Source organism: Tasmannia lanceolata, unplaced genomic scaffold (assembly GCF_043159265.1).
Source record: "Tasmannia lanceolata isolate RefF3 unplaced genomic scaffold, GAP_Taslan_0.1 ptg000013l, whole genome shotgun sequence".
In the NCBI taxonomy this organism is placed as follows: Eukaryota; Viridiplantae; Streptophyta; class Magnoliopsida; order Canellales; family Winteraceae; genus Tasmannia; species Tasmannia lanceolata.
Window position 1 is genome coordinate 47,486,938 of NW_027518690.1, and position 60,662 is coordinate 47,547,599.

General features: G+C 40.5%; 3 protein-coding genes and 1 pseudogene across 3 annotated transcripts; all 4 read right to left on the reverse strand.

The window, feature by feature from the left end:
- Positions 1-1,927: 1,927 nt before the first annotated feature.
- Positions 1,928-3,146, reverse strand: LOC143889730 (uncharacterized). The gene is made up of 2 exons (XM_077394047.1): positions 2,626-3,146; positions 1,928-2,341 (listed from the first exon to the last, which is right to left on the reverse strand). The coding sequence occupies exons 1-2, from the start codon at positions 3,113-3,115 to the stop codon at positions 2,304-2,306; spliced, it is 528 nt and encodes a 175-aa protein (XP_077250162.1). The 5' UTR covers positions 3,116-3,146; the 3' UTR covers positions 1,928-2,303.
- On the reverse strand, positions 3,131-3,601 carry LOC143891342 (uncharacterized). The gene has a single exon (XM_077395934.1). The coding sequence runs from the start codon at positions 3,599-3,601 to the stop codon at positions 3,131-3,133; it is 471 nt and encodes a 156-aa protein (XP_077252049.1).
- Positions 3,602-5,903: 2,302 nt separating this feature from the next.
- Positions 5,904-22,191, reverse strand: LOC143891343 (F-box protein MAX2 homolog A-like; annotated as a pseudogene).
- Positions 22,192-46,510: 24,319 nt separating this feature from the next.
- Positions 46,511-54,801, reverse strand: LOC143889271 (uncharacterized). The gene is made up of 2 exons (XM_077393453.1): positions 54,274-54,801; positions 46,511-49,093 (listed from the first exon to the last, which is right to left on the reverse strand). The coding sequence occupies exon 2, from the start codon at positions 48,929-48,931 to the stop codon at positions 46,649-46,651; it is 2,283 nt and encodes a 760-aa protein (XP_077249568.1). The 5' UTR covers positions 48,932-49,093; positions 54,274-54,801; the 3' UTR covers positions 46,511-46,648.
- Positions 54,802-60,662: the final 5,861 nt, after the last annotated feature.

Here is a 60,662-nt window from a genome sequence, read left to right on the forward strand (position 1 = left end):
CTAAAATAATCACCTGACCCAGGGATTGATACAGGGTCATGTTCAATGTCAGTTGCTACACCCCCTTAAGATGCCTGAAAATTTTTGAAGGTGCCAAAATAGAATGTCTAAATCATAAATATCCGATATGTATATGTGAATATGGGTCTGTACTCTGTAGCACATAGATCTATACACGTTCAGTGGAAAACTCTAAGAGGTTAATCGTGGCATAGTAGTGGGGGCAAAATAGATAAAATAAACAAGAAAAAAGGTCATTCGATCACAGTTGTAGGGGATACAATACTTTGATCACTGTCGAAGGGGAAGAGATTTACTTCGATCCCGTCAAAGTCGAGTTTCTCACAGGGAAACTAGAAAATACTCCACAGGGACTAATCGTAGCAACCCAAAAGTTCTTAAAGAACTCCCTTGATGGTTAATTTTCAATCAATCATTTAAAAAAGTTCATTATAATGCTTTAATGTTATCTATTTATAAGAAAAAGAAATCCTAAAAGCTAACTTAAGACCTAAAGAATTACTCCCAATTGTCCATCTAAAGCAACATAAGTAAAAGTAAAAAACATGACTAAAATAAGGGAAATGATATTTACGCCCCTTTCATCACCAGGGACACCCATTTGCCAGTGTACTTTGCAATCAAAGCCACTGGATTTTTTTGACATAAAGTACATCATCTCCCTTTTTGCCATTGATACACTGACGTTGGGTGTCCCTGGTGATCAAAAGGGGCGTAAATATCACTTCCCTAAAATAGAAATCTCGTAAAAGTCATCATGAATCACGTCTGTAACTTGCCTATAACTTCTTCAAATCACCTACAAATCGCGTGATCATGGGCTCGTTAGATAGGTAATAAAAAAACCTTTTTAATGGTACCAAAAGCAAGCAAAATGAACAAGATTTGATGCCTAAAAAGTAGCGTAAATATATAATTACAAAAAATACAACTTGAAGAAAAAGGGCCTTTTTCCACATTTAGTGGTCATTGACAAACCACACATTCTTGATGGTTCTGTCTGTGAGGCAGCCTCTCGGTAAGATTGAGGCTCATGGAGGGACAAAATAGTAGATAAAAAATAATGATAATCCTTAAGTTTGGTTGGAGGATGGTGTTCACGTTGCGGCTAGTGTTGCGTATGAACAACATGTGAGGGATCACTTGTAGAGGCAGCATCGTTGGTATTCGGCATAAACTGGTCAATAGCAGAATCAAAAGCTGTAGGATGATTCGGAAGAATAAGAGAACTGTTAGGAGACTCACAAGAGGTGTCGGAAGGAAAATCAGGAAAGGGGTCTACAGGTTGAGGAGATTCAGATGATGGATTTGAGGAGAGGGAATAAAATTGTATTTTTTCCCAAAAGACAACATGCCGAGAAATTCTTAATTTTTTTGCTTCAAGATCATAACAACGATATCATTTTTGTTGAATGCCGTAGCCTAAAAACACACAAATGGCACTCCTTTTACTCAACTTATGTCGCTCTCGTGTAGGAAGAAGTACAAAACATGTGGATCCGAACACTCGAAGTTCAGAGCAGTCGGAAAGAGAGTAATAAAGATGTTCAAAAGAGGACACACCAGCAGTGATGGATGAGGGAATCCGATTAATGACATAGACCGAAGTTTGAACGGCTTCACCTCAGAACTTACGAGGGACAGAAGATGAGAGAAGTAGTGTTCTGGCCGTCTCAATAATATGACGATGTTTCCGTTCCGCTATACCATTTTGTTCGGGTGTATCAGTACAAGACAACTGGAGAAGAGTACCTTCATTTTTTAGAAATGCATGAAATGCAGTTGACATGTATTCTCCACCGGAGTCGGAACGAAAAATTTTAATGGATTTGGAAAACTGAGTTTTTATCATAGTAGCAAATTCAATATAAACACGTAAAAATTCAGAACGGGACTGCAACAGATAAACCCAAGTATAACGTGAGTAATCATCAATAAAAATAATATAGTACTGACTACCCCCCATAGAGGAGACATTAGTAGGCCCCCAAACATCAGAGTGTACTAAGTCAAATGGAAATAAGGAAACAGAGGTACTTCTAGAAAATGGTAATGCTGGTTGTTTAACTAGTTTGCAATTAACGCAACATAATTCTTTTTGTACTTGTACTGGTCCTAACAACTTTTTATTGATTATGTAACGGAGACGCGGTGCGGAAACATGACCCAATCGAGAGTGCCGTGACATGAAAGAAGAGGATCCTGGAGTGGAGGCAGCTATAAGCGAGGGACGAAGAGGAGGAGAAAGAAGAAGTGCATCTAGGCGAAATAATCGACCAGCTTTACTGCCTGTCCCAACTTGCTTCCCCGTCAAGTGATCCTATACAATACAACCAGAAGAGGAAAAGATGACATCAAAACCATGATCACATAGCTGGCCTACGGAAATTAAATTCATTGAGAGTTGAGGAACAACAAGAACATCAGGCAAAGAAAGCATGGAAGATGAATTAATTGTCCCAATATGACTAGCAGTAATAGTGGATCCATTTGCAGTATAAATGACAGGAGAAGTAATCGGTCGAGGATTTTGGAAACAGTGCATATCATAGGACATGTGATGGGAAGCACCAGAGTCAAAAAACCAATTATCTGAATAAATACCTGAAGGTACCGAGAGAGCAGAGACAGTAGGAGTGATATTACCAATCTGTGAGATAGCTTGTTGAATCATTTCCTGTACAATATTTGTTGTAAGTTGTCCATGAGTGGAAGGAGGAGTAGATGGAGCCTTCTCAGATGAAGCCGCTGCGGCTAGACGAGTATCAGAAGCATTCTCAAAGCAAGTAATCCCCTTCTTTTTGTTGCGCATATTGTTAGAGGTAGGTGAAGGACAATTTTTAACCATATGTCCATATTCTTTGCAGTAGATGCATTGAATTTTGGACATATCTTGATATCCCTGAGTTGATTTTCCCTTTGAGTAATTTCCTTTTGGATGAGATACGATAGCAAAGACTGAAGCCGGATTAGGAAGAAGACCTTTATGGGTCTCCTCAGCAAGTAATTCTGATAAAGCACTTTCAACAGTTGAGAGGGGCGAGCGATGAAGAATAGTGGCACGGATTGTCTCAAAGTCATCTTGAAGAGCCATTAGAAATTGTACTAATCACATTTCTTCTCGATTGTTGTACCACAATTCTGCATCAGTTGTCCATTTAGGTTCCATAAGGGCCAGTTCATCCCATATTACAGTCATTTGGGAATGAATTTCTGAAACAGATTGGCTGTTCTGATGCCTTAGTGAACGAAGATCTTGTTCCAACTTATACTTCCGAGCAAAATCAGATTGCACATACCTGCGAGACAAAAAATCCCATACATCTTTGGCAGTTTCAAATCTACCAAATTGCATGCTGATAGATGGGGTAACAGTATTAGCGATCCACGTAAGGATTTTATTATTATTTATTTCCCAATCATCAAATTTTGGATCATCTTTTGCAGGGAGTTTAGTGTCGCCAGTGACATATTTCCAAAGACCTTTCCCTTTCAAAAAACTTCGCATAAGAAAAGACCAGTGACTGTAATTTGTTCCATCCAACTTAACAGTAATGGGTTGACTAATTTCAGAATTCATACCGTCAAAATAAATTCTTCTAAAAAAAAATGAGTGGTGTTTGTTCAGATAGATCACCTTACGTGTCCTGGAGTGTAAGGAAGATGTTTCAAATGCCCCACTGTACGGTCCCGCGATAGTGGAATTCGACCCAATATGCACTTGCAAGGTGTTGCAAACAAGCCAGATGGGTAACTAATATCCAAGAGAGATGTTGGTGTTGTCACCAAACTAACCAGATTGCAAAAGCTTCTTTGTAGCCACGAGACACTTGTAAAGGAAATACAAAGACTGATTGTAGTGGCCGGCTACCAAGAGGATCTCATGGAGGAAGGCAGATATCTCGAAGAAAAAGAAAGATGACAGAAAAGGCTGGGATGAGTCTTTGATCAGATCAAGATCAAATGGCAACCAAGAAACAGACGTTAGCAGAAAGGAAGATGATAGAAAAACACAGATCTTAGTAGTGGTTGAGAGCTTTCACTCCAGCAGAAAACAGGGCATAAGCAGAGCACGATGGATTGAGCCTTGAAGCTCTGATACCATGTGAATAACCGAACAAGGTAATGAAAGAAAAGCTTTATTCACTGTATGTTTTGTGTGTACATGGCATATACATTTATAGATATTGCAGAGATCTCTAATCCCTTGATCAGGGGATACCATACAAGGAGAATGGAAACCCATACATGTAATCTTCTATACAAGGTATGTGTGAAGAGGCAATAACTTATACAAGGCATATGTGGAATGGAAATAAGCTATACAAGGTATGTGAGAAAGCAACATGCTATACAATACATGTGTGAGCTGTACTTGCCGTTAACACTGTCATGGTTTTATCTACATTAATCACTATTTACCTGCACAGATTTTTTGTTCTGCACCTGTGATTCTCCTTCTGCCTAGTCGAGATTTACATCCTTGTTGAAAAGAACATGCTTACACTCAAACTCTATTTTTATTGAGGCTACTACTGGTTTTCTTCATCATTCTATTCCCTTCATGCAGTGTGACTTGTTGCGAGATAGGATCAGTTATTTGTTGCACCGAAAATCCTTTGAGAATAGTTTTGTTGATGGCTAGAGTGGGTCTTTGCCTGCCTATATATCGAAATTATATAAGCATGGTGTTGGGTCATCTTTAGATTATTTCATCTTTCCCTCTGCACCTTATCAGTGTTTTCACTTTTCACTGCAGTTGGACACATTCTCTTGAGTATTCTGCGCAGTGTAGCAGTGCTGGCTCATCTGCAGCTTAATCTTTATGTTATTTTAACTGGTGTAAATCATATGCACCTTATTAGTTTCCTTTTCCTCTGCTGCTGTTGCACATATTCTCTTCACTTTTATGTGGCTTAGTGGTGGGTTTTCTCTTTACATTTCCCCCCAATTTTCTCATATCTCTGTCAAACATAGGTCTCGTTTGCTCTTTATCTAGTTTTTCCTTTTGAGGGGTGGACTTCTTTGACAATGACAGTGCATGAAATTGGTCGGTTTATCTTAATGACTTCTAGGGCCAAATGTAAGGTTGAAGTGAGATAATGTATAGAGTACTGTTGCATGCTCTTCATGAAGGTTGTTTCATCTCAGTTTCCTGAGAATAAAGTTTATTAATGTGCCGCTTCAGTTTCCCTAAAATAGTGATGGAGCTTGGCAACATGATTTTGTCCTCATCTGCATTTCCTAAGTTGGGCCTAGTATAAGTTTCTGGATATCTTGGCCGTTGGACATGATGAACACTTTTCGGTTGTTAATCATAGATTTGATTCATATCATGATAATGTGACAAACAAAAAATACCTTAGAAGGGATATCAGTGACCTGACTTTTCTCCTCTGCTGGCAAATTAGGGGTTTGATATTCATAGTTCATACACCGGATGAAAATAATCCATCAAGATCTGAAAGTGCAAATTGCCTTGTGAATAAAGCATTGGATGGTCAAGATATGTAACTTAAAAAATACACGACCAAGCTGTGAAGGGAGAGGGAGGGGGTTGAAGTATAAATGATTAAATAACACCAACTCTAATACCTTAAGCTAGGTGAGGGGGGGGGGGGGGGGGGGGGTGTTGAAGTATAAATGATTAAATAACACCAACTCTAATAGCTTAATCTTTTGGAGTAATTGGTTGTGTCAAATGGCATTATTGCTATTGCCTCACTGCGTATTGGAAACTCAACAGCTCCTTAACATTAAAAATCCATGTGTACGACTAATGATGGTCACGAAAAGGAGAGTGTAGAAGTAAAATTTATTAAATAACACGACTCTAAAAGCTTAAGCTTTTTGAGTAATTGATTGTTTCACATTACCTTCCACCTATCCGAATCTCCGCCAGTCTGGGGCAGCTCTTCAGACCGGCCATGGCGCTATCCAAAGGGATAGGTAACGAAGCTGTTTCCATGTCCTCCACCAAAACCCATTACCATTGCTACAGTTATATGAAACTCCTCAGCCGCGGAGAACCTACATTTCTTCTTCTTCATACTATAGCCATCTCTACTTTGGTTTTGACCAAGGAAGTTGAACTCAATCTCCTCCTCTTCGAATTCATTGAGGTCAAAATCATGAACTACTTCCCTCGAGCCATCGACGCCATCCCAAACACAATCTATGTCAAGTATTTGGATCCGATCTCGAACCGGTTCGAGAGCTCGGATAGAACTAAAGCATCAAGATACTTGCAGCACGAGATCCTCACATCGATCAATGTCGGCCGGAGAATGCCGGCCAATTTCGTCTACAGCCCTGGATCTTGAACTTGGCTAACCTCCGGCAGCCACTGTGACTGCCACTAGGCCAGAATCGTTCAGATCACCATAATTCTTAATCGACAGAGATTAAAAAACTACACAGAGCACAATGCCATCTATAACTGGGAAATGTTAGAGCACTTCCAATGCCTGTCATGAGTGTCGGACATTATGCAGGAGGGTTCTTCGAGAGTGGCGGGCGAGGTAACGAGAGTGGCGGGCGAGGTAACGCAGGGGCGTATAGCGAAAGCGAAAACTAGAGTACTAAATTATGAAGGATAGTTAAAAATATCAAGAATGGGTTTTTCAATCAAGGAAGATAGTTGGTTTAATAAAGGTATGAGCTGTGTAAAACAAAAACCAATTATATAAGGATTTGGGGTGATAGAACTACTGTAGTAGAAATCAATTTGGGTTATGGGCTGATGGGGACTTGTGGGTTTGGTTAATGATTTAACCAATGGAAGGGTCTCTTGTGGTTGAATTTCTCAAGGGGGAAGAAGAGGAGGGGAGGTAGTCTCGGATAACTATAAGAAGTCAGGTTGATTTTTAGGTGGGTAAAAAATTGTAGGCAGTTAGGCTAAAGATCTGAATCGTGTAACTATTGAAACCTCTTACAATCTAGGGAATTTCGGGCTGAGATGGAGATGGGCGTGCGGCTAAGAAAGATATGTGACAGAGGGGGATAACTAACCTTCGATATGTGGCAACTTTAAACAAGGCTGAGTGCCAATATATAGGCTTTTAGAAAGGACTAATCCTAAACAAACGTGAATTAATTTCCTACTCTAAAGAAACTTCCTAAAACAACAATACTCCTAAAGTTAATCAAATTCCTAAAAATCCTCTAACTAAATCTATGTAAAAGTGAAACTCTAAGCTAATCCTTCTAGTGGACGTGCCCTCTAAAGAAAATTGCTAAAAATACTTAAAAACAAAATCTAATTAAAAAACTCTTTTAAATGTAGCAATCCACGCGAACCGTTGATTTGGGCGCCGTCCGATTGGATCATCTTGGTAGTCCGATTAAGTATCCGACGATCCTAGCCGTTGATCTTCGCAATCCGAGGGATGCTGATGTGGAAAGGTAAGAGGGAGATTAAATGAGGACCAGGGTGACAGGGGGAAGAGAGGGGTGAGGCTTTGGAGGATGGAGGGAGTGTGTGAGTAGACGGTGACGGTGAGGGAAGTGAGGGAAGGGAGTATATACTCGGGGAAATTTACGGGTCACGAATCTCGGACCCGTACCCGGCCCAAGAACTGTACGGACCACATCACAGGTTGATCCAAACCGTCCATGTGATGGAACACAACATCAACAGGTTGTGCCCCAGAAATTATTTCCATACGCTGATCCTAGCCGTCCAATCGATAGAGGTTTCCATAATATGCTGTTCCTCTTACATCGGATGATTTTTTATTACAAAAGCATAAAGGACGGGGGTAAGATTGAAATTATGTGGCTTTCATGGGTGCCTTTGTTAAAAAGCATAAAGGAGGGGGTATGATTGAAATTATGTGGCTTTAATGAGTGCCTTTGTTAGAAAGCATAAAGAAGGGCGTAGGATTGAGAATATGTGGGTTGAATGGGTGCCTTTGTTAAAAAAAGTAAAAAAAAGTGATGTGTAACTCTCACAGAATTTTGGGAGAAATTCAAATAATTCTCTTAGTTTCCCTTCCTCTATATAGTGGGACACCCCGTGTGATGCACGGAGAGTGGGAAAACATTATATTTAGCTTTTCATGATAGACAATAGAGAAACTGCATATTACGGAAAAACCTTATAGATCAGAGGGTTGCGATCATCCCATCGAAATGATTTTGGGGGCACAACCTATTTGCGTCGTGGCCCATCAAATGGACGGCTTGGATCATCCTATGGCGTTGACCACAAACTTCATTTGCAAAATCTGGGTGGGGCCTACAATTTGGCCTTAATGTTAATGCACAACCCACACCATAGGATGATCGAAACCATTCATTTGATGGGCCAGAATGTAAATAGGTCATGCCCCAAAAATCATTTCCATTGGATGATCACAACTCTCCAATCTATAGAGGTTTCCGTAATATGCAGTTTTTCTTTAGATCGGAGGGCTATGATTATCAAATGGAGGGTTTGGATCATGGGGCGGTGTGTACAATGCACTTTGAAAAATACAGGTGGGGCCTACCTCGTTCAAAGATTTGAAGAAATTATTTTTTGACCCCACCAACTGTGGGGTATAGACCAATGCAAAGATTTGAAGAAATTAATTTCTGGGCCCATCAAAAAGATTTTGAAAAATATGGGAGGGTTTCCGACCGGTAAGGGTCCGGGTGACACGGGCCAGGTCAAAATGACCCGAGGAAATTTACGGGTCACGAATCTTGGACCCGTACCCGGCCCAAGAACTGTACGGACCACATCACAGGTTGATCCAAACCGTCCATGTGATGGAACACAACATCAACAGGTTGTGCCCCAGAAATCATTTCCATAAGCTGATCCTAGCCGTCCAATCGATAGAGGTTTCCATAATATGTTGTTCCTCTTACATCGGATGGTTAAGATCACCCTATAGATTTTTTATTACAAAAACATAAAGGAGGGGGGTAAGATTGAAATTATGTGGCTTTCTTGGGTGCCTTTGTTAAAAAGCATAAAGGAGGGGGTAGGATTGAAATTAAGTAGCTTTAATGGGTGCCTTTGTTAGAAAGCATAAAGGAGGGGGTAGGATTGTAAATATGTGGGTTGAATGGGTGCCTTTGTTAAAAAAAGTAAAAAAAAGTGATGTGTAATTCCCACAGATTTTTGGGAGAAATTGAAATAATTCCCTTAGTTTCCATTCCTCTCTATATATATATATATATATGAGGAAAAGGATTGTACACTCGACCGTACCTAAAGTTAGGTACGGTAGAGTGCCAAATCACATGGGTCCCACATTTTGGGTGGGCATCTAAACCATTCATTTGCAAGGCCCCATCATAGATAGGGTGCATACCAAAAATCAGCACCATTGAATCATCCTAACCCCTCCAAAACTGGAGGCCAAAATGGGCAGATTTGTGGACAAACACTGTCTGTCCATTTTGGCCTCCACAAATGGATGGGTTAGGATGATCCTATGGAGCTGATTTTTGGTATGCACCCTATCTATGATGGGGCCTTGCAAATGAATGGTTTAGATGCTCACCCAAAATGTGGGACCCATGTGATTTGGCACTCTACCGTACCTAACTTTAGGTACGGTCGAGCGTACAATCTTATTCCTCTATATATATATATATATATATATATATATATACTAGCAAAAAACCCCGTGCGATGCACGGGTCGAGAAAGAATTGTACAGACCACATCATAGGTTGATCTAAACCGTCCATGTGACGGAACACAATATAAATAGGTTGTGCCCGTAAAATAATTTCCACAGGCTGATCCTAGCCCTCCAATCTATAGAGGTCTCGATAGTTGTTGTTCCTCTTAAAGTGCCAAGAATTCGTCAATATTATAGGTGTCCGCATTCGTAATATCAAACTTTCCGTAATTTGACCCGCACATAGTGAATAAGGAAAAATAGTTCCCGATTTCCAACCCTACTGGGTTCAACCCGACCCAACCCGATTTGTAATTCCCTCAACCCGACCCAACCTGATTTCCAATTCGGGTTGGGTTGGGTCGGGTTGACCCGATTTGATATGGTACCAATTGTTGACCACCTCAACTCAAGCCGGGTTGTTTTGGATTTTGAGAACCAATAGTGAGTCACCAATAATCAGTTTTTAACTCACAATCGGTTCTCAAAATCCAAACCAAACAGGGACTAACAATTAACAAAGGGAAATGTTATCCGCACTACTATATTTTGATGATCACACTCCTCACTTTATTAAAGTACGGTATGGCCCGCACCATAGGATTATCCAAACCGTCCATTGTGGACTGTGGAGACTTTCAATGTTGAAAAAGAAAAACACATATACATAACTTCTTCAGATGGAACCCAAATTCGGGTTTCAGGTCGAGTCGGGTTGCCCAGCCCAACCCGATTTCCAATTCGGGTTGATTTTTCCCAACCCAACCCAACCCGATTTGCGAAAAAGCTTAACCTGACCCAACCCAAATTCAGGTTGAACCCGACCCGCGTGGGAACATCAAAGTAACATCGATGGTTTCAAATTATATATAGTGCTAATGTCCTCACTACCATATTTTATAATGGCACTACTCACCGTATTTTGATGATCGTACTCCTAACTTTACTAAAATGTACAGTATGGCCCGTACCATAGGATGATCCAAACCATCCATTAGATGGGCCACTACCTACATAGGTTGTGCCCCAAAAATAATTTTCATAGGTTGATCCGAACTCTCCGATCTAGAGCGGGTTATGGGTTGATCCAAACCGTCCGTGTGATGGAACACAACATCAATCGGTTGTGCCTGTAAAATCATTTCCATAGGTTGATCAAAGCCCTCCAATCGATATAGGTTGATCCTAGCGCTCCAATCGATAGAGGTTTCCATAAATGTTGTTCCTCTTCAGGTGCCCGGAATCCGTCAATATTTTGCAAGTGTCCTGCATGAGTAATATCTAGTAGTTCTTTTGTCATTGTCATATGTCTTTACCTCTTATTGGTAGTTTTTTTTCGTAATTGTCATAGACAGGTACCCTGGGTCGGTACTTTTTGTATATATATTACGATTTTACCCTCAAATAATTTCTCATAGAGATAGATGTTAGATATCAGCAAAGGGGTTAATGGTAAAAGAGTAATGCTGACGTGTAAATCTCACCGAAAAAGAAAAGAAATTCCTTTCATTTGAGGGTAATTTTGTAATATATATATATATATATATATATATATATATATATATATATATATATATATATATATATATATATATATAGCTAGAGAGAAAAGGAATTTCTTTTATTTTTCGGTGAGATTTACACGTCAGCATTACTCTTTTACCATTAACCCCTTTGTTGATATCTAACATCTATCTCTATGAGAAATTATTTGAGGGTAAAATCGTAATCTACATACAAAAAGTACCGACCCAAGGTACCTGTCTATGGCAATTACGAAAAAAAACTACCAAGAAGAGGTGAAGACATATGACAATGACGAAAGAACTACTTATATTACTCATGCAGGACACTTGCAAAATAGTGACGGATTCCAGGGACCTGAAGAGGAACAACAATTATGGAAACCTCTATCGATTGGAGGGCTAGGATCAGCCTATATTGATTGGAGGGCTAGGATCAACCTATGGAAATAATTTTATGGGCACAACCGATTGATGTTGTGTTCCATCACATGGACGGTTTAGATCAACCTATAACCCGCTATAGATCGGAGGGTTCAGATCAACCTATGAAAATTATTTTTGGGGCACAACCTTGTAGACACCCCCACTTTGCTACACTTTAAAAAGTAAAAGATTCGGTAGTGTCATCGAGTCTTGAGTCGGTCTTCTACATTTTTGCATTTTTAGGATAAGTTTCGTCTCATTATAGGAGTTTTGAAGTTGATCCGCGATCCTGAAAGTCTCTAGGGAATTCCATTAGTCTCCGGAAGATTAGAATTCAAGTTTCCAATCAAGTAAGAAAACCTGCTATTTTGAAATTTCTCAGGATTTTTCCTAATTTCATCAATTTTTGCACCACAGGGGTAATTTGGTAATTTTCAATGTGTTTCATTTGACCCCTGGGTTGTGTCTGAAAAATCTTGAGTGATTCCATGAATTTTGAAAAGCCTGCTAAATTTAGACCTCTTAGGGGTTTCGCTCGATTTGAAAATTTTGAGTGTTGAGGGCATTTTGGGCATTTTGAGAGAATGCTAAATGATCCTGTTTGATATTACCCACCAAAAGAAGCAAACTTAAAAACTTTATATTTTTGAGGTTTGACTACGAAAACTTTCCATTTTTAACTTTTTCCTTTAAAAAATGAACCAATTTGAGGGTATTTTGGTCGCATTTTGGTGGGTAATGGTCAAATAGGGGTGTTTTGGTCCAAAAAATTTATTTCTTTAAAATGGATGGTTCAACCATATGTTAGGGGTGCACTATAAAGGTCACATGGGTTAGGTCCATCCATAAAATATTGAATTTAAAAGAGTTTTATTAAATTTTTATGAAAAAAAATCTAAAACTCATGTGAGAAGGCCCATTGGGCTAAAAGTCCACAAGGTCGGGGTCCATGTGGACCCGCCCATGTGGGTCGGCCACATAAGTGGGTGCCCCACATGAGGAGAACACATGCAAAAAAGTCCAACATGGGATAAGGTGGTTGGTGACATCATATTTGTTTTAAAAAAATAATAAAGAAATGAAGAGTTATAATTAGAAATGGCTTGTAAGGTCAGGTTAGTAAAATAGTCATAACGTTTTACCTTCTTGTCCAAAAAATTCTTAATTATACTTGTTTCGAACCTTTTGAAAAGATCTACAACTTTCTAGTTTATGACTTTTCCTGAATCAGCCTGTAAATAGGTAAAAAATGAGGTCAAACGTCGGACAACTCTTTTTGGACAAAAATCATTCATAAAAGCTAGTTTCCTATGTGAGAAGGGCTTGAGGACTCCAATAGATTGATCTTGAAGGATCTCCATTGTGTAATTTAGCATTGCTTGGCTTGCAAGAAATCAATATTAGAAGTAAATCCAATTTAGAAGGTAAGGAAAAAGCAAGCCATATGTGAGAATTGGAAACTAACTAAAGGTAGGAGTCCTCACAATGGAAACTTCTAAATCCAATCTAACCCTAACTTTTTCTATAAAAATAAAGCAAGCACAACCTTTGGTTTCTCTCTAGAAAATTCGTCTCTTTCTCTCTTCCTCCTTGAAATTCATTCATCTCTTTTGTTGTTTTAGTGTTTATCTCTCTCAAGTGTTCTTCACAAAAGGGATTCTTAAATTCCTTCTTCTTCTCCAAGGCATCACACAATCAAGGATTATTGGAGTGTTCTTTGGATCTTTTTGAGCGTATAAAGGATTTGACAAAGTGTATATCTAGGATGACCAACCCTAGAGACAAGGATCGCGATCAACGGTAAGAATTCTCTTCTTTGCGAATTAGAAAAACATGCTAGGGTTTTATTTTTTTGGAGAATCAAATCTATGAATTTTCTTTTAAAATTCCAGTATGATATAACATAGAATATAATTTTTTTAAATAAAAAATTTCGCCCAAAAATTAGTTTTCCTCCATTCAATGATCAATTTTCTTTCTTTTCTTTTCGGTATGGTTTTAAACAAGAATTACAAAGCAAGTGTTTGAAAATAGGATCCTTTTTAAAAACCAATATTTTTCTAGGGTTTTTAAAATTCCAAAACTACTGAAAATCGTGATCTTGGACCATGGTTTGACCGTCTCGGTTTCTGTTCATTTTTTCAAAAGGTAACCCAGCAAAGGGTTATGTTTTGAAGAATAAAATGGAAAACAGATCAAATCAAGTCCAAACTTGATGAAAGTTTGACCCAAAATTGATTTTTGAATTTCCAGTTCACCCAAAAATGTTCGAAATTTTTTGAATCTTTTTAGTCAGATTTCTATTTATTTTAAATTTCGGCCATTTTTAATAAATATCAAAAGGTTTTAAAAATTGATGAGACTCTCCAGAATTAATGTTCAATAATAAATTGAATTTCTCATGAAAAAATATTTCTAAAAAATTATTTTTTTATTTGTTTTGTAATCTCTTCTTCCTTTTACGTGTCGTAATTCTTTTTTATATTAAATTAATAAAATTTCAAATCTTTTTCCTACAAACCAGTAGTTTAGGCCATTAGAAGGTTAGAAAAAAAAATTCAAAATATTTTACAAAGGTTTAATATGATTTCACAATTTTCTTTTAAAAAAATGGTTTTAATTCCTAGGAAACGAATTCCCCTTTTTATTCAAAAATCGATTTTATGTAGGATCATTGATTTTAGGTCTTAAAATTTTGACAGTAAATCGTATAACCTATTTTATATCTACTGGAATTTTTACATGATTTCCTATGGAAATGATTTTAGGGGCACAACCTATTTATGTTGTGTTCCATCACATGGACGGTTTGGATCAACCTATGACGTGGTCCCTACAGTTCTTTGTCGGCCCGTGCATCGTACGGGGTTTTTTTACTAGTATATATATATATATATATATATATATATATATATATAGAGAGAGAGAGAGAGAGAGAGAGAGAGAGAGAGAGAGAGAGAGAGGAAAAGAGACAGTGATGGTGGAGGTGGAGGAGGAGGAGGGGGATCTGAGAGAGATGGCAAGCCTCTTCTTCTCTTTCTTCTTAACCAAATAGAGAGAGAGAGAGAGAGAGAGAGAGAGAGAGAGAGAGAGAGAGAGAGAGAGAGAGAGCATGAGAAACCCCCTTCTAGTTCTCTTTTCCCTATTTTTATAATCTTCAAACCCTAAAGAGCTCCTCCTCAAAACCCCATATGGATTTAATACTTGTGCTATCTCTTCCATATCTTTCGGATTGCCAAACACTGCATCAAGAAGATGGAATAAAAATACTTGTGCTATTTCTGCCATATCTTCTCCTCCTGTAAAGAAGAAAATCCCAAGAACGAACCAGATGTTTGTGTATAGTGCAAATAGTGAAAATAAACTTTAATCAAAGCTCTTGCAACAAAAGTTTGGGTATTCTCAAAGGAAGTGATATTTCCACTCCCTTTTAGGTATTTTCACGCTTTTTTGCAAACAAAAGGGGGGTGGAGATATCATTTTTCCATAAATTGAAAAGTAATGGACAGTCATTAATGTGATGTAATTCCTTGTAGTCACTTTTGACTATCACAGGCTTGTAGTAATTGATTTTTCAACTATGCATTAAAAAGCTGGTAATTATACGTTCGACCCTTTTTCTACTTGGTACAAGCCCTTTAGTGTAAAGAGATAGTAATATTAAATACATTAGAGGGGCTGTTCGAGTTAAAAATGAAGGTGGTATATCACTTCCACCTAGCCTTCAAGATGTCAACCCACAATCTTTTTTTTTTATTAGTTGGACCCACAATCTAATTAGTGGTCAAAGAAAGGAAGTGCTATAGTTGCGCCACGTGTTTTACCTAGCACAGCCTCCTTTATAATATGACTACTCTTCTTAGGAGTGTAGAGCTTCGGTTTTCGGTAAAACCGAAATAATTTTTGGGAAAACCGGATTTTGTATAATTTGAACACCGAAACCGAACCGATTAACCTGATAACCGAACCAAAATGACCGAACTATTTCGGTTCGGTCGGTTAAATCGTTTTAACCGAATAATGCACACCCCTAGTAAAAATGACTCAACTATAAAAGGGGCGAATATATCACTTCCCTTTCGAAAAATGCTAAAAAAATTCTACATGATCAAGATCAACGGTCCTGATTTCACATACATTTCCTCCTATGCCTCACAATAGGACCTAGAAAGTGCCTTTTGTCATTGATGGTAAAAGTGATTTCCTGCCTAATCGTTCTCTTTTAATTGTGGGGAATGATTATGGTCCATCTCACGTTGGCCCTCCTATTATGGAGGAAGGAGATGCATTTGACACCTAGACTGTTCATCTAGTGAACCCAACTTGTTTGTGATCACACTGAAATTAATGCTTATGCATACTTAAAAGAGCTTTTCAAGTAACCTTAAAAAAAGTTACCCTCCTCTAAACATTGGTTGTTGTTTTGAAGCTTTCTTTTTTCTTCTGTTGAACCATAGCACTGTGATAGGTATCATGGCAAGGGTGAGGATGGGACCACTGGGACAGATGAGCTGGCAAGAGAATCTCCTGGCATAACAACCATACGAAAGAGCATGAGGCCAAGGAAACGACCCATCGCATTAGAGGATTACATGTGAGCCCAAAAAGCAAAACAGAATTAGTTAGGGTTGCTCTTAAAAGGTGGAATGGACAGGAGGAAGGCAGAACTTTATACTCTGTTTGTCTTTCTTCTTCTTCTTCTAGGAGGCCACTACCCTCGAAGTAGTTTATCTTTTCTTTCTTTTATGAAAATCTTCTTTGTATGGGATTACCAGAAACTTATCAGTTGTGTAGAAGGGTATAATTCCAGTGAAATTGAGTTTACTTGTTGTTTTGGGTTGTGATTTGTGATCTCTCAGTGCGTGATCCCACATCATTGGTGCTTTCATTGACCTTCCGCCATGGCAGAAGGCACTCGATTCAGACTACTCGATGAGTCCGTCAAGCTCCTAAGTGAAACCTCGGTGGGTTACGGGCAACGTCTGGACTCCCTTCAATCCATCGTCGTCGACCAACAGAAATCCATGTCCGAGTTGGTTCTCCGGCTAACGGCAATGGATGGCAGATTGGAACAAGCCCTCCGTCTCACCTCCCCTCCTTCACCGGAATTTCACGTGAGTGCCCCCGTAAGCTCCCAGATTTCCGGATCTTACAATAATCCCCCAAATCATCAAATCCAGACTCGCACAATGCGGCTGGATTTCCCTCGTTTTGATGGCTTTGATCCCTTAGGTTGGATCTTCAAGGCGGAAAGATTTTTTGAATACCACAATACAGCGGATGATCAACGACTCATGATTTCGTCATTTCACATGGATGGTAAGGCTCTACAATGGTTTCAATGGATGCATCGCAATGATCAGTTTACCAATTGGCCAGTATTCACAAAGGCACTCGAAATCCGTTTTGGCCCCTCCGAGTTCGAAGATCATCAGGGGACCCTTGCCAAATTACTTCAGAAATCTTCTGTTTCCGATTATCAATCTGATTTCGAAGCTTTGGCGAACCGTACCACCAATCTCCCACCCTCTTTCCTCGTTAGCTGCTTCATCTCGGGTCTACGACCGGATATTCGCAGCGAGGTAAGGGCTTTCCAGCCAAAAACTCTGGCTCATGCCTTTGGATTGGCTAGACTACAGGAAGCTAAATTCCTCGATTCACGACGCTCTTTCCAGAAAACCTATACACCTACAGATCCCCTCCTTCCTAACCCCAAACCCCCTCCCAGTCCATTGTTACGACCTCCTAACACCTCAATCCCAGTCAAACGTCTCACTCCCATGGAGATGCAACTTCGTCGGGACAAAGGCCTCTGTTATAATTGCGACGAGAAGTTCGCACCAGGCCACCGATGCAAATCTCGTCAACTATTTTTGTTGGACTCTGAAGAAGAGCTGCTCCATGATACAACCGAAGAGATATCTCCAACGGATACAACATTGGTTCCCATGGCAGATCCAATTGTTCAATCGGAACTTTCTTATCATGCCCTAGCTGGACAAATTTCACCCACAACACTGCGGTTACCAGGCTACATTGCAGGCTCTCCAGTTCAAATTTTGGTGGACGGTGGAAGTACCCACAATTTTATTCAGAGCAGGGTCGCCCGACACTTGGGGTTAGCAGTCGAGGCCAGTCCACACATCTCGGTCTTAGTGGGTAATGGTGATCGACTTTCCAGCGATGGCGCTATCAAGCAACAGAAAGTTAAGCTCTCATCTCATGACATTACTGTTGATTTATTTGTTCTCCCTCTTTTTGGGGCTGATGTGGTTTTAGGAGTTCAATGGCTAGCTCAATTAGGTCCTGTTTTATTTGATTATAGCAAATTGACACTCGAATTTGTGGATGGCGAGACGAGAGTTCAACTGGTTGGGGAACCTCAACAACCCTCCTCTCTATTACAATACCATCATATTCGTCGTCTTGCTCAGACACACTCCATGGCTGCATTGTTTCACATTGAATACCAACCTGTTTCGCACCCTTCCCCTATTTGTGATAATGCTGAACTCAATGACATCCTACAATCATTTGCTTCTGTGTTTGATACTCCTCAGGGATTACCTCCTTCCCGAGACCAAGACCACTTCATTCACCTCTTACCAGGCTCCCAACCAGTGAATGTGAAGCCGTACCGCTATCCCCATTTTCAAAAATCTGAAATCGAAAAGCTAGTTACTGAAATGTTGCGTGAAGGCCTTATTCGACCGAGCAATAGCCCCTTCTCTTCACCAGTGCTCCTCGTCAAGAAAAAGGATGGGACATGGCGGTTTTGCATAGATTACCGAGCTCTTAATGCCATTACTATCAAGGACCACTTCCCTATCCCTACCGTCGATGAACTTTTGGACGAACTCAATGGTGCCCAATTCTTCTCCAAACTTGATTTACGCTCCGGCTATCATCAAATACGAATTAGGCCAGAGGATGTTCATAAAACAGCTTTTCGCACCCACGACGGCCACTTCGAATTCTTTGTCATGCCCTTCGGTCTCACCAATGCGCCATCAACCTTTCAGTCCACCATGAATACAGTATTCCGACCCTTCTTACGCCGGTTCTTGCTGGTTTTCTTTGATGATCTTCTTGTTTACAGTAAAACCTGGGCTGATCACCTCTGGCACCTACAAGAGGTTTTGCAAACCTTGCAAAACCATACATTCTATGCTAAGCAATCAAAGTGCTCTTTTGGACAGCATTCCATCGAATATCTGGGACACATTGTGTCTGCTAAAGGGGTGGAAATGGACAAAAGTAAAGTGTCCGCAATGTTAGATTGGCCACTCCCTCGCTCGATCAAATCCTTGCGAGGATTCCTCGGCCTCACGGGTTACTACCGGCGATTTATCCGGAATTACGCCCACATCGCAGCACCTCTCACTGATTTACTTAAAAAGGATGCCTTCAGCTGGTCACCTATAGCCCAGACATCATTTGAAACACTCCAACACGCCATGACTACGGCCCCTGTGTTAGCCTTACCTAATTTTGAGATTCCCTTCACTGTAGAAACGGATGCATCCGGAGTTGGTATCGGCGCAGTGTTAACCCAAGAAGGGCATCCGATCGCCTTCTTCAGCAAGAAACTTTCCCCCAAAATGCAGTCAACCTCAACTTATGTAAGGGAAATCTATGCTATCACAGAAGCTATTGCGAAGTGGAGACAATATTTGCTTGGCAGGAAATTTTTTGTTAAAACTGATCAGCAAAGTTTGAAAGGCTTAACTGAGCAGACAATCCAAACTCCTGAGCAACAAAAGTGGTTGTCCAAACTCTTGGGGTTCATTTTCGAAATCTCTTACCGACCCGGGAAGGAGAATACGGTTGCTGATGCCCTTTCCCGCGCAACTTTTGAATTTCCGGGATTCTTGGCACTCTCGACTACTACACCAGATTTTGTCGCACAGTTGCGCAGAGAAATTGCGACAAGTCCTGAACTTCAAGCTATCTGCAATGGGTTAATCACAGACCCTACGAAGTATCAAGAATACTCCTTCAAGGATGGGCTCTTATATTTTCATCAGCGTCTGATGATCGCTTCCGATTCTTCCCTCCGTGAAGCATTCTTACATGAATTCCACGCATCTCCGGTGGGTGGACATGCCGGATTTTTACGAACCTATAAGAGACTCTCTGCCAATTTCAACTGGACAAGAATGCGATCCCAAGTCCAAGACTTTGTGGCCCAATGCCAGATTTGCCAACAAATCAAACCAGTCAATACTTCCCCTGCTGGATTACTCCAGCCTCTTCCAATTCCTGACCAAGTTTGGGAGGATGTCGCAATGGATTTCATCACAGGCCTTCCGAACTCCTTTGGAAAAGCTGCAATTTTTGTTGTCATTGATAGGTTAACTACGTACGCCCACTTCTCCGCTTTACCTAACAGCTTCACAAGTCATAAGGTTGCTGAAATTTTTGCCTCTGAAATCGCAAAGCTTCATGGAATTCCCCGTACCATTGTGAGTGACAGGGATCCGCTCTTTGTTAGCAAATTTTGGAAGGAATTGTTTAAACTTCAGGGCACCACACTGGCCATGAGCAGTGCATATCATCCTCAAACTGACGGTCAATCTGAAGTGCTAAACCATTGTCTTGAAATGTACTTGCGAAGTTTTGTCCTTGATGAGCCCAAACAGTGGGTCAAGTATTTGCACTGGGCTGAATATTGGTACAACACATCTTTCCATACCGCAGCTGGTATGACCCCATTCCAGGCACTCTATGGTAGGCCACCTCCTATTCTCTCCAGGTACATTCCTGGCTCATCTCTTATTGAAGCCGCAGACCAAACTCTCATCACTAGAGATGACATTCTCCAAAAACTCAAAGTAAACCTTGCTCAAGCACAAATAAGAATGAAAAATCAAGCAGACAAAAGTCGAACTGAAAAAATATTTGAACCAGGTGATTGGGTCTTTGTTAAACTTCAACCCTACCGCCAGCAATCCGTCGCGTTGCGGCTCAATCAAAAGCTAGGACGACGATTCTTCGGCCCCTTCAAGGTATTAGAGAAAGTGGGTACTGTAGCTTATAAACTGGAATTACCTCCAGCAGCCCACATTCATCCGGTCTTTCATGTTTCAAATCTTAAAAAATGTGTGGGGAACCCGGGTACCCAAACAATTCCATTACCCCTCATGACCACCGACGGTGCGGCAATTCTTCAACCAACTGCTATTCTGAACTATCGTCACTTGAAAAAGGCAAAATCAGTGGGTAGCTCAAGCATTGGTTCAGTGGGAAGGACTACCGTTGGAAGAAGCTTCTTGGGAAGACATCGCTCATCTACGGAACTTGTACCCTCATCTGAACCTTGAGGACAAGGTTCGTTGGGAAGAGGATGGTAATGATAGGTATCACGGCAAGGGTGAGGATGGGACCACTGGGACAGATGAGCTGGCAAGAGAATCTCCTGGCATAACAACCATACGAAAGAGCATGAGGCCAAGGAAACGACCCATCGCATTAGAGGATTACATGTGAGCCCAAAAAGCAAAACAGAATTAGTTAGGGCTGCTCTTAAAAGGTGGAATGGACAGGAGGAAGGCAGAACTTTATACTCTGTTTGTCTTTCTTCTTTTTCTTCTAGGAGGCCACTACCCTCGAAGTAGTTTATCTTTTCTTTCTTTTATGAAAATCTTCTTTGTATGGGATTACCAGAAACTTATCAGTTGTGTAGAAGGGTATAATTCCAGTGAAATTGAGTTTACTTGTTGTTTTGGGTTGTGATTTGTGATCTCTCAGTGCGTGATCCCACATCACACTGCTAAGTCTTTCTATCGTTTAACCTTTGTTTGGTGTCATTAATGTTGCTCTGGAAAGACTAATAGATAAAGAAGACTATCAAAGCCATTTCCTGCAAATAGCCAATGGTTTTGATAATTAACAGAATATAAACTTTATTCAAGGCCTCACATGGAGCTCGGCAACAGATGATCAAGACCAACACCCAAACAAAAAGAGAAAAATACAAGAAATCCCTGAAGGGGGAGGAGAGATTGAGAGTGGAGTAAAAACTCTACACTTCCATAGAGAGGACAGATTTTCTTTGAGCACATAAAAGAAGAGAAACGGATCATATACCATTCAAAGAAAGAGGACCAGCATTCAAAGAAATGCCCGTCCTTCGAGCAGGGGTAATCCTGCGGAGAGTTCTTGGAGAGTGGCGTGGCTAATTCTAGCGTCTTCGCGCGTGGCATGTTGGCTAGGTGGAGAAGGGGAAGGCGGGGCATTGGCAGCGAGGGCAATCCATCCGGGTAGACATGTTTGAGGAAGTTGAGAGAAGAGACGTGTTTGAGGATGTTGAGAGAAGTGAGAGATGCTGATGTGGAAAGGTGAGCTTAGAGAGCAGTTGGAATGATAGGGATAGGGAAGGGCAGAATTTGAAGAGGGAGATTAAATGAGGACGAAGGTGAAGTGGCGGAGGGCGGGGAAGAGAGGGGCGAGGATGTAGAGGGTGGAGGGAGTGCGTGCGTAGACGGTGAGGGAGGTGAGGGAAGTGAAGGCTTGGGAAAGGCGATGGGGGATTAGGTAGGGGTTGGACAGCCCCATGTTATCATAAAATTTTCCTCTACCATGTTTTGAAAATAACACAAAATCACATTCTCTATTATTATTTAACCAGTTGTCAAAAGCTATTACAATTCCCAAAACGTGTTTATGTCACTATCAAAACATAGGAGTGCTAGAAAGTGGTTGAATTCTTATACAGTCCGAAAAATCGGTTTATCTGAGTATCGGCCCTATGAGCTGCTTTGAGAAATGAGGTTTAATGACACAAAAATTGGGCAAAAGATCGCACGGCCCATAAAAATTCGAACTTTCAAAGTGGTCACTAGTTATATTATATCTGACAAAGGGTGGTTTTTTATCTATATGTCATATTTATCGGAGAAAAAACCTTCTGACCCGATAAATTACTGGTATGGACCGAAATGACCGAAAAACGGTCCTCCAAAAATCCTTGGTCGAATGAAATTTGGTTTTCTCTGTTCTTGTTTTTTGCTTTCCAGGTATTGCCATGGGTTTTGACGTAATATGCACATGATAACAGGTGTGGTGCGTACACCTTTTTTCCTTTTTTTTTGGTCGTGACAAGATACTGCATTTCGTTTTCCACCTTCTTATAGCCAATTTTGGGACCCTCCTCTAATCGTGCTTTCTTTTTTTCTGTTCTTCGTTTGGAGTTTGAAACTGATAGGAAGGTGCGAAAAAAAACGTAACGGGGAGAGATTTCCTTTTGGCCGAAACTTCTTTCCAGCTTTCAGCAGTAAAATTGACTCAACTATAAAAGGGCGAATATATCACTTCCCTTTGAAAAATGCTATAAAATTTCTACAAGATCAAGATAAACGGTCCTGATTTCACATACATTTCCTCCTATGTAGGGGTGCAACTCGGGTCGGGTTGAGGCCAACCCAACCCAATTACCAACCCGACCCGACCCGAGGAACCCATTTTTCCAACCCGACCCGACCTTACCGACTTCAACCCGTCCCAGTCCGAGTTTTTAAGCTTAAAAAAATAAAAAATGTCGGGTTTCACTCAGGTCTGGCTGCCAAACCTTCAACCAAACCGAACCCAACCCGGGTTGGGAAAAGTCAACCCTACCTTTTTTTCGGGTTGAACCCATCGGGCTCAGGTTAAACCCGACCCAAGTTGCACCAGTAGGACCCAGAAAGTGCCTTTTGTCATTGATGCTAAAAGTGATTTCCTGCCTAGGCCCTGTTCGTTAAAGATTATTAAAACCGATTGTGAGTGCTGCACCGATTGTTGGACTCAAATTTAAACGTAATTTTGAGTCCAATAATCAGTTTGGCAATTTCAATCAGTTGACATAATCTTAAACAAACAGGTCCCTAGTCTTTCTCTTTTAATGCCCTGTTCATTTCAGATTATTACAACCGATTGCCAGCCCTAAACCTATTATTGGACTCAAAACTAATGTAATTTTGAGCCCAATAATAGGTTTGGGGCTCATAATCGGTTGTCATAATCTCAAATAAACAGGGCCTAATTGTGGGGAATGATTATGGTCCATCTCACGTTGGCCCTCCTATTATGGAGGAAGGAGATGCATTTGACACCTAGACTGTTCATCTAGTGGGCCCAACTTGTTTGTGATCACACTGAAATTAATGGTTATGCATACTTAAAAGAGCTTTTCAAGTAACCTGAAAAAAGTTACCCTCCTCTAACCATCGGTTGTTGTTTTGAAGCTTTTTTTTTTTTTTTTTTTCTGTTGATCTTTGGTGTCATTAATGTTGGTCTAAAAAGATTAATAGATAAAGAAGACTATCAAAGCCATTTCCTGCAAATGGCCAATGGTTTTGTAAATTAACAGACACGTAAACTTTACTCAAGGGCTCACATGGAGTTCTGGCACAGACGATCAAGACCAACACCCAAACAAAGAAAGAAAAATAGAAGAAATCCCTGAAGGGGAGGAGAGATTGAGAGTGATTCCAGAGTAAAAAAACTCTCAACTTCCATAGAGAGGAGAGATTTTCTTTGAACCCATAAAAGAAGAGAAACGGATCATATACCATTCAAAGAAAGAGGAACGGATCATATACAGCTCTTGTAAATAAGAATATGATTCAACACCCTTCGATTCCATTGGACATGTTTCTGCTTGAATTGTAGGTCTAGAATCCACTTTGGATTTTCCATGGCCTAAAATTGAGTGATTAGACAATCCTAACTTACTGATCCATTGCGAGTGTTCCCGTTGAGTACCATTCTAGGTTGGGATTTTCTCCATCCAAAGGATTGTTCTCAGTGAGAGAGTAACCCGAATCAAGTTGAAATGAATCATCCATGTCTTCATCTTCTCCAATTGAAGAATTCTGAATGGCAAAGCTATTTTTCAAGTTGATGTTCTTTGTTTTGCTTTTGCTCAATTTTTCTTCCTCAAATTTTCTGGTAAGCTTGGCTTAGCATTCGAGGGGTCTTTTGTTTATCAGAATACATTCCTTTTTTGGGACTTTGCATGTGATTTTTTCTTGAACATTTGTAGTGGCAGAGCCTCGATCCAAAGAGTGACTAATAATTCTTTTGCAGTGCTTACATGGGGAAGGCTTCCAGTCATGCGCAGCGACGTCTTGGTTATGAGAAATATGTGGTTTTAAGTTTTAACAGATGAGAAGAAGGGATTTGCTAGGCAATTTGGCAAGAAGTCATTTGTGGCTCACTTTTGCAGGATAGAACAACCACCTCAGATGAATTAAATGAATAAGACAAAACCTGCTAAAAAGTGAGCCTGTATGGCTATTCTCTCTTGCAAATGTGAGATGCAAAATGGCTTTTCCTCAAAATTACAGACCAATGGCCCATAATAGTTGCACTCAGGCCTAACTCTAGCCCACGTAATTATTGGGCTTTGAAGCTGGGCCCACTCTATGAACGGGCTCGGTCATGTCCAATGTCATCCCAACATAAGATGGGCATTACAAGACCCATTCGGGATGTTTAGTAGAACTCCTTGGATAAGTTGTTCTTCTGATTGAATATCTTGGATAAGTTTATCCTGAAATTATCTCTATCGATTGTTCACCAATTTTGTTAACATAGTATTGTATCCGTGAACAAAAGTTGTACATGGAGAGAGGATGCCAAAGTCTATCCATGGATAAAATAAACACTGGCTTGTTATCTCCACGGTGAGTACTGAGTAGCCTCAGTAGTTCTTCTTTTTGGAGAAGTTGAGGGGCAAGAGAAGGTTATGATAATTGTTTAAGCATTTTGCGTTGACACTTATTGGGACCACCAAGGATGGGCCATTGACATTTAGTGGGCCCTCCACCTCCCAAGGACTTATCTTTCCAAAAGAAGGGAAAAATTAGTGGCCCCGGGGAAAAAAATTAGGTGCTGTTTGGATTTAGGGTGAGTTTTACAGCGTTTGGTAAACTCATTTTCCTTTGATTTTTTTTTCTGAAATAGAAATTTTTCCATGTTTTTCTAGGAAAATTGCACTTCAAGTAAGACCTTGGAATTTTATTTTTCATGGAATGTTTTTTCAATTTTCTATAATTTTCTCTTCCATAGATCCAAACACCCATCTTATCCCATTATAGATTTTTTTCATGAAAAATACTGCCCCATAGAAAAACATTCCAGGTTCTAGTACGTTTAATAATCCTTGAAAAGAGGGAAAGAGGGAAAATTTTCGATTTGGAAAAAAATTACAAAAAATGAGCTTCCAAAATGGTGGAAATTATACTTTTCTGGAAAAAAAATTCCATGCATCCAAACAGCTAACAAAAGGATAAAAATAAATAAAAATTAGCCGGAGTTTCCTCATGTGATGATCTCCCTTTTGAAAATTTGAACGAATGTCGAGCATCATTTTTCTTAAGTATGAATAAGGATGTCAATGGATCCAGACAGTCCGATGGAATATTCAAATCAGAAGTTTAATGGATAGGACCTAGACATATTACTAGGCCATCCATGGACTTATTTCGGATCCTGATCAAAGGATCCGAAAAAATTACCGATCGGATCTAGACAACTAATAAAAGCCCGTTGGACCGTCCAAAATCCGATATTATTATTTTATTTTACGAAAATACCCTTCAATTTTTCTAACATTAAGTATTATTTCAAGGGTATTTTAGTAAAAATAAGCAATATCTATTTTCAGTATTTTGTCATTCATTTGTCTCAAGTCTTGAGTCAGCCTCTTGTTTTCCTTCTCTAACAATTGACTTTAAGCCTTTAATCCCACGTTGCAACTCATCCTCGTCCTATTTTTTAGAATTTTAACTCTATGCAACAAGTACGACCTACTAAGACACTCTGATGGCTGTCCGATTTGAAATGGATTGTGATCTAGAGACATGGGAAGTAGGATCCCAGAGCAATCTAAATCCGATCAGACCAATAAGGGATTTGAATGGATCGTGACTGAGACATAGGTGGATCAGTTGACACCTAAGTATAAATCCACAAACTTCCTCTCAAGTCAAACCACTTCACTACATAAAATCAGAAAAAAGTAAAAGTCGTTACACAGAACACATTTTTCAAAGAAACCTAACACCCCCTCAGGATGTGGTCCCTCTTTTGGGTTGGCACACATGGATTTTTAATATTAAAGAGCTACTGGGTCTTGAAGTCAGGACCTGCCATGAGGCAATAGTTTTGATAGCATGTGAAACAACCCATTACTCTAAAAGCTTAAGCTTTTAGATTTGGTGTTATTTAATCATTTATACTTCAACAAATGGAAGAACAGAAGAGGACGAAGGCTATTGCCCAACCTCCTTTTTTTGAAATGGCAATAATTATATATAGCAAATTTAGGAGGCCGAGATGGACCACCCATATCTACAATAGGAAGCAAGAAAGAAACAGGAACGAAGAAAAAACAAAATACAGCGAAAACCCCTTTTCGGGGAGGAAGGTGGTCGAACCATATAATAGAACCACTGGAGACACCACGCTTAGCTAGCGCATCCGCCTTATCATTTGCCGATATTCTAACATGTTGAAAGCCGATAGCAGACCCCGCAGTTAAGTCCTCAATCTCATCAAAAATGGAAAGAAATCTCCACGGTGGAGCCACCCCACCTTTCAGCCAACGAATCACATTTAACGAATCACCCTCAACAATTGTCTGATCCATCAACCTTCTATCAATATTCAAAATGCCAAAATGTGCCGCCCTCACTTCCGCATATGAGGAATCAGACACACCAATAGAGCCGTAGTATGGCCACATAACATCCCCCTTATCATTGTGACAAACCCCTCCCACTCCCTGCCGGACCCGGATTGCCGGAACTCGCACCATCGAAATTAACCTTATACATGTTTTGAGCAGGGGGCTTCCACCTATGCAAAATAAGATCTCTGCACTCAACACTAAAGCACACCTCCCGCCAACCTTCCCAAAGATCAAAAGCCGATACAAACCGGAAGGATGTGAGGCATCTCACCCAAGATATAACCAAGGTGATGATCTTCAAGTAAACCAATGAGGATTCATGGCTTTCCCCTCAAAGACTCTAGAGTTCCTCTCCTTCCATATAGACCACCACGTAGCAAGTAAACAAAAATTCCACAAGGTTTTCCCTTTTTCCTTCCAAGGAACCCCTCCCCATTGGTGCAATAGCGACGGAATAGATTTTGGAAAAACCCAACAAATCCCAAATCTCATGAAGATGAATTGCCATATGATCCTAGTGAACGAACAATGCATAAACAAGTGATCCACAGATTCCCCATCATGCAGACATAGTGGGCAATGATCAATAAGCCACATACCACGGTTTCTCAGAAAATTAATAGTTTGTATTCTATCACGACAAACCGCTGTAGACACCCCATTTTGACCGTGCCCTAATCCTTCCGAGTTTGAGCAAAGCTCAACCAAATCAATCAGCTAGGGTCCCAAAATTCACCCTAAGCTAGGTTAAGGCTCTAGCTAGGTCCCTGGGAAATTTCGTCAAAATCCGAACGCGTTTGCCTAGCGAACGAGTCGAGCAAAGTCGTAGTACAAGTTCGCAGAAGGGGGTGAATTATCCTGGAGCGGTATCAAGTTTGGGCCATATGGGACATACGAAACCACACGTTCATCAATTTGTCGCGCGTTCATCAAAAAGCCGCGCGTCCATCATTTTTGAGTGCCAATATCCGCACCTTGTTTTGATATAAATATCTGCTTAATTTCATTTTTTTTAAAAAAGAAGAAAAAAGATTTTCACAGAGAGAGAGAGAGAACGAGAGATTTTCTTGCTTCCGATCATCTTCTCCGGTCCAGTTCCGGCCAAACCCCGGCCAGCTACGATTTTATTTTTCCTTCTTCATTAGCTTCTTCTCCTCTCTGTTGCAAGCCCTAGAAATTTTTAAATCCAAGCTTTTCCCCCATTTTTTCTGATCGATATCATCTTCTCCGACAAGCTACGGTGAGCCTCGGCCAAATCTTCTTTTTTCTACTTCATCTTCTTCTTCTTCTCCTTCTTCTCCATCGGTTTCTCTACATCTCTAAACCTTAGATCCCTCTCTTGAAACCTCAGATCTAGAAAAAAATTAGAGCATCAGAGAGAGAGGGATTAGATCTGAGCATTGAAACCCCAAACCTTCATGTTTTTCCTTTTCCCGATCATCTTCTCCGGCAGATACGGCAAGGTTCCGGTTATATTCCGATCCGATTCCGCCTTCTTCTCTGAGCAGATCTGGTCGGATTCCGGTCATCTTCTACTTCTAGTTCTCAGATCTGCAAAAGGAAAAGCCCTAAGTAACGATAATTTTTCATTGAGGTATTTTTTTCCATTTATTTATTTTTTTTCATTATTTCTTTTTGAAGAAAAATCTAATTATCCTTAAATTTGCTACATATGTAAATAGCTTGATGTTCGTGTGAGTTATTCTATTATGTGATTTTGTAATTTTGAAGCTAATCTCTTATTCTTATTCTTATTTTTAATCTGCATTATATACTCAGATTTATCAATTCATGCTTAATATACTTTAGATCGAGAAATAAGATATATATATATATATATATATATATATATATATATATATATATTATATATCCAGGTAATGTGATTTTTTTTAGAAAAAGCAGTCTGAATGGAATAAGGTAATCCTTTTCCCCTTACTGTATCCATCTGAAGTTCTTCTATCTTTTTCTCTCGCTTCACAATGATGAATTTTTCAACATTTAATTATCCTATTTTCCGATCTTTGCCATGATTTAAGTAATTTTCCTAGATTTCTCAATCTATGTTGGAAATATCGGTCAGATGTTTAGTTGTTTATCTTAGTTCTCGATCGAGTTCATTTTGTATCAAATCTAGGATTTGCAATCTTTTCTTTGTCCGATCTTTTGAATATGATCATTTTCTTGTGACGATCAGCTGAAATTTAGTAATTTTTAGGATCCGATAGGAGTTTCCTGTGTTTTTTCGCTAGAAGCTAGTCGATGATCAATTTAAATCTTCAGATCTATGATTCTTTTGGTACTAATTGAGATTTTGTCGAGTGAGATTGCCAAAGATTTTATTCCATTTCTTTCTGCATAGATAGACTTTTGCATGTGTTGAGTATCGATTTAATTTTGTTCTTAACATATGGTCAGATATGCTACAGTTATTCCTCATCTTAAATTTATTCTTCTAATCCTGCTTTGTAGTTATTTCTGAGGATCATTATAAATTTGATTAGTCGTTGCAATACAGAGAGACAAACTGGGTTCGTGTAGTTGTGTGAATATGGTTGTGGTGGTATCATTACCTTGGAGTAATTGAAATAGATTGATAAAGGTTCTACAACATTTAGGTAATGACATTACTTCACTGTTCATGTCCTGAAGTTAATTCCTGATGGCCATCTTAAGTGTGTAATATATAATCGATATAATCAGTTCTTACATAAATAAGAAACAAAGCTAGTAGTGATGGTATCAAAATTTTATAGAGCTGATATCAATTACCTTTGGGCATTAGCACCTCATTTTAATGTTTGCACATAGGCCAGTTCTTTTTCTCTATTTTGAGTACTATATTTTTGTAATCTGAGAAGCTATTGTAGTTCATGACAGAGATTCTATTTCTCTTTGGGTCCCTTTTGTTGGTTCTAAACAGTTTAATTCCATACATGCTTGAAATAGATAAAATCTGTCCTCACATGTGAATTGACATATGTTCATTTGAATAGCTATGTGTTAGGTGTTTTCATGATATTTTCTTTCTTATTCATTAATAAAGATAACCTTAGAGTTTTCTTTACTAATATGGGAATGATGATAATAACGCAATTATGTTTAGTTAAGATCCAATTTTAAATGGCTTCTCATGTTCCAAATAGTTTCAGTACATTGATTTGGTTTGATACTTCTAAAATTGATCTTATCGTGATTCCCAAAATGTGACCATTGATTGTTGATTCCCTCTTTGTGCTATTTATATATATGTGGGAATTTGGAAAAGGGGAGTATTGAGTTTTATATCAAAAATTGAGGTTTCTTGTACAAATTATAAACTTACCTGATTTAATTTGGCTATGGTCTTATGGGAAGTAAGAATATAGTCATGAAAATATCATCTGTTTGTTGATCCCTTTATTCTTTTTAGGATATTGTGAAGGAATAAGTTGATCATGGCGTATCTAGTAAATCAATGTGAGGGTTTATCTTGTGATAAAATTCCCTTCAGCATTGGAGTGTCACATTTTGCTTGTTAGTTCAAGGCGGGACTTTCTTATTTGATTGTTCATAGGCACAATCATAAAGTAAAGAGGGTTTCATATGCAGGCCTTCTTGCTACTCTACTTTGCGGGTTTAGGGCGATGAAGGCATTAGCCCAAGCCTATCCTTAGGGGACTTGCACAGTCTGAATAGCACTCCCCTCCCTTTGTTTTAAAGCTTGCTTAATCTTTTGGATACTCTTAAGCATAGGAGCCCATTCATTGCAAGGGCAATAAAAGAGTTATCTAAAGCCCTCACTAGGAGACACACTATGTCTCGTAAGGCACTCTTCCCTTGGAGACAAGCCTTGTCTAGAACTTTCCCCTTAGGAAATTTATCCAAGTCTCACAACTCGTACCTCTTAGGGGACAAGCTGTGTCTCAGAAAAAATCAAACCCTTTTAGGAAACAAGCTATGTCTCGTGTAGAAGCGCCACACCCCTTTTTAGGAGACAGGCTATGTCTCATGTGATAAAATTCAAACTCTTTGGAGACAGGCTTTGTCTCATTGGTCATAGTTGTCCTCCATCTCTTTTAAGAGACATGCCTTGTCTCATTAGCACATCCTTCTTAGAATTCCTAATTTCAGTGTCAGTCTTTAGCATATGAGTCTGTCCTTAGTTAGAGAGTCAGTCCTTCAGTTTCAGGAGTCAGTCCTACATCATATGGGTTAGGATTCTATCCAACCTCTCATCAAATGATGTGATTTTTATCCACTCTTGCAAGGTATAGGATGTTGTCCAACCCTTGCAGAGTCGTGATTCTGTTCATTTCCTCGCAAAGCATAGGATGCTGTCCAACCTTTGCGGGATATCAGGAGTCTGTCCTGCCCTTGTGATGATATGATTCTGTCCCCTTGTGTCAAAAATAACAAAAACATCTGAAAAACCAAAAATCTTGAGTCATAGGAGAGTAGCTAGGAAAATCTAATCCGAACTACGTTGGCTTGATCCCTTTCCACAGGGTACGTAGTGCAGCTTGAGATCTTTATCCCAAGTTCAGCCAAACCTTTAAAAAAAAATAATAAACATTTCAAAATTTCCAAAAATACAAAAATTCTTCAAAACCTTTTCAAAAAAGATCTTCCCCTAGAGTTAGGAGTCTGTCCTAGATATTTGGGGTGTTTTAGAGTTAGGAGTCTGTCTTGTTTGTATTGATATGGTGTGTCCTGTCGTGTGAGTGTCCCTAGAGTTAGGAGGCCTCGAGTCGATCGGTTAGACATTTAGTCGAACCGATGGCTAGAATAGGAAACATATAGTCAACCCGTGGTTTTCTTTAGGTTGCACAGCCTAGCTACACATTTGATGTAGGGCCCACCTGCATTAGCTTAAGGCTAACCAACTTGCATTAGTTAGGGCATATAGAGAGTCCTAAAAATTACAATTCACCCGAACTTAAGAAATCGTACAAAAAGCTTTAAAAATCAGTCGAGTCTAGTGGATCGAGTCTAGGATAGCGGTTCTAGATGGTTAGGCATCATAGTTTAGAATAGGTCATCGATCTACGTTGACTCCGATTCTTCTTGAGGCCGGGATACGTAGAGCAGCTGGGATGGACGGCCATCTTGGTCCGAGTCAAGTCGCATTAGAGTTTTAGGATTCATTTTGTCCAGTCATGTATAGAATTGAATTGTGTTGTGTGTTTTGCTGTGTTTTCTTACTTTCATGTACAGATCCTATACTTTTAGCTGTAGCATGCATGTGTTCGCACACTAGAACTCAGACACCAATTAGGTATGACACTCATAACCTAGTTATTTTAGGTGACACTTATTTCATTTCTTTTGTGTGTGCTTATTACATCTCCGAGACATGCATGATTAGATAGACATCTTCTCGGAGATATTCGTTCCCATTTCATATGACTTTCGCCCAAAACTCTTCAAAATTAATAAATAAATGGCATAAGAGACCAGGTGTTTGCACTTGGGCGGATGAGGTGCTGTTTAGACCTTCCGAATTCGTAACCAGGCATGAACCTTCTTTTATATCTCTGGTTATTCGTTGCAACAGAACATAGTATGGGATCCTTGGCCCACTTCCTTGGATGACGACTCTTCTTTGTTTAAGGTACGCCTCGAATCTGGGCTAGTCCCCGAATCGAGAGGTATCTCACCTTTGTATCGCCACTCATGCTGTGAGGGGCATTTTTTCTTTCGAGAGTTCCTTAGTAGAGCTCTCCATTCACGTGGATGATCCATAGAGACTTCGCGCATAGGGGCCCGTCTCCCTCCGCCTCTCTCTCGGATCGGGGTCCACAACCGCCCAACCTAAGATACAAACTCTAGGTGGGCAATGAAATTTCCATACCTTTGCCGAACATGAAGGGTTAGAAATGGGCATAATACTTTTATAGAAAGATTTAACCGAGAAAGTCCCAGAAGGTTTCTCAATCCAAAGCCTTTTATCCTCCTCATTCCTTTTAATGTAACAACCCTCAAGAAGGGCCCGCAGGCTAGAGACCAATTCCACCTCCCACTCAAAAAATGATCTTCTAAACCCAGGGTTCCACACAAGAACACCCTCATTCCACTCAAAGCAATCGCCAACAAAGGCCTCCCTATTTGAAGCCATATTGAATAATCTCGGAAATCGACACTTAAAGGACACATCCCCACACCACACATCCTGCCAGAAAGATATTCTATCACCCCTATACACTCTAAATCTAACCTTTAACTTGAAAAGAGAAGACATTTTTAGAATGTCTCTCCAAACCGAAAACCCTTTTTTTGCAAACAAGTCCAAGAATTCCCATCTCCCCATATCACATCCATACTTACTTCTAATGACCTTGAACCACCAACGATCATGCTCATCCCCAAATCTCTATAACCATTTACCCAAGAGCGCATGATTAAAATCTCTAATTCTCCTGATACCCAAACCACCCAACTTGATGGGGACACAAACCTCCTCCCATTTGACCAAAGCAATTCCTCTCTTATCCTCATTCCCACCCCACAAAAATCTCCTCTGGATCTGTTCAATCCTAAGGGAGACACTAATAGGGCATTTAAATAAAGACATAAAGTATATAGGTATATTGGACAATATCGCCTTAACCAGCACAAGCCTACCACCACAAGAAACAAGATTCATTTTCCATGTACCTAATCTTCTCTCGATCCTCTCAACTATAGGAACCCACAGATCTTTATTCGGTCTACCAACCCCTAACGGAAGGCCCAAATATGAGGAAGGCAATGCGTCCAGTTGACATCCCAGAATCACAGCAATTTTCAGAGCCCTCTCCTCAGGAATATTCAAAGCAAAAATTTTAGACTTGTGGAAATTAGATTTTTGGCCTGAAATGAGCTCATAGCATCTCAAAATGGCTTTTAAGTTTCTCACTTGCTGTAGACACCCCATTTTGACCAGACCCAAGCTCGCTGTGCTTGGGCGAAACCCCATCCAATCACCAAGCTAGGATCCCAAATTGCATTGCGAGTTAGGGTAGGGTTTTATCTAGGCCCCCGCCAAATTTCATCAAAATCTGACTTGATTTGTCAAATAAGACGAGCCGGGAATGAAGTGGGGTTTGAATGTATGAAGGGGGGGGGGTGATTTATCCTGCAGTGGGCCAACCCAAACAATAATAAGACAAATTGACGGGCGCGCCAATCAATTTTTGTGCGCCCATCAATTTTCGGAGTGCCATTATCAGCAGTTACTTTGATATATAAAAAATCAAGAAAAAAAAAGAAGAAAGGAGAAGGCTGTTCATTCTCGTCTAAGCAGAGAAAGAGGGTTTTTTCATTTTTCTCGACAGCGAGAGCAGAGAGGCCGAGATTTTCCCTTCTCCGATCCATCTCCGGCAGGTCTCCGGCCAGGTTCCGATTTCTTTTCTTTCTTCTTCTTCTTCTTCTCCTTCTTCTTCCAGTTTCCTTCATCTTCATTAAACCTGAATCCCCCATCGGAAACCTTCAACTCCGGCCGATCATTGCTAGATCTCAGATCTATTAGAAGAGAGGGATTTTTCGTTCAGAAGAGAGAACGAGAGGAGGGAAAAACCTGGATCTCAAAACCTAACCCATGTTCCCTTTTCCCGATCGTCATCTCCGGTGAGGTTCTTGTCGGAATCCGGCAAATCCGTCAAGCATCTGACCTGTACCTACCTCCAATCATCCCTTTCATCCTCTTCCCAGCGATCATCTTCTCCGATTACTCGTCGGAAACCTTGCCTCCGATTGTCTTCTCCGATCGGATCTGCCGGATTTCGGTCGATTTCCGCCTTCTTCTTTTCCGATCATCCTCATCAAAGCTCCGAGCGAGCTCCGGCCACCTCCCGATCCAAGGCCCTAGATCTCATTTCCTCGTAGAGAAGTCTCAGATCTGAGATAGAGAGAGAGAGAGAGAGAGAGAGAGAGAGAGGGATTCTTTATCTCTATCACCGGTCATCCTCTCCGGTGAGTTCATCGGAGCTCCGTCCGGCAAGCTTCTCAGGTTGGATCTTTTATTCCGCGCACTATGAAGAATTCAATCGGAGCTGGTTTCTATAAAGGAATAGAGCAAGGATAAATTCGGTTTTGGTTAAAGAAAAAGGAGAAGATTCAGCCCCCAAGCAAAATACGAATTCATCCACTTGATTAGATTTTGCCAAAAGCAGATTCAGGTACTCTTTTCTACATTTACTCAAGTTATAATTCGAATCAAAATCTTGACTGCTTTTAATAGTGAAATCTCTCTTCAATGATTTTAGTTTAGTTTTGTCTCTTGAAAATGGATTTCTGTAAACTCCAATTGATGAATCCTACCTGAAATAAGCTAGGATGGAATCTGAACAAAACAATTACCAAGTAATTTGAAGTGGGCTAATAAGTGACATGAAAGGGTTAATATGGAAAACAAAATCAGCACCATGTGTTATGCAAGTTCAATGTATCATAAAATCTATGGGTTTGTTATATACTTTAGATGAGATTTTGAAAGCACCTGCATTGAGTCGTTTTGGATTTCTCACTTATTTCTTGCTTTGTTATGACTGGTTGTATCTAATTTGAAAGAAGTTACAGAACTTGTGTGCTTTGTTGGTCTATATAATATATTATTTGTAGTGGCACAGAGTTCACAAGTTTCATTTGGTAAAAAGTAATTATGGTTTTGATAAACATGATGAACTAAAGAAGTAGCATAAATATGTTGATATTCAGGGTTGATGTTTGTACCCTTGTATGTGCGTAATGAATTTTTGAGTGCTCTGTCCTCTTTACTAGAGCCGGTTGTGTGGTCAAAATTCAGAAATTCCATTGAACTAGTTTATGAGTTGTTAGCTTTGCATTTCATGTTTTTATTGTTCATAAGATTTGGTCATTGCATTCAGGTATTTGGAAATGAAAAGCCCATCAGCCTTAGGGGACTTGCTCAGTCCAAGTAGCGTTCACCTCATTTGTATAGTAGACTTGCTTAGTCTTTCAGATGCCTCTTAGATATTAGTAGCCCCATTCAATGATAGGGCGATGAAGGCGATAGCCCAAGCCCATCTTTAGGGGACTCGCTCAATCTAAGTAGCGCTCCCCTCTTTTGTTTAGTAGGCCTACTCAACCTTTCAGATATGCCCCCTGTTATGCATCAAAATTTATAAAAATAAGAAATATCATTTGCATGCATTTGTATAATCTGTTAAAAATTTTAATATTCTTCTCTTGTACTAAGCTTTGAGTTAGGTTCTGAAGATGAATGGACTGCTCAGGTGAGACTATCTTGAAAGCTTATTGTTTTTATTTCATTAGGCTACCCAGCGGCTGGTCTGGGCTAATTAATTTTATTTTAAATAAATTGTTTAATTGAAGAAGGAAATCAGATGACTACTCTATTCGATATTATCGACATGAGTACTGTCTGATTTCAAGGCGGTTTGTAGGAATATTATCATGTGTATTATGATATCAGATGATTACTTTAGCATCATCTGATTTCATCCCCATATTGGGGTGGTGTTTGTGGTTGGGCATAGAAGTGTTTAATGTTGTTTCTTGCTTTATTAGGCTATCCAGCGGCTGGTCTGGACTAATTAATGTTGTTTATCATTGTATGATTGCTATTATTATAGATTGTGCACTCTTTAGTTGTAGATCATATTTAGCTAATATTTGATTTGTTTTTATAATAATGGATTGGAATTTGCAATTATCTGGTAGCATTTTCCTCTCTTTGATTAGACTAGCACAGTCTTTTAGATTTCTGTTAGATTTCTTTAGATACTATAACCTGTACTAGGAGACATACTCTGTCTCGTTAGGCAATCCTCCTTTGGAGGCAAGCCTCATTTGTAGAATCCTCTCTGAGATTACACCTCAGTTTGTTCATTTGTTAATTAGAGACCAATTTGGTCAATTAGTTGTCTTAGCCTTGCTTCCCCCTTGCTAGGGCAATGATAAGGTTACTTGGAGCCCATCTTTGTGTGTTTGGGAGACCCGCCTGGTCTCATTCTCTCGTTAGTCCTCTTTGTGCGCTGTTTAGTTTTGGAAGAACACCCTACTCGGCTTGGCTTCATACCCCAACCCTTATGGGGTACTGGGCGCACATTTGTTGCACCCTAGGGCTAGGTAGCTGTCCGGCCCGGCTGGGTGTTTTACCTCTGCTAAATGTGCACAAATTCTTATTCCTTTTTTGCTTGTGAGCAAGCCTTATTCGATAGTTCATTCGTATAGGAGTTAGCCCTTGATTAGAGAGTCTTTGACTCATTCATCCTTTAGATGGTGTTATTAGAGAGTCTTTGACTCATTTGCCTTTTAGGTGGTGTTATAGGAGAGTCTTTGACTCATTTGTCTTTAATGTAGTGTTATTAGAGAGTCTTTGACTCATTTATCCTTTAATTAGCATTAGTGGAGTCTTTGACTCATGTTTCCATCTCTTAGAGAGTCTTTGACTCGTGTATCCTTTAGTTGTTGTCAGTGGAGTCTTTGACTCGTGTTTCCATCTCTTAGAGAGTCTTTGACTCGTATATCCTTTAGTTGTTGTCAGTGGAGTCTCTGACTCATGTTTCCATCTCTTAGAGAGTCTTTGACTCCTTTATCTTTTAGTTGGTAATAGTGGAGTCTTTGACTCATGTTCCTTCTCTTTTAGAGAGTCTTTGACTCATCTATCCTTTAGTTGGTATTAGTGGAGTCTTTGACTCGTGTTTCTTTCTCTTTTAGAGAGTCTTTGACTCATCTATCTTTTAGATGGTGTTAGTGAAGTCTTTGACTCGTATTTCCTTCTCTTTTAGAGAGTCTTTGACTCATTCGTCTTTGTGGACCCCGATCTGAGGACGAGTGCGGCGAGGGACGCGAGGTCCCCACAGCAATCCTCAAAGATCTCCACAACGGAAGAGAGCTCTGCCAAGGAACTCTCGAAACGGATGCCACCCTCACAACATAGCATGAGTGGCGATATAAAAAGAAAGAGATACATCCTGATTCGGAGCCAGGGCTCGAAACCGAGATATATCTGAAAATAACTCAGAGTCGCCATCCATGGACACGCCATGGAACCAAAAACAAATGCTCTGTTTGCAATGGATAACCAGAGATACAAAAGGTCCGTGCCTGATGACGAATGGAGAAGGTCCGAAGAGCGCCCCCAATTCGCCCGAGTGCGAACACTTGGTCTCTTATGCCATTTTTCATTAACTTCGAAGAAGTTTGGGTAAAAATCATGTGAAATGGGAACAAATATCCCCGAGTGAACGTCTACCTAATCATGCATGACTCGGGGATGAAATAATAAATACACATAAAGTAAGATAAAAGATGTGTCGCCTAATCACAACTAGGTTATGAGTGACATACCTAACTGGTGTCTAAGTTCTGGTGGACAAACACATGCATGCTACAGCTACAGGTATAGGTCTGCACAAGAAAGTAAGAAAACACAACAAAACACACAACATAACAAAACAACAAATCCTAAGACTCTAAACGATCTAGCCCGAGTCCTCGGATGGTCTGATATTCATCCAAAGAAGCATACGTATCCCCGCCTCCACGAGAATCAAGGCAACGTAGTTCTTCGCGCCTATTCTAAGCTATGATGCCTAAGACACCTAGCCCTCTATCCTTAACTCGATCTAAAAGACCAGACCAATTATTAAAGTTTATTGTACGATTATTTAAATTCCAGTAAATTGTGAATTTTAGGACACCCTATATGCCCTAGCTAAATGCAGGTGGTTCCTACAACCTATGTGTAACTAGGCTGTGCCCTAAGGAAAACAATAGGATTGCTAACGTATCCAAGACCTAGTCATCAGTCGGCGATGTGAATCGCCAACTGACCGGACGGAGGCGTAACAAACCCCTAACTCTAACACAAACACAAACAAGCACACAACAAATCAAAGACAAACTCCTAACTCTAAAACTCTCTATCTAGGACAAACTCCTAATTCTAGAGGAAGATCTTGTTAAAAACAAGGTTTTAAAGGTTTTTGAAGAAGGTTTAAAATATTATTTACAAAAGTTTGGCTGGACTTGGGATGAAGATCCCAAGCTGCACTACGTACCTCGTGAGAGAGGATCAAGCCAACGTAGTTCGAAACGAACTCTCAAACTACGCTTCTAAAAGAAACACTCAACACTTTATATTTTTTTTAAGGTTTTTTATATTTTTAAATGTTTTTGATATTTTTAAAGTTTTCAAATGTTTTTGAGTTTTAAATTTCTAATGTTTTTTAGATTTTAAAGCTTTTCCAATGCTCTGGACCTTAAAATATTTTCTATCTTAAAGGGAACACGCAAGTAATACCACAAACTAGGGCAAAGCCCTAACGCAAAAGGGGAAACCCCGAATAAGCAACTAGCGTCTCAAAGAGACAAACCACAACAAGAAAGATAGAGCCCCAAGAATAGAGAAAACAATCTAAGATCCCAAGCAGGGAAAGCTCTATATGACTGAGTTAGTCTCTAATGGAAAAACTCCTAACTAATAACACTAGGGAGGGAGAACAAATGAGTCAGAGACTCTCTAATAACACTACCGAGTCAAAGACTTTCTCTAAAAGAGGAGGCCACTCTAACATGAGGCTAGGTAAGCCTCCTAAAGGGGAAACTCTCTACATGAGACAAGGCTTGTCTCCGAGACACAAATGACGTAAAAAGGAATAAGAGACCCTGTGCATATTTGGCAAAGGTAAAACACCCAGCCAGGCCGGACAGCTACCTAGCCCTAGGGTGCAACAAATGTGCAACCCAATACCCATAAGGGTAGGGGTATGCTGCCAAGCCGAGTAGGGTGTTCTCCCAAAACCAAACGACGCACAAAGAGGATGTTTAGCAAGAGAATGAGACTGGGCAAGTCTCCTATATACAAAGAGGGGTATGCTACTTGGACTGAGCAAGTCTCCTAAGGATGGGCTTGGGCTAGCGCCTTCATCGCCCTTGCAAGGGGTAAGCAAGGCTAAGACAACTAACTGACCAAATTGGACGCTAATTAACAGAGGTACAAATTGAGGTGCAACCTCAGAGAGGATTCTACAAATGAGGCCAAGCAGGCCTTCTAAAGGCTAATTACTTATAAGGCCAAGACCGATGACTCCCTAATAACATCAATAAAGATCAAATGAATCAAAAACTCCCTGATAACATCATCACACAAACAAATGAGTCACAGACTCACTTAAATGAGGCAAGGTATGCTTCCTATAGGTACGCCTTTTATCAGAATCAAAGCAACCTTCCTGGGGTTAATGGTTAGGGTCAAGTGCGGGTTGACTTGGCTTAGACTCGGGGTGACTCGGGTTGAATCCGGTTCGGTCCGAACTCACGTTGGGTCCATGTTGGACTGGGTTGGTTGAGTCAAGTTAGGATGGTGTGGTTTGGATTGAGCTTCGGGTAGATGGTTCTCGGCCATGCGATTTTGCCACAGTGCATTTGATATTTTGGTCCCCACTCTAGATTCTGACGAAATGCATGGGGGTATGACTCATGGCCATCAAAGGATATAATGGCTTTCAACAAGGTACATGACCATATGGGTTTAATTTTCTAACAGAATAAATGAGGATATGGTTCATGGCCAATTGGATGATATGGCTATACTAATGAGAGTTTTCGGTTGGGTATGGTCATACGTGACTTGGGTGATACAATTAAATACACAGTGCATGGATATGATGAGTTCAAGTATATCCTTCACATGCACAATGTATGAATCCAATTACAGTGCATACATAGTCCACAACTTAATTATTCAAGTGCATACACAAATGTACAGTGTGTACACAATGCATGAATTCTTACTCCTTCACAGACCTAGCATATGCAATGCATGGAACTATTGGGAAGATTGTGTTCGGTTGAATTGGACTTGCGGGTTTGCGGCTCGGGCAGAGGTTACAGGTGCGGCTTGGGATCCGGGTTAGGGGTGCGGCTTAGGGTTGGACTCGAGTGGAACTCAGGCTCAGGTTAGGTTGAGTGGGGTTCAAGCTTAAGATTCGGGTTCCGGTTTGGGGTGCGGGTTTGGGTTGGACTCGAGTGGAACTCAGGCTCAGGTTAGGTTGAGTGGGGTTCAAGCTTAAGATTCGGGTTCCGGTTTGGGGTGCGGGTTTGGGTTGGACTCGAGTGGAACTCAGGCCCAGGTTAGGTTGAGTGGGGCGTGGAATTGGATATGGCGTGGGGTCAGATTAGTCTGGGGTGAGGGTAAGTTTTGGTTGGATTTTTATATTCTAGTAGTTGTTTGGGGATGAATCTTAAAATGCAATAGGCTGTTTGGGAGATGGATTCTAAAATCCGGTGGGCTGTTTGGGAGATGGATTCTAAAATCCAGTGGGCTGTTTGGGAGAGGGATTCCAAAATCCAGTGGGCTGTTTGGGAGATGGATTCTAAAATCCAGTAGGCTGTTTGGGGATGGATTCCAAAATCCAGTGGGCTGTTTGGGAGATGGATTCCAAAATCCAGTGAGCTGTTTGGGCTGATAAAACAGGGGACAAGAGAGGCTGTTTTGGTCGGTAAAACAGGGGAAGGGCTGTTTTGGGTTGGTTTGTGGCTGAGTGAATTAAGGACAGGCAGGATGTGCCAGGTTGCACCAAGGATTGGGTATCTAAAGGAAACTAAATTGGTTTTGAGGATGAGGTTAGGATTGAGAAGGAAAAATAGTTCTACTATGCAAACTAATACTCATTAATATGCAAGTTAAAACTAACATGGGATCTTAATATGCAAACTAGTATGACTTGGGTTTTCACAACAGTATGAACATGCATCCTACTGCGCAATTTATGATCTATAAGCACAAATTTAAAGGATGCCTTTTGTTAACATGAAGAACCAAATGACAAAGGCCTACCTCTGCGAAGATTGGGGTCGATCCATGTAACGCTCCTCGAAGCCCTTCCTCGATCCTCCCGTTTGCCGATGGTTGATGGACGCCACCAATAAGTTATTGATGTGTAAGGTTTGAATGGTTGAGGATGATGGTGAAGATGGAGAATTTTTATGTGGGTTTCTAAGTGGGTTTTGGCGATGATGATGGCTGATGGTAGACGGAGGTGGTAGGTGATGGCTGCAATGGAGGCGAATGGTGGTGGAAAAGTGGCTGGAAAATCCTTCTCTCCCTCTCTTCCTTCTTTGTCTTGTGGCTGCCGATGAGGTCCCCTGTTGGGGAGAACAAAATAAAAAAGAAGCCCCCTCAAAACCCTAGTCGATTATCCTTTTAAAGAGAGTGTGAGGGCTGATACTTGCACCCCCAAGTTTTGGTAATAGCACCCGCCCAACTTGTCTTTTCTCTTTTGGTTATATACTTGCAGGAATTGGTGTTGGCACACCCATGATTTGATAAACTAACCTCCTGTTACATGGGGAATGATATACTTTACCCCCCATATTCCACGGACAGACCCTATGGTGCATTTATGACTACTCTTTTAACCTACAAAGGGGGTGACCCACATAAAACATTAGCACACCCAACCTTGATAAATCACACCCCCTTATTGCACTACACTACACTTCCAACTCAGCTTGTCTAATTAAACAATTTTTATCGGATTTTCCTGAAATTTTAATGGGACTTACCTGGGACACTGACCTACCCTAGGAAGAAATTTGGAACTATAAAACACTAATTTACTAGGGTTTTTATTTAAAACAAGATATTGGGGTTCGGTCAAAATGGGGTGTCTACAGATGCCCCTCTTTGGCAGAGCGTGTGCAACACGCGAATGGCAAAGCCGAACAGAGAACACATTTTGATCGACCCGAAAACAAAGCAAAGCAAATTTTTGGGTTTTGATTTTGAAACACAAGGGTAAACTGGCAAAAGGAATTTTCAAAAGACTCAAGACCTACATGCATTGGTGAGATAGCCTCTCTCCGACCCTTAACTTGACAATCATTACATCTCAATGAGATGGCCTCTCTTGAAACTATTAACTCGACAAAACGTATCGTATTGGTGAAACTACTTTTCACCTCAAGCAAACAAAACAATGGGGAAACTGCTTTCAAACAAGCATTCTAAATATATATAAAAAAAAGCTACTTTTCCCACACACAATCAAAACCAAAAGGAAACTACTTTTCCGACAAACACATAAACACGAGAAACTACTTTTCTCCAAAATTTTTATTCATGAGAAACTACTTTTCTCTCACAATCTTCAAAATCACGGGGAAACTACTTCTCGCCCGATCTTTCAATTAAAAGGGGAAACTACTTTTCACCCAAAACTTTCAAACAATGGGGAAACTACTTCTCGCCCAATCTTAAAATCACCGGGGAAACTACTTTTCACCCAAAACTTCCAATTAAAAGGGGAAACTACTTTTCGCCCGACATTTCAATTCAAAGGGGAAACTACTTTTCGCCCAAACTTTTAAATCATGGGGAAACTACTTCTCGCCCAATCTTCCAAACAACGGGGAAACTACTTCTCGCCCGATTATCAAATCCACGGGGAAACTACTTCTCGCCCGATCTTCCAAACAACGGGGAAACTACTTCTCGCCCGATCTTCAAATCCACGGGGAAACTACTTCTCGCCCGATCTTCCAAACAACGGGGAAACTACTTCTCCCCCGATTTTCAAATCCACGGGGAAACTACTTCTCGCCCGATCTTCCAAACAACGGGGAAACTACTTCTCGCCCGATTTTCAAATCCACGGCGAAACTACTTCTCGCCCGATCTTCCAAATCATGGGGAAACTACTTTTCGCCCAATCATTCAAATCAAAGGGGAAACTACTTCTCTCCCAAACTTCCAATACCAAGGCGAAACTACTTTTCACCAAGCAACAAAAAAACAGGCCACTACTTGGCACTTCACTGATTAATAATCAAAAGAATTTTTTTTTTCTTCTTAAAAAAAAAAATGCCCCTTGTTTGGGTTTAACAAAGAAAAAGATTTTTTTTGCGCCCAAAGGGCTTGCAAACATGATTGATGGGTTTATCGATCTTATATCGAGTTCAAAGATAGCATAGCTATCTCCTGCCGAGAATAAATGGGAGTGCATAATCATTGCTGAAGACCAGACTCGAAAAACTTGATGGGATTTTTGGATATTGACTCTCTTAAAGAGAGGAAAAGCATTCTGCTAAGATTTGAAAACTGCAAAAGCAGGAATTCTAGACTCCGTTGGGTACTAGATTTTCTGAAACATTGACTCTTTCAAAGAATGAGTTCAATTGACAAATTTGATTCAAGAGAGCGTTCAAGCTTCTTTTGCTTCTATCTGCTGAGAAAGTTTATCTCAATTATCTTGTATTTGATATCTTTTATGACGCAAGTCATAAAAGATGCCCCTAGTATGATTACTTCCATGACAGGATTCATTGGAGAGCAAAACCAGGATAGGTAAGAAAAGTTTAAGCTTGCATGGGTTCTTTCTTCGGTATATGGGTAAAAGGATATCCACAATGGATGAGTCTGAGAATTTTTTTCTTTCATTGCTCACTACTTGAGGCTTTGATGTATCCGGCAAGTTTGAACAAAATGTCTCTTGCCCTTTCCTTAATTTCTAAACCAGGATCTACTCTGAATTTTCTCCACATTTAAAAAGGTATACTCTCGCTCTTCCAGTGCCAAACACTTCGGACATTGAGAGAAAAAATAATAAAAATAAGAAAAAGACTTCCAATGACTCAATCAAAGAAGACTCAAATTACTCAAGGGACTTGACTCACTTTTGATTCACCCTTAGATAAAATGTGTTATTTTATTATGGTAAGGCTAGCCACTCTTAGAGTACTCTCGAAAACCATGTCAAGAGGCTCTAGTTTCCTCCATCGGGACATCCGTCATGGTTATTACCTCCTTTGGGTTGCTCGGTTTTAATGCCCCTAGTTTAGAAAGGTATCAAAGTAAATCTTATCGACACTACTCGGATTCCGGGATCCTGCCCTATGTAGTGGTTGCTTCTCCGTCTCCTCGATTTCTCCCTTCAAAAGAAGTCAAAACCAATGCCTTCCAATTTTCGGTCTAAAAGACCACTTGTCTCAAACTTTTGCTTGTTTCACCAGAAAGACTTTCTAGGTGGCTTGGGATCAAAAGGGTGGGATATTTAAAGTTCAAACGATTTGGACCGAATCTGGTCTAGCCAGACTACCTACGTACCCCAAAAATGGAGGATCAGATCCGCGTAGTTCGCTTTGGGATTTTTCAAAGAATGGTTTAGCATTTAGCTTCAAAATTTTGAAAGGGATTTTATTCCAAGGTTTGACCGAACCTGAATTAATCAAGTTGCCTACGTACCCCTGAAGAGTTGGGGATCAGGTCCGACGTAGTTCGGGCGCATAAATGCCCCGGGTTTATAATGTGTTTGAAAAGAAATGGTTTCATTTTACTTTAGGCCCAAAGGGTTTACAAAAAGATTTTTAAAACATTAGGATTTTGGCTATAAAAGCTCAGACTATCAAGGATGGCCTCCTGGTATACTTGGCGTACAAGCTCTTTTGCTTAAGATTCAAAGACTTAAAAAAAATTTTCTAGGAGTCTGAAGACATGTCAGGCAAAACTTCAACCACTGCGCTCCACTCTCATCTCGAAGATCTTGAATTTATGCTCAAGATTCCACAACTCCTTGTCTCTTTCTTCTTTTTTTTTTCCTTTTTTTTCTTTTTTTTTCTTTTTCTTAGGGCTCAAATTTATCATACAACTTCCTTGCCCGAAAATCTTCTCTCAATATTTCATCAGCTCCATAGGATGTCTGATGTTTCACTCTTTAAAAAAAATTCTCTTCAACTGGATGTCTAAAGACAATGAAGTCTTGCTTTGCTCAACGACAGGGCATTCCCCTGGTTTATCCTTATAGGATCAAGCAAGACTACCTCAAACCCCTCTAAACAGGTTTATCAATTCTTTGCGCTTCTCGGAAGATAAAGTTTTGCCACTCCATCTTTTCCGAGTTTCGGATTTCGATACCACTATCAATGACTTCGATTTCTTCTTTAAGTGGCTATGCTCGACGCTCTTCCTCTCGTTTGACCTTTTTTCAGATCTCGAGGAGAATTTCGTCCGCATTCTCCTCCGAGAAGGGTGTCTTTAGTTGTTTTAAACATTAAATCCAAGAGTGAATCATAAAAATTTGAAGATACGAAACCAAATGCTTAATTGGATTGAAAACTTTGAAGTACCAGATGACTCACAGACACGCCTCTATGGGCTTTACATTTGATTTGACAGAAGATAAAACACTGACTCTGCATACCAAAGACTTAACAAACACGACACACATTCTTTCTTTTCTTTTTTTCTTTTTTTTTTTACATTGACACTACATGACTTACCAACTTTCAAGCTAGGAGTTGATATAAACTTGACAAAGGACGAATCTTGAAACAAGATACTTGACATATGACTCTTGAAACATAATAGGTGAATAGAGGCAAGGAATTGGCACTGAAGTTCACAAGTAGTACGCCTTCCTCCATGATAATGCTGGCTAAGGAGTTCGACCCTGGTTCAGAAACCTTGGAAAGGGTGGTCCTCTGAAGTCCTGTTGACTTGGCCCAAATTGTCTTTGAAAACTGGCTGGTGACATCACCTTCTCTGCCTGAACATTCTCAAGATATTCAAACTCTGACATTTTTTCTTTTCCCTTCAACTTATTCTCTGGCTCTGGAGTGACATAAGTGACGGGATCTTTGCGAGGTTGAATGGTTCGTTCAAGTGCCTGGTTCACAAAAGCATAGATTTGAGCGAGAGCAGAAGAGTCTTTCTCTATCCGGCTCTGGATTGCATGTTTCAAAGCTAAACAATTCTCCGTAAGGTGACCCGGGCCTCTATGATACTCACAATATTGATCCATCCTCCAATTGTTGGGGAATGGTACAGGCACATGTTTAATATCTGGAAGCCTCAAACAACCTTCACTGACCCATTTCTTCATGATGACTATAAGAGAACAAGGCATTTGAGTGAATTCTCTTTCTCGTTTCTGACCCATCTTTTCTTCCTCTATCACTGGCTTCTTTAAAGGTTGGTGAGAAGGTCCAACATTCTTAACCTCCCTCGGAGCAATGAAAGCCTGTTTAAGAGGTTGACGAGAAGGTCTAACACTTCTAACTTCCTTCGGAGCAATGTAAGGCTTTTTCCCATTATGCAAATCAACATATCTATCAAGGATTAAACTCTGAACAGAGGCCTCTTCTGTCATAGTACCCATATCAACAAGTTGCTTTGGAGCAGAGTCACATTTAATGGACAAGTGCTGCATCTGAATTCTCATCTCTCTTACTTCTTCAGTTAGCATAGCCATCTGACCAAAGAGTTTGACCATCCAATTTTCCATTCTGACAAGTGTAGTCTTCTCAACAGATTCTTCTACAGATTGGGTGCTTGATGGGACAAATTGCGTCTCAGAAATAGGGTGAATGAGAGATGTAGGATCCAAGATGGGTCCTTCAGTAGAAATGACATTTATCGAAGCTGGTAGCGAGACAGCATGAGCATCGAAAGGCTCTTCAATAGTGAGCTTGTCTCCATCGATCATATCTTGCACTTTATGCTTCAGAGTATAACATTTATCAGTCGTATGGCCCGAACCACGATGATATGCACAAAATAAATCCTTTCTCCAATTCTTAGGCAGAGGATTAGGTAGGACTCTTTGTTCAGGCAATTCAATCTTGTTGTCCTTGATCAATCTCCTGAGAATGTAGGATAACGAGCAAGGAAGCGGAGTAAATTTTCTTGTTTTCTTTTCTGCTGATTCTTCCCCTTCCAATACTGTTTTGACTGGAGTCCTAACAGAATTGACATTATGTACCTCCTTTGGCTCGACCATAGGTCTTTTCCCTTCTGTGATATCAGATAAAGTCTTGGACCTCAGGCCTTTTACCAAAGCATCTTCAGTTTGAGTTCCCGTCTTTATCAGATGATCAAAACTTGTGTAGTGCTGAGGTGCCATGAAATGAAAATATTCGGAGGATAGGCTCTTTACTACTAGCTTGATTTGATCTGCCTCTGAGAGTGTCTGACTCAATTGCGCTAACATTCTTTTCCATTGCCGGATAAAAGAGGTAAAGGTCTCCTGCGACCCTTGTTTCAACTGCTTCAAATCCCTCTTCGTAACCTCTATTCCGTCCTCCATCGAAAATTGTTCGACTAGTTTGTTTGCAATAGCCTCCATAGTCCTGACTTCTTCTGGTTTCAGGCGCAAGAACCACTGTTTTGCGATTCCCACAAGGGACACAGGGAATAGTTGTGCCATCTGCTCAGGGTTGAGTCCATGTTGTTGGGAAAGCTTTATGAACCATCCTACATGACCCCGAGGACACCCAGTCCCATCATATTTATCATAGTCAGGGGTTTTGAATTTGGGTGGCAGAATAGCCTCAGGAGGTATCATAAACTCAGAAATATCGAACTTCTTTGGTCCCTGAAATTTCATATTCTCTACATCTTGAGCCAACTTTTTGAACTTGTCGTACATCTCCTTCTCTAACTTGTCATACATCTCTTTTTCTTTATTGACCATAGGTACACAATATTCCTCAGCATACTGCCCATCCTCTAAATTGATTTCAAATGGTGAAAAGGTTGGTCTGTTCGAATCTGGAGACGCAACTTGAGGAAATTGGGGTATTGGCTCCCTAGAACTGGGGGCCTTGTCAGTACTTTGAACTTTCATATGGGTAATCTCCTCCTTCATGCTCGCCATGTCACGAGTGAGATTTTTCAGCATCTCCTGAATGGCTATCATAGGATCAACTGGGTCAGCCATTGAATGAACCTCTGGTAACTCAGACAACTCAGACAAAGAGAGTAAAGGTATTCTCGAGGTAAGGGAAGGATCAACTGAGTCTAGATATCGAAGATGATCTAGACCAAGCAGGTTTGGCTAAGATTGTCTTTTTAGGAACAGTGATTTGCACTCTTTAGAATCCTGAAATGGAGGTTAAAACACTAGATTAAATGGATGATAACGGAGATAAAAATATCTTGTACAAATAGAGACAAAAACAGTCCTGAACATGTTTGAATTACAAAACAGGGAGGTCAATCTATGAAGGTCAAAGAAAGGTAGGCATTGATAATATGACCTACACCAACAGGATCTTAAGGAATCTTCAATTTATCCCTTTAAGTCTTTTGAGATATGGCTGGTCTCTTTTGGGGTATGAAAAAGTTAAGAATGATAAACACCCCTAATTCTAAATGAGTTTAGACCTCAGCAATAATCATGCACTTGCGACAGATAGGCAAGATTTAGCTAATCCATCAACGATCATGGTATAAGAAGGGTAAATCCATGACGGAAAATATACATATATGTACAACCTAACCAGGGGCACCAGCCCTAAATATAGTCTAGCGGAGTCAAGGAGATCTCGACTCAAGACTGACTGATGAGTGTACTAGGACCGTGCTGTAGCCATGCAAGGTGAGCTACCCTAATCTACAAATGTGACAAGGCTCCTAACTCTAGGCTTCACATGTGTGAGCAACACATGTTCAACCCCATATGAGTACATATATATAGTGTCCTAGCAAGGGTTTCCTAATTTTGGTTCTAAAGGGAGCAACTAATATATATATACATAATATAATAAAATAAAAGTATGGCCCAGGCATTTCTGCAGGGTACTATGCTTATGACCATACCCTTGATGTATAACGCCAGCACACCCAGCATTATACAGAGTATGTTCACCGCTCATCGGCTGCTGTAGAACACCAGCACACCCAGTGTCTACGGCCGCAGCTCCGGCGCATAGCTCGGAAATAGATACAACGGTTCCCTCAAGGTCATAATTACCCATCTGGTACGCGTCATATCTATTCCCTGAGGCCAATAATAAAAATAATGAAAGAAATAAAGAATATGACAATGTATGATGTGTAGTGTGTGAATCCCTTGTTTTAATTACGCACCTGTCTGGTGCCCCTGGATTCTAACGATAGAGTTCCCATTTAAAATGATTTTAGCTCAAATTTCTCCAAAGTTAGTAAAAATGGCATTTTTATAGAGTTAGGCAATGTTTCAAGAACTCCCCAGCAGAGTCGCCAGCCTGTGGACCCCGATCTGAGGACGAGTGCGGCGAGGGACGCGAGGTCCCCACAGCAATCCTCAAAGATCTCCACAACGGAAGAGAGCTCTGCCAAGGAACTCTCGAAACGGATGCCACCCTCACAACATAGCATGAGTGGCGATATAAAAAGAAAGAGATACATCCTGATTCGGAGCCAGGGCTCGAAACCGAGATATATCTGAAAATAACTCAGAGTCGCCATCCATGGACACGCCATGGAACCAAAAACAAATGCTCTGTTTGCAATGGATAACCAGAGATACAAAAGGTCCGTGCCTGATGACGAATGGAGAAGGTCCGAAGAGCGCCCCCAATTCGCCCGAGTGCGAACACTTGGTCTCTTATGCCATTTTTCATTAACTTCGAAGAAGTTTGGGTAAAAATCATGTGAAATGGGAACAAATATCCCCGAGTGAACGTCTACCTAATCATGCATGACTCGGGGATGAAATAATAAATACACATAAAGTAAGATAAAAGATGTGTCGCCTAATCACAACTAGGTTATGAGTGACATACCTAACTGGTGTCTAAGTTCTGGTGGACAAACACATGCATGCTACAGCTACAGGTATAGGTCTGCACAAGAAAGTAAGAAAACACAACAAAACACACAACATAACAAAACAACAAATCCTAAGACTCTAAACGATCTAGCCCGAGTCCTCGGATGGTCTGATATTCATCCAAAGAAGCATACGTATCCCCGCCTCCACGAGAATCAAGGCAACGTAGTTCTTCGCGCCTATTCTAAGCTATGATGCCTAAGACACCTAGCCCTCTATCCTTAACTCGATCTAAAAGACCAGACCAATTATTAAAGTTTATTGTACGATTATTTAAATTCCAGTGAATTGTGAATTTTAGGACACCCTATATGCCCTAGCTAAATGCAGGTTAGCCCTAAGCTAATGCAGGTGGTTCCTACAACCTATGTGTAACTAGGCTGTGCCCTAAGGAAAACAATAGGATTGCTAACGTATCCAAGACCTAGTCATCAGTCGGCGATGTGAATCGCCAACTGACCGGACGGAGGCGTAACAAACCCCTAACTCTAACACAAACACAAACAAGCACACAACAAATCAAAGACAAACTCCTAACTCTAAAACTCTCTATCTAGGACAAACTCCTAATTCTAGAGGAAGATCTTGTTAAAAACAAGGTTTTAAAGGTTTTTGAAGAAGGTTTAAAATATTATTTACAAAAGTTTGGCTGGACTTGGGATGAAGATCCCAAGCTGCACTACGTACCTCGTGAGAGAGGATCAAGCCAACGTAGTTCGAAACGAACTCTCAAACTACGCTTCTAAAAGAAACACTCAACACTTTATATTTTTTTTAAGGTTTTTTATATTTTTAAATGTTTTTGATATTTTTAAAGTTTTCAAATGTTTTTGAGTTTTAAATTTCTAATGTTTTTTAGATTTTAAAGCTTTTCCAATGCTCTGGACCTTAAAATATTTTCTATCTTAAAGGGAACACGCAAGTAATACCACAAACTAGGGCAAAGCCCTAACGCAAAAGGGGAAACCCCGAATAAGCAACTAGCGTCTCAAAGAGACAAACCACAACAAGAAAGATAGAGCCCCAAGAATAGAGAAAACAATCTAAGATCCCAAGCAGGGAAAGCTCTATATGACTGAGTTAGTCTCTAATGGAAAAACTCCTAACTAATAACACTAGGGAGGGAGAACAAATGAGTCAGAGACTCTCTAATAACACTACCGAGTCAAAGACTTTCTCTAAAAGAGGAGGCCACTCTAACATGAGGCTAGGTAAGCCTCCTAAAGGGGAAACTCTCTACATGAGACAAGGCTTGTCTCCGAGACACAAATGACGTAAAAAGGAATAAGAGACCCTGTGCATATTTGGCAAAGGTAAAACACCCAGCCAGGCCGGACAGCTACCTAGCCCTAGGGTGCAACAAATGTGCAACCCAATACCCATAAGGGTAGGGGTATGCTGCCAAGCCGAGTAGGGTGTTCTCCCAAAACCAAACGACGCACAAAGAGGATGTTTAGCAAGAGAATGAGACTGGGCAAGTCTCCTATATACAAAGAGGGGTATGCTACTTGGACTGAGCAAGTCTCCTAAGGATGGGCTTGGGCTAGCGCCTTCATCGCCCTTGCAAGGGGTAAGCAAGGCTAAGACAACTAACTGACCAAATTGGACGCTAATTAACAGAGGTACAAATTGAGGTGCAACCTCAGAGAGGATTCTACAAATGAGGCCAAGCAGGCCTTCTAAAGGCTAATTACTTATAAGGCCAAGACCGATGACTCCCTAATAACATCAATAAAGATCAAATGAATCAAAAACTCCCTGATAACATCATCACACAAACAAATGAGTCACAGACTCACTTAAATGAGGCAAGGTATGCTTCCTATAGGTACGCCTTTTATCAGAATCAAAGCAACCTTCCTGGGGTTAATGGTTAGGGTCAAGTGCGGGTTGACTTGGCTTAGACTCGGGGTGACTCGGGTTGAATCCGGTTCGGTCCGAACTCACGTTGGGTCCATGTTGGACTGGGTTGGTTGAGTCAAGTTAGGATGGTGTGGTTTGGATTGAGCTTCGGGTAGATGGTTCTCGGCCATGCGATTTTGCCACAGTGCATTTGATATTTTGGTCCCCACTCTAGATTCTGACGAAATGCATGGGGGTATGACTCATGGCCATCAAAGGATATAATGGCTTTCAACAAGGTACATGACCATATGGGTTTAATTTTCTAACAGAATAAATGAGGATATGGTTCATGGCCAATTGGATGATATGGCTATACTAATGAGAGTTTTCGGTTGGGTATGGTCATACGTGACTTGGGTGATACAATTAAATACACAGTGCATGGATATGATGAGTTCAAGTATATCCTTCACATGCACAATGTATGAATCCAATTACAGTGCATACATAGTCCACAACTTAATTATTCAAGTGCATACACAAATGTACAGTGTGTACACAATGCATGAATTCTTACTCCTTCACAGACCTAGCATATGCAATGCATGGAACTATTGGGAAGATTGTGTTCGGTTGAATTGGACTTGCGGGTTTGCGGCTCGGGCAGAGGTTACAGGTGCGGCTTGGGATCCGGGTTAGGGGTGCGGCTTAGGGTTGGACTCGAGTGGAACTCAGGCTCAGGTTAGGTTGAGTGGGGTTCAAGCTTAAGATTCGGGTTCCGGTTTGGGGTGCGGGTTTGGGTTGGACTCGAGTGGAACTCAGGCTCAGGTTAGGTTGAGTGGGGTTCAAGCTTAAGATTCGGGTTCCGGTTTGGGGTGCGGGTTTGGGTTGGACTCGAGTGGAACTCAGGCCCAGGTTAGGTTGAGTGGGGCGTGGAATTGGATATGGCGTGGGGTCAGATTAGTCTGGGGTGAGGGTAAGTTTTGGTTGGATTTTTATATTCTAGTAGTTGTTTGGGGATGAATCTTAAAATGCAATAGGCTGTTTGGGAGATGGATTCTAAAATCCGGTGGGCTGTTTGGGAGATGGATTCTAAAATCCAGTGGGCTGTTTGGGAGAGGGATTCCAAAATCCAGTGGGCTGTTTGGGAGATGGATTCTAAAATCCAGTAGGCTGTTTGGGGATGGATTCCAAAATCCAGTGGGCTGTTTGGGAGATGGATTCCAAAATCCAGTGAGCTGTTTGGGCTGATAAAACAGGGGACAAGAGAGGCTGTTTTGGTCGGTAAAACAGGGGAAGGGCTGTTTTGGGTTGGTTTGTGGCTGAGTGAATTAAGGACAGGCAGGATGTGCCAGGTTGCACCAAGGATTGGGTATCTAAAGGAAACTAAATTGGTTTTGAGGATGAGGTTAGGATTGAGAAGGAAAAATAGTTCTACTATGCAAACTAATACTCATTAATATGCAAGTTAAAACTAACATGGGATCTTAATATGCAAACTAGTATGACTTGGGTTTTCACAACAGTATGAACATGCATCCTACTGCGCAATTTATGATCTATAAGCACAAATTTAAAGGATGCCTTTTGTTAACATGAAGAACCAAATGACAAAGGCCTACCTCTGCGAAGATTGGGGTCGATCCATGTAACGCTCCTCGAAGCCCTTCCTCGATCCTCCCGTTTGCCGATGGTTGATGGACGCCACCAATAAGTTATTGATGTGTAAGGTTTGAATGGTTGAGGATGATGGTGAAGATGGAGAATTTTTATGTGGGTTTCTAAGTGGGTTTTGGCGATGATGATGGCTGATGGTAGACGGAGGTGGTAGGTGATGGCTGCAATGGAGGCGAATGGTGGTGGAAAAGTGGCTGGAAAATCCTTCTCTCCCTCTCTTCCTTCTTTGTCTTGTGGCTGCCGATGAGGTCCCCTGTTGGGGAGAACAAAATAAAAAAGAAGCCCCCTCAAAACCCTAGTCGATTATCCTTTTAAAGAGAGTGTGAGGGCTGATACTTGCACCCCCAAGTTTTGGTAATAGCACCCGCCCAACTTGTCTTTTCTCTTTTGGTTATATACTTGCAGGAATTGGTGTTGGCACACCCATGATTTGATAAACTAACCTCCTGTTACATGGGGAATGATATACTTTACCCCCCATATTCCACGGACAGACCCTATGGTGCATTTATGACTACTCTTTTAACCTACAAAGGGGGTGACCCACATAAATCATTAGCACACCCAACCTTGATAAATCACACCCCCTTATTGCACTACACTACACTTCCAACTCAGCTTGTCTAATTAAACAATTTTTATCGGATTTTCCTGAAATTTTAATGGGACCTACCTGGGACACTGACCTACCCTAGGAAGAAATTTGGAACTATAAAACACTAATTTACTAGGGTTTTTATTTAAAACAAGATATTGGGGTTCGGTCAAAATGGGGTGTCTACAGTCTTTGACTCATTCGTCTTTGACGCTTTCATCTCTTAGTTGGTGTTATTAGAGAGTCTTTGACTTGTTTGTTCTTGTTAAGGAGTCTCTGACTCGTTTGTTCTTGTTAAGGAGTCTTTGACTCATTTGTCTTCTTCGGAGAGTTGTGGTCGCTTGTGATCTTAGATCATTCCTTCGCCTTTGGCGTTAGTTTACTTAGTTTAGGGGTTTCCCTAGTTGGCTCTAGGGTTTGGCCCTAGGGTTTTGCTTTATATTTTCCCTTAGGTCTTTGACCAAAAGGGTGAAAACTCTTTAAAACTTCAAAAAACATTGGAAAAAGTTTTAAAATCCAAAAACATTAAATATTTTAAAACTCAAAAACATTAGAAATTAAATAAAAAACATTTGAAAAACCTTAAAAAGCCTAGAGTGTTGAGTGTTTTAGAAATAGTCATTAGAAAAGTTCGTTTCGAACTACGTTGGCTTGATCCTCTTCCACGAGGTACGTAGTGCAGCTTGGGATTTACATCCCAAGTCCAGCCAAACTTTTTTTTTGTAAATAAATGTTTTAAACCTTCTTCAAAAACCTTTAAAATCTTGTTTTCAAAAGATCTTCCTCTAGAGTTAGGAGTTTCTCCTAGATAGAGAGTTTTAGAGTTAGGGTTTTTCTTTTGATAGGTTGGTTGTTTGTTTGTTTGCTGTGTGCTTGTTTTAGAGTTAGGAGTCTGTCCTAGAGTTATAGGAGCGCCTCCGTCCGGTCAGTCGGCGATCCACATCGCCGATTGATGACTAGAGTAGGATACGCTAGTCTACCTTTGGTTTTCCTTAGGAAATACAGCCTAGTTACACATAGGTTGTCCGAGTGCAAGCACTTGGTCTCTTATGCCATTTATTATTAACTCCAAAGAAGTTTGGGTAAAAATCATCTGAAATGGGAACAATCCTCAGGAATCGTCTACCTAAGCATGCATTTCCTGAGGATAAAGATAATAAACACATATAAAATAAAATGAAAGATGTGCCACCTAAGCATAGCTAGGTTATGAGTGACAAACCTAATGGGTGTCTAAGTTCTGATGTGCAAACACATGCAAGCTACAGCAAAAGGTATAGGATCAGTACGAGAAAGTAAGAAAATACATCAAACATATAATAACAACATAATGAATCCTAAGACTCTAAATTATTAGCCCGAGTCCTCGGATGGTCTGGTATTCATCCAAAGAAGCCTACGTATCCCCGCCTCCACGAGAATCAAGGCAACGTAGTTCTTCGCGCCTATTCTAAGCTATGATGCCTAAGACACCTAGCCCTCTATCCTAAACTCGATCTAAAAGACCGGACCAATTATTAAAGTTTATTGTACGATTATTTAAATTCCAGTGAATTGTGGATTTTTAGGACACCCTATATGCCCTAACTAAATGCAGATTAGCCCTAGGCTAAAGCAGGTGGTTCCTACAACCTATGTGTAACTAGGCTGTATTTCCTAAGGAAAACCAAGGGTGGACTAGCGAATCCTATTCTAGTCATCACTCGGCGATGTGGATCGCCGACTGACCGGACGGAGGCGTTCCTATAACTCTAGGACAAACCCCTAACTCTAAAAAAAATCACAAACAAGCACACAACAAAACAAAGGTCAAACCCTAACTCTAAACTCTCTATCTAGGACAAAGTCCTAACTCTAAAGGAAGAGCTTTTTGAAATCAAATGCTTATTCAAAAAGATTTAAAACCCTATTTACAAAAGTTTGGCTGGACTTGGGATGTAAATCCCAAGCTGCACTACGTACCTCGGAAGAGGATCAAGCCAACGTAGTTCGAAACGAACTCTTCTAATGACTATTTCTAAAACACTTAACACTCTAGGCTTTTTAAGGTTTTTCAAGTGTTTTTTATTTAATTTCTAATGTTTTTGAGTTTTAAAATATTTAATGTTTTTGGATTTTAAAACTTTTTTCCAATACTTTTGAAGTTTTAAAGTGTTTTTTCACCCTTTTGGTCAAAGACCTAAGGGAAAATACAAAGAAAAACCCTAGGGCCAAACCCTAGAGCCAACAGGGGAAACCCCTAAACCAAGTAAACTAACGCCAAAGGCGAAGGAATGATCTAAGATCACAAGCGAGCACAGCTCTCCGAAGAAGACAAATGAGTTAAAGACTCCCTAACAAGAACAAATGAGTCAAAGACTCCTTAACAAGAACAAACGAGTCAAAGACTCTCTAATAACACCAACTAAGAGATGAAAGCGTCAAAGACGAATGAGTCAAAGACTAGCCTGAAAGAGAATGAAACACGAGTCAAAGACTCCACTAATAACAACACAAAGGAAGCAACCGAGTTGAAGACTCTCTAATAAAAGCAACTAGAGGATAAAAGAGTCAAAAACTCTCTAAAGATACTGCAAAAGGAAAGGCGAGTCAAAGACTCTCTAATAAATTCAACTGAAAGAACAAATGAGTCGAAGACTCTCTAGAAAAACTGCGAAAGAGATAAATGAGTCAAAGACTCTCTAATAACATCATCTAAAGGATGAATGAATCAAAGATTCTCTAATCGAGGCTGACTCCTATACGAATGGACTATCGACTAAGGAGAAGCTCACAAACAAAAGGAATAAGAGACCTTGTGCATATTTGGCAAAGGTAAAACATCCAACCGGGCCAGACAGCTACCTAGCCCTCAGGGTGCAACAAATGTGCAACCCAATACCCATAAGGGTAGGGGTATGAAGCCAAGCCGAGTAGGGTGTTCTTCCAAAACCAAACGGCGCACAAAGAGGAGGTTTAGCAAGAGAAATGAGACCGGGCGGGTCTAAAAGGAAATAAGAGACTTCATGCATATTTGGCAGAGGTAAAAACATCCAGCCGGGCCGGACAGCTACCTAGCCCTCAGGGTGCAACAAATGTGCAACCCAATACCCATAAGGGTAGGGGTATGAAGCCAAGCCGAGTAGGGTGTTCTTCCAAAACCAAACGGAGCACAAAGAGGATTAACGAGAGAATGAGACCGGACGGGTCTCCCAAACACACAAAGATGGGCTCTAAGCAACCTTATCAATGCCCTTGCAAAGGGAGAAGCAAGGCTAAGACAACTAATTGACCAAATTGGTCTCTAATTAACAAAGGAACAAACTGAAGTACAACCTCAGAGAGGATTCTACAAATGAGGCTTGCCTCCAAAGGAGGACTGCCTAACGAGACAAAGTATGTCTCCTAGCACAGGCTCTATTATCTAAAGAAGTCTAGAAGACTACGCTAGTCTATCTAAAGAGAAGAAAAAGGTTACTAAGTAAACTCAAATTTCATTCAATTATTATAAAAACAAATCAAACATCCGCAAAGTAAGGTCTACAACTAAAGAGTGCACAATCTGTAATAATAACAATCATACAATGATAAACAACGTTAATTAGTCCAGACCAGCCGCTGGATGGCCTAATAAAGCAAGAAACAACATTAAACACTTCTATGCCCAACCACAAGTGCCACTGCCCCGATATGGGGGTGAAATCAGATGATGCTAAAGTAATCATCTGATATCACAAATACACAGGATAATATTCCTACAAACCGCCTTGAAATCAGACAGTACTCATGTCGATAATATCGAATAGAGTAGTCATCTGATTTCCTCCTTCAATTAAACAATTTATTGAAATAAAATTAATTAGCCCAGACCAGCCGCTGGGTAGCCTAAGTAAAATAAGCTTTCAAAATAGTCTCACCTGGGCAGTCAATTCATCTTCAGAACCTAACTCAAAGTTTAGTACAAGAGAAGAATATTAAAAAATTTAATAGATTATACAAATGCATGCAATGATATTTCTGATTTTTATAAATTTTGATGCATAACAAGGGGGCATAAACTTGTGCAGATTCAAGTGCAAAAATGGTGAGCCACAAAACACAAAAACGGGCTCCAATATGAGGCTAAGTAAGCCTCCTAAAGGGGGAACTCTTTAAATAAGACCAGGCTTGTCTCCAGACAGGGACTCGGTAAATGAGGCAGAGCCTGCCTCCTATGGACAAGCTCTCTACCAAACTAAAAAGGACTCTTAGAAGGGAGGCTCTAAGAAACAAGGCTTGTCTCCGAAAGAGAAACACCTTAATGAGACAAGGTATGTCTCCTAGTGCAACTCATTATCGAGACCACAGTGATCTCCTAAACAAAAGGTTCCTCTATCTAACTGTGGTACCCTGATCTCGCGAGAGGGGCGTGGGGCGAGCCGCTGCGCTCTCTTCTCTTGGTCTCTCGTATCCACGCGATTGGCGTGTGTTTTTTAATTGTTGATTTTAATTCGTCTTTCCTGTGAACTTGGGATCACTAAGGCAATCCGAATTCCACACGAAAGAGACTGACAGAGTCGCCACCTAGATGTGGGATCTAGGACCCGAAATTAACCAGAAATCTAGACTCGCTACCTGGTTACGAGAATGGAAGGTATGGGGAGTTATCCGCCACATGCACCATTCCTGCCCGATAATCGGTCTTCGATTCCAAAAGCTAACTCTTTTAAATTTATTTTAAATGGCTCATTCAACTCTATGTTAATGTGCGAACTAAGTGATATGCATCCTATGATCTAATTTCAATGTGAATCCTAGATGTGTATCTTGATTTATTAATTTGTCTGGATTCATTCTAAGTGAAAGTTCTCCTAGAATTCTAATTTCATGGAAAGCCCTAAATGATTTGATTAAGCATTTACAAGAAAATTAATATCCAAAACACCACAATTTGTTGTGGTGCCGACTCGCGGGTGGTATGCCGTCAGACATCCAAGCTGCCTACGTACCCAAGCCTCACTGGGATCAGAGTCGACGTAGTTCGGTGCATTTAAGCTAAGCTACATATGCCTAACTCAACTAGGACACCGATCTAGACGGGATTGACTGTTTCAACAGTTTTAAGAGAAGTTATTTAATTCAAGTTGAGGATTTTATTATCTTAGGATTTCATCGAAGATGCTATATGATCCTATCTAAATGCAAGTTGTCCCTTAGACTAATGCAGGTTAGCCTACATCCTAGTTTACTAGGCTTGTCCTAGGGAAAAACTGGATGACTAGTGTAACTTGACCTATGGCACGGTTGCTATACATAGCAAGCGTCCGTGATGAGGCTGGACTCCTAACTCTAGGACTCCCTAAAACTTAGGACACAACACGACACGACACCATTGTTCCTAAATTGGGCTCTAAGGGTTCTTACGACGGAAACCATAATCCAATGGTTCCGAGAGACACGAGATGAATCGAGATGATGAATAGTGTGAGGGAATGGGAAAGATAGAGAAAGGTGCGACTGAACTTGGGAGTGCCAAATTGCCTACGTACCCCGTGATGGGGATCAAGCCACACGTAGTTCCACTAGCGAGGTTGCTTGGATTTTGGAAGACAGAATTGGTATTTGTATCTGGAATCGGGTTTGCATTTGAGCATTGGACTTGAGATTCAGAAACATTGATCTAGCAATGGGATTTTGGAATTGGGAATTTGCATCAAAGAATTGAGCATATAGGAATCATCAAGGGTTTGAATTTTCGGAATTCAAAGTGGGCGGGCTTAT

What these genes read in the sequence shown, in the direction of transcription:
- LOC143889730 (XM_077394047.1), bottom strand. Translation starts at nt 3,115, where the DNA reads ATGGCTCTTCAAGATGACTTTGAGACAATCCGTGCCACTATTCTTCAT. An exon ending in TGCTCTCTCGGTACCTTCAG is followed by an intron (nt 2,342 to 2,625) that starts GTATTTATTCAG and finishes TGTATTGTATAG; the next exon opens with GATCACTTGACGGGGAAGCA.
- LOC143889271 (XM_077393453.1), bottom strand. Translation starts at nt 48,931, where the DNA reads ATGGCTGACCCAGTTGATCCTATGATAGCCATTCAGGAGATGCTGAAA.
- LOC143891342 (XM_077395934.1), bottom strand. Translation starts at nt 3,601, where the DNA reads ATGAATTCTGAAATTAGTCAACCCATTACTGTTAAGTTGGATGGAACA.